Source organism: Vigna radiata, unplaced genomic scaffold (genome assembly GCF_000741045.1).
Source record: "Vigna radiata var. radiata cultivar VC1973A unplaced genomic scaffold, Vradiata_ver6 scaffold_228, whole genome shotgun sequence".
In the NCBI taxonomy this organism is placed as follows: domain Eukaryota; kingdom Viridiplantae; phylum Streptophyta; class Magnoliopsida; order Fabales; family Fabaceae; genus Vigna; species Vigna radiata.
In genome coordinates this window covers 284-72,372 of record NW_014543255.1, presented here as the reverse complement: position 1 = coordinate 72,372, position 72,089 = coordinate 284, and the positions used below count along the sequence as shown (strand labels likewise).

Here is a 72,089-nt window from a genome sequence, read left to right as displayed (position 1 = left end):
ACTTTTTTCCTTGAAATTTGACCTATTTTAAGAAAGATACAAATAATCCTTCTTCATGTGTTCCCTTAACTACCAAATTATTTCTTGCGTTCTTTAATTCAAAACATATTTACCATTCTAATATCCTTTACAAGAAGCTTCTTGGTATGAACATCCAATACTTGCATTGGCACAACGTTCACGATTAAATCCTCCTATAGTTGGATATCATCTACTTCTAACTCATAATCAAGACTTGGAACATACTTTCTCAACTGGGATACATGGAACACTTTATGTAAAGTTGACAATTGTGGTGTTAGCGCCATTTTGTAAGCTATTAGCCCAATCCTTCTAAGAATATTGTATCGTTCAAGAAAATTCGGTGACAACTTCCTTGGTTTGATAGCCCTTCGAACTCCCGTTGTTAGCACAACTCGTAGAAACACATAGTCTCCTCCTTTAATCTACATAAGGCTTTTGTCTACTATGAGTTGCTCGTATTTGTTCTTGAATCAACTTTATCTTCTCTTTAGTCTGCTATAACAATTCAAGGTGTTTAACACAAAGGTGTTCGCCATCGCCAAAACTTCCTGTAATGTCTGCCAAAACCTCGATGTGAACCTTGGGTCTCGATCTGATACAATACTCGTAGACACTCCATGCAATCTTACAATCTCCTGGACATATAGCTTAATAAGCTTATCCAAGGACATCCTCTGATTGATTGTAAGAAAATGAGCACTCTTTGTTAGGTTATTCATTATCACCCAAATGGAATCGTGACCTCTCAGTGATCTTGGTAGATGAGTTACAAAATCCATCGAGATATTATCCCACATCCACTAAGGAATATCTAACTGTTGTAACATCCTTTTGGCCTCTGAGCTCTACCTTGGCTTTCTAGCACACTAAACAAGATGACACAAACTTTGCTACATTTTTTCTAGAGTCATTATTCTCAACTCTGATTTTGCCAGAATGCATACTCTGCTTCTAAAATGAAGAATACCATCTACCTCTAAGACAAAGTCTTTGGCATTTTTAGTACCCAACAACTCCACCACATGTTGTAAATACACATCCTCCAACTGCTCTGCCTTTACTTGCTACAAAATCTCACTCATGATCACTAAATGACTACACAATATATGATTTTGATTCAGTTGTAAACCCAAATTCATATCCTGCAACTTCTCAATCAGCTCCCACTCCTTTACCATCAAGGCAAATTTTGGAATCTATTTCCTACTCAAATCATCTACAACAATATTTGCCTTCTCCAGATAATACTGCAGCTCAAAATCATAATCCTTTAGATACTTCATCAATCTTCTCTCGCATATTCAACTCCTACTCAAATAGATACTTTAGACTCTTATGACCACTGAAGACTTGAAACAACGCCCCATATAAATAATGTGTCTACGTCTTTAATGTAAACACCACCATAGCCAACTCGATATCATGCATAGAGTAGTTCTTCTCATTCACCTTCAACTAGTGAGATGAATATGTCACGAGCCTTTTTCCTTTCATCAACACATATCTCAGTCTTTGCCAAACCCACAAGGCTTCTCATTTCTGTCACTAGTGTTGGTCGTTCCCACTTTAACAATGCCTCCACCTACGTTGGGTTTATCGAGATACCTTGAGCAGAAATCACATGTCTCAGAAATTAGACCTCCTCCAACCAAAAATCACACTTGGAAAACTTTCCATAAAGCTGACGCTCCCTCAATATCTCCAACATTGTCCTTAAATGTGTTGCATTCTTTTCCTGATCTTTAGAGTAAATGAGTATGTTGTCAATGAACACGACAACAAACTTACCCAAGCAAGACCGAAAAATTCGATTCATGTAGTCCATGAAGATTTCAAGAGCATTTGTCACACCAAAAGACAATACTACATACTCGTAAGTCCCATAACATGATCGAAACGTAGTCTTCTGAACATCCTCCAACTTGACTAAAATATGATTATAACTAGATTTTAAATCAATATTTGAAAACACACTAGCTCCTCGTAACTAATCCAATATTCTGAACTTTCATCCTTCTTCTTTACCAACAACACTAGAGCTCATTACGGCGAAACACTTGACCAGATGAACTTCTTTTCTAATAAATCTTCTCATTCCCTTAGATCCACGATTCCGCTTTGTCCAAAGTACCCTTTTCATTGAATTTCGATGAGCCATGTCTTAGGAAATCATTTAAACCAAAATGATTCCTCGACACCTAAGTGGTATGCTACCTCTCCATCATGTTGACTATTTATTCAACAACTTGAGAGAAAACATCCGTCATAAGTATTTGGTTTCGATTATTAGGTCGACATGTCAACTTCATTAAATAAACCGAAACTCGGTATTATTTTTGTTATTATCAAAATCATGAATTGTCTATGACAAAACTCGTAAGGTTATATAATCAACTATTCATTATTCATGTGATATCTCATTTATACCTTAATCATTTTCTGATGATCTTAGCCATGATTCTTTACCTTTTTTTCCCTATACAAGCATATAGAAATATGACATTGTATATTATTCAAAACAGGGAAATGATAAACAACATACGGACAATTTCATATTAAAAAAAAAGCTTGTATAGTTAGAGATAAGGGTGCAGATGAGACCAATTGTTGATAGTCAGTGGTTAGCAATGTCAAGTCAGAATTGAATTGTGGTGCTTGGACAAATATTACAAAATAAAAAATAAAAAAAAGTTTTGGTTTGATTAAGAAAAGCAGTTTTACTAAAAGCATTTGATTGAAAAAAGTTTAATAAAGATGAAGTTGATGAGAAAAAACCCTTGACAGGAGATTATGCAGGTTTAGACAGAAGATGCAGTAAGATGATTTGATGATGCGTAGGTAGCCCTTAGTTTGGGGCATGTGTTTGTGGATGAAGAGGGAGAGAAGAGAAAGCGGAGAAGATGTGTTGTCCGAATTTCCCGATATGGAAAACAAGTTTGGGTAACAATAGATCAAATGATTGTGTACAAATAAGTTAATGAACAGAACTAAACGTAGGAAGATGATGTGAAAGAGATGAATAGTTGAAAATGAATTTATGTGGCAGGCATTGATATTCATCGGACTAGAGAAAAGAGAGAGGGGCTAGGTGGGTGAATGAGAAAAGGTAAGAGAGCTAGGTAGGGAAAGTGGTGTGCATTTATTTATACAAGCATAGAAAGGTAGGGGCCTGAATTTACAAGATAGATTTGTTTCCTTGTTTGGGAATTATGGAATCGTCCCATCACAAAAGGACATCACAAAACCCATCCCATCTCCTGCCATCACCAATTCACATGTCACTCTCCCACACGTCACTCTCATATTTCCTCTTCAAGCGCTGCACCCACAAAAAGAGCTCTTCCATTACAGGGCCCCTTCTCTTCACTATCTTTTCCTCTTAATTGCTTCTACCCAACCATCCATCCAATGCCCTATAACATACGATAACACTTTCAATCTCTCCTCTCTTACTTTTTAATCAACATTATATACTTTTCTATATCTATCTTTTCATACTTTTAATTACTCTAACTTCCTTTTTCATCTATCAACTTCCAAGTCTGCATGGATTTAATTTAATTCAGGTTACCATATTTACAAGGTGGGCTTCTAATTCCAATGAGCTTCATTACCATCATCGCTCAGCTGGTGCAATCACTGCATCTCAATTGCAATGCATTTATAATAATGGGACACTTCCTATGCTTTCTTTTCCTTATTTGAGATGTGGGAGCATTATGGGGGGTGCAATTTGAGGGAAAAATAGTGAATAACTTTGAGAGAAAGTTATTTTCGAACGGTTGAAAGCTAGAGTTACTTAAGAATTGTCTGTGTAGTCGTAAAAAGAGGGGCCAGCATGTTTATTTATGCAATCGAAGTTTAGGGGAGGAGAGGTTAGCTTCTAAACTTATGAAATCTTCAACTACACTTTATGAGCTCAGAAGATTTAGGGCTAACCAATCAAGAAACCTCTCTTACTATATGCTAACTATCTATATTATTGGGTCTATTAAGGAGAAAGTTTATCGGAAAGATACAGTATCAATGAGATATGAACCCAACCATATAAAGAATTGACATCACTGTATACTCAAAACCTTAATGCAATGGATTAATGGATCTTTTATCTTTATACAGTGTTCTACTTTCTCATTTTATCTAACGTGAGACTTAGACTCACACTTGCATTTCCAACATATATACTGCTATTCAGTTGTCTGAGTTATTTGCCTTCTTTTAATTACACTTTTTCTGCTATATCAAATATAATACACTCTATCAATGCTATTAATCACACCTACACATCATTACTTTTAGGTTTAGGTTTAGGGAAAAAGGGTGATTTCCTATAATGTGATAAACTCATTTTATAATTTTTGTTGAAACAACTCTTCACATTTAATACCACTGTCAAACAGAACCATTTTCAAAGTCAATATATATGTGTCAGATAGAACAGTGCCTAAAAAATCTCAGTAGAATGATTTGTTTCAGGGTTAGGGCTAATATTTAGATTATCGGTTAAACTATCATTCTTCAGTTTTATATATTTTAAAATGGTCCATTGTAAATATTAGTTGCACAATTATTTTTAATGAAATTTTTTATTCACTATGTAAATATATAAAATAATTATACATATAAACTATTATTATAGAAGCTGGTATATGATGAAGAGGTGACATTACTTATAAAAAATAGACAATAATTTAGTTGACATTGTTGTTTATTATTATTTATACACTTCGGTTCTTCAAAAACTATAATTTATAAGTGATACTAGATCACAATTATAGAAAGAACCCTAGATTATATATATGTGATTTTTAAACCACAGTTCCAATCATAATCAAAGACTTATTTTTTACTACAGTATGATATATTGCAGTTTTATAACCGTTGAATAAATTCAAAAATAAGTGATTTTAGATAAATTAAACACGTAATTAACACAAATGTTGACCATATGTAACATTAAGTGACATCTCATAACATGCTAATTAATGAGGAAACACGATATTTATATTTACATTGTATATAAAGAAAACAGACGGTTCAAAATTATAAAGTTATACAATAGTTAAATAGAAACTCACGAAAAAGAAAATAAAAGTTCAAAAGAATTTTAGAGGCAATGAAGAAAAAAAAAAGCTAACGTATAAAAAGTTTATACAGTATTTTTTAGTAGTCATTTCTCTCTCTCTATATATACTATATATATATTTGCAATACATTCATGGATTATAAGAACTATTGTACAAAAATACGTAAGAATGTTCAAAATAAAATTCTATAATGGAGACATCTCAAAATATTTCTTATAGTAAGAATTTATCTCCCTATATTAATTAAATAGCACACCAAAGTTCAAACTTAAGTCTTTGAAGTGTTTAAAAGTTTACTATCAACATTAATTTAACATGTTCATATGTATAGTTTTCGTAGAAAGAGTGGAGATGAAATTTTGTGATAATATTTTAAGCATAAACACTTCACTTCTAAATCAACTTCAATTTAATTTAATCTTACGAAACCAATCTTTCAATTGTTTTATTTTTTTTTTAACTTTTATTTGTTCATATTTGTTTAAGATTATAAATTCGGTTATTTAAAGGATAATCATGTTTAACAATTCCAATCAAATTCGAATTTCTAAGCATGTGCTCAAATCACAACAGAGAAAGAAAATATGTTTAAGTTTTAGATATAAACTTAACTATCAATTTATTGTTCACTAAACTAACGATATCTTACCAATTATGACAAAAATGACCAATGTGGATAATGAAAATGGTTTTTACTCTAAGATATATAGTTTGTGGATGTTTTGGAGTGGCACAATTGATCCAAATGTTGAAGAACCAGAAACATGCATTTTTTTTTTAAGATGAAACAATATTAAAAAGTCAAGTTTGTTCTTTAAATACATTTAACTCAATGTGAAAAATGATAATTTTTCCATTAATAAAAAAAATATTATTATTCATCCATCCATAATAATAGCTTTTACAAAAAAAATTAAAGGAATTATTAATTTTTCAATTTGTAGTGTAATTTTAAAGGAGTTATCCATTTTATATACTTGTTTTAGTTTTTTATTTCAGTCTAATTTTTCCTTACTTCCAATTAATTAAGTGAAGAATATAATTATAAAGATCATATTATTTTAAAACTAAAGAAATGTTAGATAGAACGTAACATTTTTTACCAAAAATAAAAAATAAAATTGAGAATCAAAAAGAAACGGATGAAATAACTTTTAGCGAAATGTTACGTGCCTAGTGCCAACATTAGAGCAGGTTAAGTAATGAAAAATATTTTTTTTTCCTTTGTTTATTGATTTCTTATCTAATGTCTTAATTATTAACGTAATCTTAGACTTTATCAGTGTTTCTAAAAAGTTTAACTATGTTTTAGTTTCTAAAATTAGAGTAAAAAAATATAACTTTATTTTATAAAACTTATTGAAAGTACTAAAATTTATTCTTACGAATGATAGAATATCAAAATAAAACCCATCTCAATTTTCTGTAACAAATATAATTAAAAAGTTTGAGCATAAATAACTTCATTTATAAATAAAGAAAAACTTTATTTAATTTATGAAACCAAATCAATTGAAAATGATATTTGCGAAGAAATCACTTAAATGCACATACAGTTTATCAATATTTTATTGAAAAACTGGGATAAAAATTTTCTTGAAAATATCTCAAAATTCAATTTTAATTACATTTTTCATGGATAATAAACTTAAGACATGCAAATGCAATAATGCATACAGAATGAGTCATGCCAATGAAATAGTGAACTTGTTAAATTTCTGCAGATTCTTTTAACCATTCAACCCTGAGTGACCCTATAAACCTTAAATTTAAAAATAAAGTGATTGATGATTATAACAGAATGAGTAAACTTGTTAACATTTGGCTAAAAGTTAAATTTGTTTTTTCATTAATGGAAAAGTTACACTTTTTAACGTTGATTATCGAAAATCAAACTAGCTACATTGATGATTAACAGAATGAAATAAAGTTGTATTTGAAAAAGGATGAGTATAGATAAATATATATACATGTATACATGTGCGATAAAGTAACAATATTTTGGAGATTGTAGATGGTTAATTAGTGTCAGTGTTTGATGCAGGTCATGTCTGGAAACAAAGCGTGCAATATAATGCTGCAGCAAATTGTACTACTACAAGACCAAGTGGTAAAACTCTTCTTTTTGACGCTACCCCACAACACAACACAACACAACAACACAACAACACATCACAACCCAACACAACTTCATCTATCTATATATCTTCCAATTCCTATTCCTATATATCACCCACTGACCCTTTCAAATTGTTATCTTAAACCCTACAACTGCAACATTTTCCTCCCTCTGCTAAACCTACTACTCACTCCTCTTTCACTCTTCTCCTCCTAACCCTTGTTCCTTCGAAATATGAACCACGAAGACAAACTCACCATGGACCTGGTTCCACCATCTGAACACCTCTGCTACGTTCGTTGCAACTTCTGCAACACTGTCCTCGCGGTAACCTCACTGCAAAATAAACACACCAGCCATCACTCATGCTGTTATTTATTTATTTATGTTACTGTCTATCATAACGTTAACTTCTATCTATCATACAACTATAAATATCCAAGCTTTCATAAAGGGTCTGCAGATATGATTTCAGTTGCAGCATCACATTATTTGTGTTAACAAATTTTTGCAATATCATGATACATCAGAACATGACCACGAAACCTTGTATGTAGCTATTTGAAAATGATTGTCAAACATTTTATTAGAAAAACTAATAATTTGTTAAGATAACTAGTACAGGTAGTAGTACTCAGAAGTACATTAACAAAAAATAATGTTTCCTAAAATTGAAAGAGGGGACTAGAAATATTTACATGTAGGGTCATGTTGATGTTTGTGCAGGTTGGTATCCCATGCAAGAGGCTGTTAGACACTGTGACAGTGAAGTGTGGCCACTGCAGCAACCTCTCCTTTCTGAGCACCAGACCCCCAAATTCTCAAAACCAAAGCATTGATCACACCCTCAGTCTCCAGGTTGTGTACCTTCATAATTAATTATTAATATCAATTCATCAACAACCATATACGCCATCTATATTCTGCACTATGCAATACTTGTCTTTCAGTTTTCTTCTTCTTGTTATGCTATATTTGTGCGTATATAGGTTTTTACTTTGAGATCAATAGTATAGTGATGGTTGGTTAGAGAAAAAGTGAGAGTATGTAAGCACCATCTGTTTTGTTTCCAGCAGGGGTTTTACAGTAATGCCAAAAAGGGACAAGCATCGTCTTCATCTTCCTCACCAACCACATCCAACGAGTCAGTGTCCCCAAAAGCAGCATCATTTGTTGTGAAACGTACGTAGTTAACACAGATTGAACAACCCTTTTCAGAACCCTCTCCAAACAAATATAACATGACACTTACATAATCATATGATGTGTTTTTCTCAACTCCAACCATGTAAACTTATATATGTGTTCTTGTTTCTTTTCTTCTCTTTTTCATTTGGCAGCACCTGAGAAAAAGCATCGTCTCCCATCTGCATACAATCGTTTCATGAAGTAAGTGCAAATGAAATTGTACTTTTTTTGTCTTTTGCTATCACAAACACAGCCCACCCATACCATCACCACACGGTGCACTATCTCATTCTCTCTTATTCCCTAAACACTTTAACTGAGTTTCTTTTCCTTCAATTGGTTATCGTGAAATGTAACTTTTTTCATCAGTTTGATTGCTTATGAAGCAGACTAATCCTTTCTGAAAAGGCTTATTAGAAAGATCTATATTTATTTATATATATATATATATATATATATATATATATATATATATATATATATATATATATATAAAGGTCATCATAAGTCACTTTCATATCATCTTAAACTAGTTTCCAAATGAAATATTCATACTCATTGTATAACATTCACAAGTTGGTTGATTTTGCTGTGCATGTCAGAGAGGAGATACAGCGCATCAAAGCAGCGAACCCTGAAATCCCACATCGAGAAGCTTTCAGCGCTGCTGCAAAAAATGTAATTATTTTTTTATTCTAACCCTCAGTTTAGGCTTTAGGGTTAGTACTGCGCATGCTTATAACTACCTTAAGGTTTCTTGAAACTCACAAGACATTTTAATTCATATATATATATAATATTCCTAATTTCTTGTGCTGAACAACTAATTAACAGTGGGCAAGGTTCATTCCAAATTCACCAACCAGTTCAGTTTCTGCAAGTAAAGTTAATGTAAGAATTTCTTATCCTTATATATTATATATTAAAGTTTAATCATTTATCATAATTGTATTAATTTTATTCTTTTGATTCTTACATTTGTTTAATTAAATGAATAATTTAACCCATTATTAATTATGTGTAATTTTCATTAACTTTGTGCAGGCAGATTGATGGAGCTGTTGCATTATGGTTCAGAGAGAATTGGAGCAAGTTAACTTAATTAGGTGTCACTTAGTTATATTTAATTAGGTGTTCATTTTCTACATCTATATCTTTTAATTTCCTACAGTGTCGAGATGAACTTTGTGTCTTCATGTTGATCTGAAATGTGTTTAATTAAAGAAGGCAGGACTTGTGTGCCAATATGTACTTAGTACTAATTAAATATTTGTTAATCTAAAATGGTTATGCTTAAGTACGTGTTATCCCATTTTCTGATAATATATTGGAAAATGTTTATAGGATAAATTCAAAGAGCTTGAAAATAATGATGCATTTTCATTCAACGGATTCTCGCATGACTAAAGTGCCTTATGCTCCAATCTAGTTTTGAAAACATATACTATAACCTAGTTGGGGTTTATAATTTATATCTACAATTTGCATGAGAAACTGTACTTTTTTTATGTTGAAAGTTGGATCCTCTCATTTTATTATATTAAATAATATTCTTAAAATATAACCACCTATTAATTAAACATTTTTTAAATATGGGTAATATTTTCTTGGGGTCTTGCCCCTAACGCAACTAAAAATAACGAAAATTGGAATATCAATTAATTTATTCCACGTGAAAAAGGTAGCTCTTCTATATTTTTAAAAATTATTCATCACTTTTACCATTTATTTTCTTAAAGTCTAATGATTATAAGGAATAGTTAATCCTAAGCACTGGATTTCAAAAACAATAAATAAAAAAATAGCTATCGTCATATTACTTTTTAAATAAATTAATATCTATATGTTTACTTAATAAATTCCAAAACCCCAATCATGTATAAAATGATCTTCTTAATCAACAAAAGAAAAAAAAAAAAAAACTCATATCGTAATAAATAAAACACTTAGGGTGTTCTAACTTGTATACATAATATTACAGTAAAATTGCTTGTTAATTTGTACCTTCCAAAAAAAACCATACATTCCGAATATTCTGGTTACAAAATAAAAAACAGGACAAGCTTTTTGAAATTATGAAATATTTGCCCATACTAAAACTGCGTCTACAAATATGGCATTTTTTTTTATTGCATACATTTCCAATCCTTCAATCTGAGCCCTTCTAACTTGTCTGTTTTACTTGCTGGTTCAACTCTAAAAACTTTTTCAGTTGCTACTTGTTCCTTTACTATTCAACCTTCGTTTGTAACAATTGTTGTTGTCTCTAAATCTAGTTGTTGTGTTGAAAGCTTTCAATGTTACAACGGCTTTATGATCACTCGTTCGCTTCTGCACTCAAATTGCATACCTGCATCACAAAACTACATACATTTCCTTTGGTTTCCAACATTAGCGAGGTCTTCTACGTTGTTGTGTGTTACCTTCACACCCTAATTTGGATTTTTATACTATATTATTAACCTCAAACCTCACAGTTCCTAAGATCTTCATAACCTAGGTGATCTTTACTACACCTATATGTGATGAATTCTATAGATCTTTCAATCTTAGAATCTTGTTACTGTCATATTCTCTACTTGTCCCTATTTTAAATACTTCTCTCCACTATGGTTGTTGTAGTGTGTACATGTAATCCCTTCATCCCTTCATAATACTATCACATAAATGCTTTTATACTCTATATTGGGCACAAGCTCATATTTTAGTATGATAATATGATTTTTAGATTTCTTTACTTCAACCAAATCAAAAACTTGCAATTACTAAACATTTATTCAACATCACGATTTTCATTCTTAAATATCAATTCGCTCCTTTATTTTCATACCAAAATAGGAAAAACACAAATTAGTCGTTGATAGAATAAAATCCGTAGCAAATATCAATTATCAACGATTTTATTGATAAATATTTTTTATAGATTTATCAACGGATATATCTGTTGATAAATTTTATTTATCTGCAGGTTTATTGATGGATGTAATTGTTTAAATTATCGACGAATACATCTATCAGTAAGGTTGTATGTAAATTTGTTGAGTTACTCGATGAATACAATTACATTTCAGATTCCCTCCCCAATTTCATTTCCTCCCTTCAATATTTCATATGCACAACTCCAACTCCTGCAAAAATCCATGACACTACACTAATCGTGGTCACCATGAAGCTCTCGTCACACTGTTGTGATGTGGTCGTTGCCCATTATGACCTTTGGGTGACAAGTTCTTGTTCGTGGGTTGAGGGAGCTTGCTGCCTTCTTTGCATTTTCTATCACTTTGATCTTCGAGGCATCTTGTCATGGTTGTTGTTGCACCAGTCATGGAGAGTTAGTGTCGTGTTCGTCGTTGAACGACTGTGAGGTAAGTTCTGATGTATGGTGACCACTGTTTGTCACTTGTGAATGTTTTGATAACGCTTGTGATAGGATAAAGCTTTCACTATGTGTGGATCACCATATTAATAACTTAATCACTAGTGCATAATTGAGATACTAACGCGGCTAATACACCTTTGTTTGCAGAAAACCAAAGCATATGAAAATGCGGTGGCAGTTTTGCAATTTCAGTGAACTTGTAGGACTCGGTTCAAGGGGAACCGAGGCATAACAACTTTATTACCTCAGTTAAATAACCACCCGAGGCGTAATGCTCTGTAATATCCCACCTACAATTGACTTTTCAACTGATAGCATTTTGAAAATTACTTACTGCCTCAGTTCCCCTAACAAACTGAAGCAGAAAGGCATGGATTTTTCCACCTGGATCTTACTCCTGCACTGACAACAGTCTGGAAATGACCTACGATATCGGTTCCCCCTAGAATTGAGGTAGTAGGTTGACCTACGACATCGGTTCCCCCTAGAACTGAGGCAGTAGGATTAATTCAAAATGCTGATCATCTGACTTTTGAAGGTTTTAATTCCTTTTTGTCAACCTCTTTGGCATCGGTTCGACCAGGCCGATGTGAAAATCCTGAAGTTATACAACATGGATATGGCACGGTGAATTAATAGACTTTCTAACTGTCTCTCCAATGTAATGATTCCACCATGGATATGGAAGATCGATTGGAAGAAGACAACTTAGAGGACATGATCCGCGATGTTGGCGTAGAAGCTTTTGCCCAAGCGCATGTGTATGAAACGATGTCCACTGATGCAGAAACTCCTTTGTATGTTAGTCCAACTAAGTTCACATGATTGTTGAGACTCATGAATTTAAAGGCGACCAATGGATGAAGTGATAAGAGTTTTACAGAATTGTTGTCGTTGTTGAATGAAATGCTGCCAAATGGAAATACATTACTCACACGTAATTATGATGCAAAAAAAAAAAATTATCTGATGGGTATGGAGTATAAACGGATATATGCATGTCCGAATGATTGCATATTATATAGGAATGAGTATGAAGTTTTGACAAAGTGTCCAAAATGTGGGTTATCACAATACAAGTCAAAAAGACAACAGTGAAGATAGTGGTCACACAGAAAAGAATGGTTCTGCTTTGAAAGTAGTTTGATACCTTCCACTCGTAGCCAGACTTAAGTGTTTGTTCGCGAATTCGAAAAACGCTAAAAACCTAAGATGGCATGCAAATGAGAGAACAACTGATGGGCTGCTTCCTCATCCAGCTGATTCAAAGCAATGGAAAAATATTGATTAAGAATTCCCCCAATTTTGTCAAGAATGTAGAAATCTTAGGTTTGGTTCAGCTATTGATGGAATGGACCCATTTGGAAGTTCAATTCACATAGGAAGGTCGTTAGGATATTCTTGCCACTGCTATTGGACGACTTGAGCACCCAGGACGGGTGTGTGCTATTGGGACTGACATAGGCATTAGACAATTCTTTGGGTCTTCCTCGCGTCCATCTTCATACGGATTAAGTAAAGGCAGAGTTGTAGGATGAAGTTGCTGAAATGGTTACGCGTTAGTTCCAGCAGCAGTTTGAGCATTATGGCATGCGTCCTACGCCATCTCCTGTAGCGGAACATGTCCCTCCTACAGGTAAACTTAATAATCATTTTTGTTTATTAATTTACATTTTGTATAACCTAACATTTAAATTTGAGAGGTAGAAGTGGCAAAGGAAGTTGCTCAGCTGCTGGTGCCCTAGGGGACGACATGACAACACTCATCCATCTCAGCTATATATTCTCTCTCTTACTGAGACCATGCTAGTGGGTTGTGGCACAGTCTTTGAGGCAGCCACTATAGTGCATGGTATGGAGCTCGGAGAAGATGAGGTCAAGGTCACGGTGGATGAAGTTGTCGTATCAGATGCCATTGTTCCTGTGCCTATAGAGGAGTTTGTCACTGTGACACAAGCATTTAAGTGCTTCGCCACCTGGCTTAAACATTTGATTGATGTTGTATCTGACCCCGTGGTAAACACTCCTACTATATATTTCTCAAATTTAAACTTTACTTCTTATTGACGTCACAACATAGCCATTTTTTCATGTAACAATAGACAGAAAAAGGGGGAAGTCCTACACCGAAAAAGACTCATTTATCTGAGGATGACCCTCTTGATTCGTTAGACGAGCCTTGTAACATCATTGCAGATGTGCCGATAATTGTACCATGGGATTCTACTACATTTGGAAGACACATTGAGATCCCATTGTACTTGCATCAGCAAGATGTTAAGGAGCTTGCATCGGGGAGAGAAGAGATTAATATTTCACTCGTTCATTTGTGGATGATGTAAGTTTATGAGAACTTTTTTATATAAAATTGATTTATCAAGTTACTTATATAAGATCATTTCTTGATTTCAGGCATATGTTTGGTGTTAGTAACAAGATGGGGTTCAATGATGTATATGGGTTCATTGACCCCTAAAGGACTCATGAAGGAAATAGATTTGATGGCATCCAAGCATACATCACCAGTTGCTTTGCAATGGGGAAGGAGATGTATTTTCTCCCTTATATACTTGGGTAAGTGAAGTTTGTTAACTTTAAAGTTTAATTTATTATTTTAGTATATGACAATTAAGTTATTACCAATTTCATGCGTCATTGACAGCTACTTGTGATCTCTATACCGGAGAACATTGTTGTCTGGTTTTATTCATTGCACAAGTCTCCTTCCACCCTCTTAGACAAGTAGTAGATTGGTAAGAACCTCAATGTTTGAAATTTCTTTGTTACATAAATGTATGCTAAAGCAATTTTTTTTAATAGTTCTCTTGCAGCACATATGATGTTGTTTGGGAGATCAACTGCTACAGTTAAAAAGCTTGCATGGTTGGCCCTTAAGGTTTGGTATTTTAGTCCGTACTTTGTTACACTTTGTACAATTCCAATGATGTTACTTAACATTTTATATGATGATATATTGTAGTGTAATAGACAAACTGAGTTGTATGAGTGTGTTTATTGTATCATATATTGGATGATGACCACCATTCGTGCACATGTTACTAGTGGATGGGAAACGGTAATATTTTGGTTTGAATTTTATTTTCTCTATAGTTAAGATTTTATATACACTAATTGAAATCATTGTGTTTTATGTAGAGATTCAATTATACTACTTCAATTCCAAAGAAGTCACTTAAACTCATAAGGAAAGCATTGGCTAAATATGTAATTCAACTGTATAATAGTATGTAGATATTAGAATATAGTAAGTTCTAAGTTTATGATTCTAAGTTGATTTATGCTTTGTACATTATTACTATTTTAACTTTGTACATTGGATTGATTTATGCTTCTAAGTTGATTTATGATTACATTGAATTGATTTATGCTTCTAAGAAATTGATCTATGATTACATTGAATGAATTTATGTTTTAATATAATTTTTATTGAAAATATATGCTTTTGCATTGTTCTGGACTATTATGGTTGTTAAAAATATGCAAGTTTGTTTCTACAGTTAGGAATGTTGTAGAAACGGACCTGTTGTTAAAAAAAAAAGAATAGGGGAATACGCCTCGATTGTGTCCATAACCGAGGCAGAAAGCCCTCTATGGCATCGGTTCAGGTCACAACTGAGGCAGAAAGGCTGGTGAAAAAGCAAAGAAAAAAGAAAAAAATACTTTACTACCTCGCTTCAGGTCCCAACTGAGACAGTAGAGTTTGGGATATTGCCTCGGTTCAGCAGGAACCAAGGCGAAAAGGCTGGCAAAACAGCAAAAAAAAATATAAAGAACACTTTACTGCCTCGGTTGGGATCTGAACCAAGGCAGTAAAATCTGAGATACTACCTCGGTTTAAAAGGAACTGAGGCAAAAAGTCCTTCGAAAAAAATAAAAAAAGGAAGAACTCTACTGCTTTGGTTACCTGTGTTGAGATTGTTGATAAGATAAGCATTGGTTTAGCTAACCTTAATCTCACAGTTCTTTAATCACTTTGGCTTTTGATGATGACAACACATTATTAATAACACATGTTTTGTTATGTGTTACATGTTTTGTTGCTTATTGGTTGACATCTTATTGAACATGTTTTGTGTTAATTTTGATAAATGAATGCATACTCACTAAGCTTATTACTGATACATCATCTGTGATTTCATTACATATGTTTTTGAAGAGAAAACCACATGAACTTATATTGTGTGGCATAACTGCAAGTTTTAAGTCGACTTCATTATGAAGTAAGTCGATTAAAACTCGTGACTATGCACAGACTTTCAAAAGTGGTGTTATGTGTGATTTTGCATTGAAAAGATTTTCAAACTGTGCTAATATGCCTAAGTCGACTACATGCACAGTGGATCTGACTTAGTTAGTTGATTTGTTTAAAATTATGTTCTGACTGTGAACAGTAACGACTATATTTCAAAAGTTAGTTATTGCATTGGTGATAGTCAACTGTATTAAATGTAAAATTAATTTGTTAGTTGTTGACTGCTACTATTTGACTTAATTGTTATAACTGTCTGAAGACAGTCGACTCTATTAGTAGCTTAGCGGACTTCAGGAGCGTCTGATTTATAGAAAACTATAGATATACGTGCCTCAGTTGATCATGAAGACTTTGGAAATTCTACTTTCATTTGTGATTTACAGATCATTATCTCTAAGAATTTGCTCCAAGAACTCATCAAGAAGATCATGGTGATCTATCTTTGAAGAGGTTCTTTGAAGGAGAAAGATTTATGTGCTTTTTGGCTGATCATACTCTGCACACTGTGGTGCTCATCTGCTGATCAAGATTTCTATCAATCCTTGTAAAGATTGTTGTTGCGTTCCTGTTGTGATTACAGGAGGTTGACTCGTGGAGTCTAGACACTTTGAGGATTGTTCAAAGTGGGTTAAAGATTGCAGAAGAGGGGATATCTTGTTGCAGATCTTTGATGTGTGTATTGCCTATATTTTGGTTAGAGGGTTAGAGAGGTGTTTTATATTTTTGACGTGGAGGTCTCTATAAAAGCCTTGTTGTAAAAACCTTGACCAATATAGTGCATTTGCTTCCAGATTATGGAATGACACTGGATGTAGGCAGTGAGGCCGAACCAGTATAAAAATTTGCGTTTGAATTCTCTATCCCTACTCTTTTACATTAAGTCGACTTTACTGCTTTCGTAGTCAACTTAGCATTTTCCACTGCACTTAAAATTTTCATTCTTTATGATTCAAGAAACTTTGTAAAGGTTTATACTTTGCGAAAAAGATTTTAAAAAGACTCTGATTTTGAAACCTCACCAATTCACCCCACTCCCTCTTGGTGTTGAAACGAAGCATACCTGTTTTCTAACAACCTATGAACCGAGGAAAAATTCTACCCCTTTTTGCCTCGGTTGTGAGTCGAGGCAAAAAGGGATAGACTTTTTTGCCTCACCTGTATTTGCCTCGGTTCAGGAATCGCTGCTTATGGGCGAAAATAAACTTTGTCATTTCCCTTGACTACACTAGTGAATGATCGATCACCATAGCTTTCATTGGTAGTCATTTTGCATTTTGGGACAAATTTGTTGTGTATTGGTATGTTACATTAGGGTAGTAGTGCATTGGTGGTTATTGGCTAACGAGGGTCTAGCTTTGGGTTGTTAATTGAAGTAAAAGAAGAGTTTCCCTTGTTAGTTAACTAATGAAAACCGTTTAGGTTGTTTGGTGAAAATTTAGGTCGAAGTGGGAAAGTTAGGTTTAGAAGTCTATACGCTTTGGACTTACGAGTAAACACGTTACTACATCGCACATCGAGCACTATACTCAACAAATGAGTCAGAGTTCAAGAGAAACATCATTCTCCTCTTCCAGCATCGCACACGGCCGAAAAGGGCACAACATTCGAACCCTACTCTCTTCCCGCATCCTACGACTGAAGATAGCCTCTTTCTCACATCGCAAGGCCAAAAGCAAAAAACTCAAGAGTTACGAGGTACAACAAGCAGACACGTCAATCATCTCAACATGCACATCCGTCAACCATATAGTGTATCACAATCACCCTAGTATGCTTCACCATCGACCAAGAGTCATCCATCACTCGAACATAGTAACCAGCTCGACAACACTTGAAACATCTCCTCCTAAAGTCCATTACATTAGCATCCTCGTTCCTCTTTTGTCAAGACTCATTTTTGTTTATTTACACTAAGAATATTCGAATTAGACATATATAGCTCATTCCCTATCACTAAACTAAGTGAAAACATGATTGGCACTCTATTAACATATTTTGACAACTTGAATACATAGTTAAAAGACCCTAGGAACTTTAACATACACCATTCTCATGAACTAGCCACTATAGCAACATATTATAGGAAAAAAAAACACTCAAACCTAAATGGAGTTACATCCTATAATAGTTATCTCAATAAAATGTATTACATAATCCTATAACAGCAACTAAACCACTAGAAAACACCACATAACATTTATACAAAAAGAATATAGACTTTATGCCCACTCAACATTTGGTAGAAAACCACATGGCAACTGCACCTAGCTGACTTGAACCCTTAGCCACACCATTTTACAGATGCTAAGGTTGTCATTAAAGACTAACCACACTAGAACCACTCACATAACCAGAATCAGAGAAACTTAAACCTGTCTAAACAGCACCATTTCTCAAAGCAATGTTTAGCCACCACTGCTAATATCAAAACACCATCAACCAAGACATAAGATTTCAAAAGGACAGACCCAGTTGTGATCTAACTAGTTTAAACCACCAAATTACTTATTAAAATTTACATAGAAAAGTCCTTCCTACACTTTCGATTCAGAATAACCATGGTCTAATCCCAACAACTCATCATTAAGACTACATAATTTTTATTACTTTACATATTAATGTTCATATTTATTTCTATTTAATATATTTTTAATATGTATTTATTCATGTTTATGTTACTTTGTTTAAATTTAAGATACTGTTTAATAAATTAAATGTAAGATTAGAGGGATTTGAATTGTTTGAGAAAATAAAGAATGAAGTTCGAAAAATAAGAAACTTAAAGTAGTAAAAGATATGGAGACATAGGATTATTTTTTACAATCATTGGAAACAAAAATAAGACAGAAAATTATTTTAAACCAAAATTACATAAAATAATGGGTATATTAGGAAATAAAAAATATATATGCTTAAAAGAGAAAATATATTTATACATTAATATAGATAGTAGTTATAATTACTATTATTATTATTATTGTTATAAAAATCAAATTTAACCAAGGAATAAAAAGAAAAATATAATCGATTAAAGGTGCATACTTAAAAAAAATAAAAAAAAGTGCTACCCTACAAAATTAAATAAATTGTAATTCATAACAATTTGAATACATTTCTTAAATTTTGTGTTAAATTATTTTCTTTTTAATTTTTTATGACTCCTTATTTGTCAAAATACTCTTCCTTTCATATCTTTCAAACAGTCAACAAATTTCACTTTTCCCCTTTTACTTTCCTCTCTTCCTTTATTTCTACAACACCAAACATATTAGGACATAAACAACTTTCAAAATGGGAACATCAAATACCTCTTAACTTTACATACTCTATTTTTTATTACAAATACTTGTCATTTCATATGTATGTTTAGTATTGTTTGCTTCTTTTTTCTTCCTACCAAACAACAGTTGAGTAGCTATGACCTTTACCATTTTGATTGTCAACCAATGGACAATAATCAACACCAAACTCTCTTGGACTACATTTGAGTGGTGCGAAAAGATATAGAGAGAAACAAACAGGGAGAAAATGGTAGATGTAACAATTGAGGTGATGGAAAAAAACTTACAAAATTAATGGAGTAAAAATGTGATAAAAGAGAAATCGAATAAATGTCTATAATAACTAAAATACTTTAATCCTTTCAATATGTACATTGCATGCCTTATGAAATGGTTACCATAATGAGAAAAACAGACTCCACTCTAACAAAATATACTAATATCAGTGGCCATGTATGCTCCAATCAGTACATTTGAGACCCCATTGTAGAATCTATATACAAGACTTTGTTGTTCTTTCGTATATCATTCTATATATAGATTGGTTACCTTCTAACCTCACTGTTAACTCTTCTCTACAAGAACGGCCTTCAACTTATCTACTACAGTCAAAAGAGAGGAATTTCCCTCACAAGCCTCAATCAATATTTTTAATCTGGACTCTAACCAACTCTTCTCAGAAAGCACAGCATTCAGCTGCTCCTCCGTGACAGATGTTGATGGCTTGTTATGGTGAATGAGGTTCAATAACATTCCCTGAAACAGAAGTTCCATTAGTTAATGTTTTGGCTACACCACCATAATGTGTGTGAAATTTGTAAATACGGATGCAACAAAGTAAAGCATATAAGGAAGGATAGAGATAGGATCATAGGACAATATCTTAACTCATACTTCATCCATGACACAAATACTGCAACTAGGATTTATCTAAACAGTGATGTCTCACTGCACAATCTTAAAACTTTATTTTTTAGGCCAAGTGCTAGTTGATACATCCAAACAATATGATGACAGAACAAGCACACACATTCTCAAATAGACTCATTTAGGGATCACTATGAACTACACATATTCACACACCAGTTGATTTCCTTAATCAGATTTAGATTAGCTTAAACTAATTGAATAATTAATGGAAGCACAAGTTCTGAATGGAGATTAGCCTCAAGTACAATTTCTCCATCAGGGTTAAAAGTTTTGTTACCTCATGTTGTGATTTCCCAGCATAATCTCGCAAGAGAGATCTAGCAAGTCTGTTTCGCAGCAATAACTTATCCGTGGGACAGGCATGAAATATAAAAGAGGAAAGATGATGAACAACAAGAGTATATGCAACTGATCCTCGAATTGCAGCTCTGTCAAGGGCGTTTGAACACCACGACTTTGCATAAGCTTCCAAAATTGCTTCATTATCCTGCAGAGATAAGGTACACGATTGATGTTAATTTAAATACATTGCATTCTGAATCAATGACTAGTATGCATTGCAGGTGCAACCACTAGTGTAGTACTTCCGGAGCTCACAAAAGCTTCCTCGAAGTTCATAAAGCTACAGTACAACCAACGTAGTAAACTATTTAACACAAATTCTGCAGCATGGTCAATCAGCAATAGATTAACATGACCAAACACTATCCACAAAGTTAGTGTTTGATAAGATCAATAAGAGCTTGTCTGTAATCACCATCTTTATCTATCTCCTCTTCAAAGTCTTCTTTATGTTTAATGAAAGTAAATGTTTTCTCTAGTCAAAAATTACACCTCTCCTTTCACAGAACCTTCGCAAGAAGCAATATTATTATATATATCCCCTTTGCCTTCTGTTACATTTTTATTTTATTTTTTACCTATATTGGTTAGTCCACTGCAAATATTAATACTAGGGCTAGGCAAATATCTAGAGAAAAAACAAAAACTCAGATAACACTGCTATGTAACCTTTTACATTTTCTGTGACATCTTGGATTGTATATGACATCAGTTTTGGGATTAGAAGTCTTAATAGGTAAATCCACGTCTCTTAACTACTAATACACAAAGTAAAGATCATCATAGATGAATAAAGCATTCATTTTAACATTTAAAAAAAAAATTAAACAATTTTATTTGATGCAAAAGAAGCTTTTCTTGTACTTTGTGGCATATGCTTTTATGATTTAAAGCAAACCCTTAAGCAACTACCTTCTGAAAATTTACAAAGGTATACATACAATAAAATATAAATACCAGTTATATATTCAACCATATATCTTCAATACAGAAAGAAAAGTCTTAACAAATAAACTTAAAATCTAATTAACTTTATAAAATTGTCTTGTAAGGTGAAATTTACACCTAGTTCTATACTATAATTTCTAATGGTTACTAGATATCCAACAGAACATATCAAAATAACAAACACTCAAACCGAATCAGAACAAGGTAATGATCCATGGTAAAATAGTTTGATATTTAGTGAATATATTTTCTTACCTCCAAAGGTTCTAGGTATCCTTTAGCACTTGACAAACATTTTTCTAAAGGTGGCAAAAGCTCAAGAACACGCGCATTGGACAGTGTATTCCAGGCAGCAAGGCGAATGGAAGTTTCAACACAACGATGTAGATAGACTGAAACTTGCCGTCCAAAAATCACGTCACCATAAGACACAGCAGAAAACTGCTCTATAAGCTCTTCTAAAAAAGTTGAGTAACTTTCATGAATCTCAGATTGGAACTGTAGAAACTCAAGATTCTTTTTATCTTCTGAAATAACGTCTTTACTTTGGTTAAGCCTTGCCTCATCAAGAAGCTCACCATATAGATCCTGCAAAGCTTCAAAATTATCCCTGCTCCGATCATGTTCAAGTATTTCCATTCCAACAATAAAATTGACAGACAAGGAATGTAACTTCCATGTTAATGATACATGATGAACAGGAGAAGGAATGTGTCCTTGAAAAGTGGACATTACTTCAACACCTAAAACAAAGAAAAGTCCACATCTGGCAACTTCAAGCAAATTAGAGGAATCTTGTAGTACATCATCAACTTTGTGAGTACCAGCTCGCTTGCTATGGAAAATTGTTGAGATTGGACTGAGGTAAAAGTGAGCTGGAAGTGGTAGCTTCTGGTGAGCCCATTCTAACGTTAAAGAATTACAGCATGGACTTGCCATGGAAGACATGTCCGAATCCTCATAAATGGTTTCCAAACAAGCACCAACCTTTGGAGAGGTCTTAATGCCAGAAGAACTACTGCCATCAACAGCTTTCGACTTCACCTTTTCAGACAGCCACCTGCTCCTAAAATGAGATGATAACATATTGCTTAAGTGTATGTAATCCTCTTCTTCATGTTGCCAGCTAAAGGTTTTACCCCTCCTATTAGAGAGATAATTCTGTATACAGAGATCAAGGTGCTTCAGTAAAGAAACATGCAGTAGGAGATTCAATGTCTTCTCTACAACAACCTTATCTCTAGGCCCTGCAGTTAAGCACAACCCCAAGCTAGCATTAACCCTTTGCACAGTAAAAGATGTTTCTTCTGTCATGACATCTTTAGATGCTTTTTCAAAAATTTCCAGCAAACAGACAAGAAATCTTGCATCTGTTTGTGCCAATAAAACTGTCACTGACCAGAACCCCCCATCTGGGGCACCCCATCCAATTCCTGCTCCTGGAACAGGTCCTCCTCTGCCAAATGACTCAATGGATTGTACACGGTGCCATCCTGAAGAAACAGAAAACATGAAAACATCAAGCATATATCTCAAGTCAACCATAAACCCATTAATGATGCCACCCTTGAGTACTTTTCCTTCTTTTGACAAACTTCGTTCTTCTTGGCTTGGGATGCCAATCTTGGCAGACTGTATAAGATTATCAATAGTAGTAATAATCTTCACAATTCCATTTAGACAACAGGTGGAAGCTAAAGACATTTCAAGATCATTCTTCTGCCTCAAATAAATTAGTTCCTTCATAAAAGATTCACCTTCAGAATCTCTACATTTTGTCCCAACAGATGCAGAAAATCCCAAAAGCCAATGTTTGATCAACTCAAGTCCAATCTTAGGCACAATTTCTGGAAGCCATGGCACATGCCCTTCAGTTTCATGAGAGCTGGTAGTACTCCCCCATGTCATCCTTTCAAGCACTTTGAAAAGCATGTTAGTCACAGCAGTATACGCCCACAACAAAGGAGTTGAAGAAAAACCTCGGAAACTATAGTCACATCTCCTGTCTTTCTGTCCCTCAAAGAATTTAGATACTTCCGGATCACTTCTAGTCGCCATCCACCTTATGGCTAAGTCAACCATTGGACCAACATAACTCCAAGACCATACCTCTGAGTCACCAGTGGATTCTGGAAGTTTATTGTTTAAACACTGCTTTGAATATAAATTTGGAAGTCTTCCAGACAAAGACTCCAGAACAAGGTATGCTTCCCTGGAGATGGAAGTATATTCATCCAAAACATTGTTTTCAACAAGTTTTTCAAATGAAGGCGGTTTCAACCAAAAAGAGAAGGCAGGGAACATTTCTGAGAAGTACGACACACAATATCCATATTGAATGCAAACCCTCCAGAATTGCAGTTGTTCAACAATCAGAGCAGACATGAGTTTACATTTTTCCTTCCCTAACCTTAGCCAGTGGTCAACAGAGGAAGGACTTTGATATAAATTCCAAATCATAGCCCGAAAATACCCTTTCTTTATAAACTCCAGACAAATTGTCTGGTTTAACCGAGTTAACACCTTGTCCAAAATAAAATAAAACATTAGGAACGATTATCTAGCTGCTGATACAGAAATAACTTTACATAAGTAACAAGGGAAAATGTATCGGCCTAGAAAATAAAACGGAAAATTACCACTCACCTTCAAGAGTCTTACAGATCTTATCATAGAAGATCGAATTTCAAAATTGTCAGAAGTAAATCTATTCACAATTGTCTGAACAAGTCTTTCACATTTCAGCACAGCATTAGCACATGTAGGTGAATGCCTCGCTAAGGCAATAAGTATAGAAATAATACATTCTTCTAAAGCTGTCGTAGGATCCGTCTGCAACAATTAAAGACTAATGAATTTGACATTGAAGTTCAAAAACTGTAATTGTAAAACTGAAATATTCTTAACCTTTGTACACAAAATCTCGACTTCAAATGTTTCAACATGGTTAATTATTAAGTTTTACCTCCAAAAGATAACGAAGTCTAGGAAGGATTCCCATTCGAACTAGACCTACAGTAAAATCTTGCCCAGCAACAACTATATCATCTTGAATAGTATGTTTTCCTTCGGTCTCATTGTCCACTGAATCATCGCTGAAAGCAAGAATATTGGAAGGTTTGGCACTGTACTTCCAGAAACCCCCTTGAAGGAATCCAACGTTAATATCTGGTCTGCTCCTAAAAACTGGAGCTGTGAAAATATCCATGTCACAAGTTGCTACCTTCTGGAATTACAGAAATAAATTAATCAGATGAACATAATTTTAAACACAATAATAGTATCTAATTAAAGATAATAACTCTAAGATGAGAAATTCAATTACCTCTGAGATATCACAGTAGTTCTCATTTGCATCACAACTCAATACACATTGAACAACTTTTGCACAGGCCAGAACTACAGAATTGTGATTATCATCAAGACATATCCTTCAAAATATCAGAGCGCAACTGCCATCATATTAGGCTCGTATAATGAGGACAAAATAATTATATGACAACACAATTTAGAAGAATTGAAGTATTAATCAGAATGTTTATCATAAGCTACTCAAAAGAGTTCATCAAACACATCATAAAGCTACCATCTAGCCTCACCAACACTCCATGTTATTAACTACATGGGGACAAAAGGATGATGAGTCATGTACACCCCACTCTTCCAATAGAAATTTAGAAACAGCTATGTAGGCAATAAAATTACCCAAAGGGGGCCTGTTGTTCCAAGTATGCAAGCTAGGAAGAAGACCACAATAAAGGTACAAAATAGGAAGATCAAGAGTACACAATAGCTAACCGCAAAACATAGTTAACAAAGCTTATATAAACACAGAATTTATTAATAAGAAAAATAGACAAATATAAGAGGTTAAGAAGCCTCAAGAACTAAAGACTCGACAACCAAAAATTAAGGTAAAAAACAAAGATCAATAAACATGCAAAACATACCAATGTCTACACGGATCTAACAAAAACAAAAACTAAAAACACTATAACCAGAACACCAAAAAGAAGCTAGGAAAACTACTTGATCCCTAATGAACCCAATAGAAGACTCATGAAGAGATGAAGCAAGCATTTCTATCCAACCAAAGAAAAAGCACGAACAACTAAATCCTCTAAAATTAACATACAGGAACTGCTGAAGATTCTCCAACAAAAGCCAATATTCACTGAAAACACCAAATAAATTATTCCAGAGAAAGGGAACTGCTGAGTAACATTAGAACAAATACGAACCAATCTAACGGTTAAATCTACGCATCATGCAGTAATAAGGGCTCAAGAGAAGGCAGATATACATTTTCAAATTTGACGAATAAAAACTTCAAAAAGAGGGTAACAGAAGGAAAGACAGCTAGCTGGAATGAAGAAAAACAACCACAAAAACCTAGCCGAAAACTAAGCAGTAGAACAGTGATGGAGTGGTTGGATCACAGGATATAATCAGTTTGACAGTTTGATTTCATGTTAATATTATACAGATTTAAATAAAAAAGGAGAGCTCGAGAGAAAGGTATCTTCATTGGTGAGTAATGACATGTTACAAAAAGACAGCACTAATTGTCATCCCCAAGAAAGGATGCCAATCCTAAATAAAAAGAAATTATGAAAAAATAATTAAATATGGAAATCACTCCCAAGATATTAACTAAGATACTCTAAAATATCCCAAGTTATCATAATCATGTTGTCAAATAGTTTAACACAAACAAGGCTGGCTTCTAGAGTAGCAAGAAAGTAAATACTCAATAATGTCAACAGATATTTGCTCTCTAGCTTCATCGAGTCTATGTCAAGTGCCAGATGGGCATGATATTACTAATTATATACATAACCAAGACTGAGTGAGATATACTTAGATACACACTAATCAACTTGTATGCTAAATTATTAATTGCAATAAAAGCAGCAATATTAATTTTCTTACAAGAGGAAAAAAATAACCATGCATTTTCACTCAGTCATACCAGGTAGTTGATAATATCAACAGCTTGGACCAAAAAGTAAAATTTACCTAAGTGACAACACAAGCTCAGGTTCTGGACCCAGTGCAAAAGCCCAAACAGCCTCCCAGTCAACTGATTTGTCAACTTTGCTCTCATGTTTTGTCATATGCCCTGTTCTGTCTTTACAAATATAGTTCAATGCCTTATCAAGCAAAGATGACAGGAGATGCAATGCAAGGGCCCTTTGTCCGGGAATCTAAACAAAAATATTGGAAAATGCTACATTACTAAAGGGGAAATATTTTTTTATCTAATATCCATAATTGTGAAGCCATCCAAACTGTTCCAAATTCAGACATCCAATATACTATATACTACATACAACTGAAATATACACCCCCATAACGACAAATAACATACCACACTTCTAGTGAGTGCCACTGCTTCTTTAATTGTATAACCAGCAGCACCAGGGTCTCCCTCAGTCCGCAGATAGTCGCGTTCAGTGACATTATCTGTATAATAACAGAGAATTGTCACGTAGAAAATTCAAAATTTATATGTTACACCCCAGCCTATTTCCAAAGTAAACATGATATCCATTAATATTCAAATCTACATTCACACCTCCATTCTGTTTTATGAAAAATGTTAACAACTAGTATACTTAATATAGAATAGGAAGCAACTAATAGAATCTATGAACTTGGAAACATTTGGAAGCAAAGGAAGCTTCAATCAGAACAGCTCTGTTAATTTCTAGTACAATTCAGAGGGGTTTGGATAGGGGGCATTATACACTCAGCTCAATGCTCTTAGACAGACCATAATTTAGCAACACTACTGATCTTATGTTTGCTGTATATTGCATTTACTAGGAATATATTGCCTAGATGATACACATGGAAATGCTAACATGTAGATAGAGATTAATGAAAGCATATATTGGTTTGATGAAAATTCAAACGTTTTTCAAGTCCAACGTAATTTTCCTCCTCAAAGGTGTTAGAGATCTCACATGAAACAAATTTACAATATATAAGTGAAGACAATCCTCACCTTACAAGTTTGTTTTGTGAGGTTAAGTTAGACATATGTTCACTTACTGAGACAGTATTAAAGCCTAACTACTCACAAATATCTTGTCCCACAAGTGAGATGTCCATGACTTGATGGAGGGGGTGTGTGTTGAAAAATTTTACATTGACTAAAGATAAAGTAAATTTACAATATATAAATGGGAGCAATCTTTATCTTAAAAAAAAATTTTGTAAGGTTAAGTCATGCATATATCCATTTACTAAGAAAAGGAGGCCAGATCATGTAATTGTATTAAAATCAGTCTCAAATTCCAAATATTAGGACAAATAAGTATCCCCACTATCAAAAGACAGACTGAAAAATCGGGGACCAAGAAGTTAAGAGTAGGCATCATTCACCTAAGTGTATGTCCTGAAGAAAGATGGGGGATGGTGATTTTGTGTTGATTGGATTCAAAATCAGGTTACCATTAAACAAACAAGGATGAGGAGGATGATATTAAGGAAACGGCCCTTTAAACTCATGATGGACATTATGAATTGATATCTAGTTTGGTTTGACTAATGTTCTTCAACTTTCCAAACCTTAATGAATGAGATGCTAAAACCCTTTATGAGGATGTTTGCATTAGTGTTTTTTCTTCATGAAAATCCAACTTTTAGCACCAATCAATAGGAACATGTGCAACAATTGGAAGTAATTTTGGAGTTATTGTTACAACATGATATGAGACTAAATAAAAAGAAGTAGCTTATCGGCTGGAAACTATGCCCCATTCCAAAGAGCACCTAATATTCCACGTGGCACTTTTTACGAATGTTATACACCCCACGCAAAAGATCTCAGCCCCTTCCTAAAGTACTACCACTAGATCACAAGTTGAATTTGTTTCAAGAAGCTTTGCAGGATTGAAAAATAAATGATGCTCGTCACAGGAGATTCTTGTTAAATGGTATCTGTTACCAAAATTAGAAAGCAGTCGGGAGAGACTTTTAGTTGTGGCATAAAACTTTCCACAGTTCCACCTTGAGGACAATGTGCATCTTCATGGGGTGGGTATAGATAGTGTTACGGTGTAAGGTGGGAGGTAATGATAAAGGTTGGAAAGTATATAAGAAGGAGAAGAAAGGTAGGAGGAAAATGCGGCCAAACAGTATTAACCGTAAAGGCCGAACGATATCCGAACGGTGGAAGGCGGTGAGGGAGAAGGGCACCGAACGGTGGACAACGGAGAGCAACCAGGCCGAACGCAGGAAGACAGGAAGCTATCAAGCCGAACGGTTGAAGAACTACCATCCTAACTGTCACAACACAGGGTGGGCGGAAACTAATTACAGTAAAGGGAGCTATATTTGAGGAGAATATTCAGTATAAGATAATTAGAGTAAATAAATATATATTCCAGGAAAATATACAATATAAGATATTTATAATTAATGATATATGCTAGGGAAGTATACAGGTGAATATTTACATTAAATATAGGGATATATATATATATATATATATATATATATATATATATATATATATATATATATATTAGATATATATATATTCTAGAGAGACATTTAGTATGAGATGGGCGGGAAATATTATAGTATAAATAAAGCTAGAGTCTAGGGTTTAGGGTTATGTTTTGATTATTGAGTTTTGTTGACAGGCGGCTGTGAGGGAGGTTATGCTCCCAAGTAATTGAAGGAGGGTATGCTCCCAATTATTGTTTATTTTTCTTTACACATATTACCATCCATAAAAGAATATATTTATGTTAAATATAGATATATTCTAGAGAGATATTTAGTATGTCATGGGCGGGAAATGTTATAGTATAAATAAAGCTAGAGTCTAGGATTTAGGGTTATGTTTTGACTATTGAGTTTTGTTGACAGGCGGCTACCGTCCTGTGAGGGAGGTTATGCTCCCAAGTAATTGAAGGAGGGTATGCTCCCAATTATTGTTTACTTTTGTTTATTTAGAGAATTCTATCACCATCAATAAAAGAAATTCCATTCTTTCATTATTCTTTTGCTTGTTTTGAGTGTGTGAGAGGTTTTTTTGTTTATGTCTCCTACTCGGATACATAACAGATAGGGTATGGACCCTTATTGCAAAGGTTTATGAGAGAATAAATAAGAAAAATGGGAAAAAAGTTATATGATGCTAGGAGTTAGTTACGATGTCAGCAGAGTTAGTTAAGTTTAAGAGAGGTCAGTATAAAAAGTAAGGAGAGAGAAGCAGAGGGCACAGGATATATTGTTGGGAGGATTCTGGTTCCTCAATGAACCATTGCTATTCTTTTCTGTAATATCTTACATTTTGGAAATAAACACTGTTACTTTCTTGTTCTGGAAATTCATTTGGTTTCTGATCCAGTTTCTATAATAATCGATCAGAAATAACTGACCAATAACAAAATTCTTAGCCAATATATATCAGTTAACTACAGAATCCATAACAGTATAAGGAGATACTATAACATGCAAGGATCATACAAAGCATCATATTGACATTAGAACTCAAGATAGTTAAGAAAACATAAGAATAGAAAGGTGTACCGTAGACTGATGACTGTTCAGAATCAACAACATCCCCATCCAAAGAAAATCGTAGCTCTCTAACAGCCTCAACTCTATTGCTCCAAGCATTCCATGTGCTACTACTGGCGGTGGTTGAACTCTGTGCGCTAATTTTGTTATCATCTAGCTTTCTTTCAGTTGGTGATGTCATCACTGTATGAGAAACACCATTATCTGTGTGTAGATGCTTGGCATCCTGAAGACTCTGACTATGTCCCTTCAAAGATTCTGAGCCAGTGCCCACTTCTGATTTTAAACCATCACGTTTCTTCAATTTCTCGTGCCCCCTCTTCTGTAGTACTTTTAGTAATGAAGGGTTCATCTTCGCCATTATCTCAGCCTGGGCTTCTGCAATCTCCTCAGCTGACATTTGCTGAATCCGAACTTGATTCTCATAATCAATTTCACTTTCCAGTGACACAGACTTTTGGTCACTAATGATACTATTGGAACTAGAAAAAGACGGCATGTTTGAATTTAAGTGAGTTTGCTTTGGTCTTTGCACATCTAGAGATCCAAAATTGTAATCAGACATCCTATCAGAGCAAATTTGGTCTAAACCAGAAGCAAATTCACTTTGGTCCTGATGATCCGCCTTATTTGATGTATCTATATCCATAATCTTGGTTGAACTGATAAACCCACCATCTGAGTCATCTAACGATGGTTTCATATCCACTTTCATCTGAGAAATAATATTACTATCAGAAGATGAAGTTTTCTTGTTTAGACTCTTACTGCCGTTTTCATACTTCTTTTTCCCTGTACTTTGGCTAAATCTTGACACACTCTCCTCTGATTCCTTCCCCAAGGAAGAACCATCATCCGAATTGATCTCTTTCCATTTTCTAAAATCCAAACCCTTTTTCCTCCTCCTTTGTACCGGCTTAGCAAAGGCCGAAACTCTTTCAAACTCCTGGAAATTTTTATCTTCTTCATCCTCAACGTTATTGTCACCATCATCAGCGTCGTCGTCATCATCATCTTCCTTTTCATTGGTCAGTGGACGCCAATGCTGTAAAACCACCAGAACCTAACTTTCAGTCCAAACAGCTTACTACACTTTACACAAGTTACATTCATAGTAAACCAAAACGAGTCAACGAAACAGTCACATTTTCATTTTTCATAGCCTTCTTAGACCTTTGAGGCTCAACAGACATGATGAACAGTTCATTGGTTACTCCTACATAGATTTTTTTCACACAAAACCAAGTAATAATAACTAATTTATCCTCATATCTAACGGGAGACAAAGAAATAGAAAACCCCTCTATTTCATTTGCTGTGTTCACTAAAAAACACGCAGAGGACAACTTAAATAAGAACAATGCAGTGAACCCCACCACATGCCAAAACAAAGTAGAACTTCGTATATATCTCCCATTAACACTCACGAAATCTAAATTCAAGCATACCCTCCTCGGTAAAACTCAATATAAACATAGAAAACATGAAAAGACTATCTATTTTTCTTGTCATACTTTATTCATCACAACACATCTTCGTTTCAATTAAATTCAAGCATGATACAATACAATATAAGAACAAAAAAAGCTTTACAGTGAAAAGGGTAGCCAAAAGGGGAGTTCAAGGAGAACGAAAGGGCACTTACAGGGCCATGTGAACGGTGGCGCGCAACGGGGAAAGGTAGAACAGTGGGTTTGGGAAAAGAGATGAAGGGTGTTGTGGGGTTATTGTGTGAATCAGAGATACCCTTTTCGACGATGGAACCAACCAATTGAGAGGCATCTTTTTCGTTTATTAGCAGTGAACTCGTGCTCAAAATCTTCACTTTCTTAGGTTGTGCTCTTCCCTTTTGATGATTCTCCATAGTAGTTGGCACACACTTCACCAACACCTAAACAGAACAAACAGTGAGAGAGAGAAGAAAAAAAGAACGAAACTATGAAGGGTTGGATTCCGGAAATAGGCTTTCTTGGGCAGCTTCTGCACCTCCATGTATATGTTGCTGCACCCCCTGTAAATAACATTTCCGTTTTACCCTTTTGCATTGTATAATTGGAAGTCAATTGACTTTTGGATTATATAAAGTTAAAAATAATGTAATTTAGAAGTCGTTTTTTCTTATAATTTTTTTTAATTGTATAATCTAAAACACTGATTTTTGAGTTGTACAATTCAGAGGTAAAAAATAAGTTGTAAATTGTATTATTTAGAGATAAATTTCTGAGCATAATTAGAAAATTAAGTAATATAAAACTTTACTTTTTAATTTTTATAAGTCTTTTTTAACTTTTAAATTGGATTAGATATTTTAAATTATTAGATATTTTATATAGATGTTTTATCTTTATTTTTTATCTATAGTTTGCTTGTTATTTTTGTTGAGATTGTTGATAAGAGAAGCACTGGTTTAGTTAAACCTTAATCTCACAGTGTTTCTGGTTTTTTATGATGACAACACATTATTAATAATACATGTATTGACAAAACTTTCTTGTATATGAGTTCTTGGAGAATATGTTTGTATTGATTTTGTATATGTGTGCATATTCACGGTTTTTCTACATGAGATATCATTTGTGATTGCATAACATATGTTTTAGAAAAGAAAACCATGTGCATTTGGTTGAACTTATATTGCGTGGCAAAACTGCAAGTTTTAAGTCAACTTCATTATGAAGTAAGTCGATTAAAACTAGTGACTTTGCACAGATTTTCAAAAACAAGTGTTATGAGTAATTTTGCAAAGAAAGATTTTCAAAACTGCATTGAAGTGACTTAGTCGACTATATGTGCATGCTACTCGACTTTGTTAGTTATGTTTTGAATTTCTGTTGATGCTTGTGAACTATAATAGCTATATTTTGATTTTTTGTTCAAGCATTAATTACCAATCAACTAAATTGAATATGTAATCAATTTGGTTGGTCTGACTGCTACTATTTGTTTTAACTGTCATAACTGTCTGACTGAAGCCAACTATATTAGTAGTGAAGTCAACTACGGGAGCGTCTGTTTTACAGAAATCTATAAATAGACGTGATTCTATCTTACACAAAGACTTTTGGTAATTCTAACATTTTCCTTTTATTGTTTCAGATCTTGATCTTTGTTAGATTGTGTGAAGCACTAAGAACTCATCAAGAAGACCGTGGAGATCTCTCTTGGATAGTTGTTTGACGAGCAAGGTTATGCTGAAAGAAAAGCTTGAGGTGTACTAGAAACATGATCATCTACTTCTCTCAATCTTGTAAAGATTGTGGCTGCCCTGTTGTGATTACAGGAAGAACACGTGCTACGTTCTAGGAACTTTGAGGACTGTTAAAAGTTGACAAAGACTGTAAGAGAGGGGATATCTTGTTGTTGTCCTTTGGGTGTTGTGTGCCTATATTTTGGTTAGAGGGTTAAAGAGGTGTTTTATATTTTGACGTGGAGGTCTCTATAGAAACCTTATTGTAAAAACCTTGACCATTATAGTGCATTTGCTTCCGGGTAGAGGAAGTGTAACGCCCCGACAACTTACAGGGAATATTGACTGCCTCCATACATCAACACGAGGCTTTCCAATGTGTTTTGTCCTCACTTGCACACTTTCCGAGAAAACTTCCCAGAAGGTCACCCATCCCTAAATTACTCCAGGCTAAGCACGCTTAACCATGGAGTTCTTATGGGTTAGGCTACCGAAAAGAAAATGCATTTTGGAGCTATGAGATTGACGAGAGAGGGGATTTGCAGTTGGGAGAGATTTTTTGAAGTTTAATTTAAATTATGTAAAGAATTAAAGAATTGGTTCAAACTATTTCTTTTCGTGTTGTATTTGGTTACAAAATATTTCAAGTTGTATTAAGTCTTTTTGAAATAAAATTTTCAATTTATTTTTGACTCGAGGAAATTTTAATTTTGTCGTGTTTTCGTGACATCCAAATTATGGGTGTTACACAGTGGTATCAAAGTCTAGCCTCTCCCAGTACGGTGTGGTTCGAGGGCAAACCAAGCGGAAGCTGGTGGGCATATGACACCCGGGCACTGACGAGGGCGGTGCAAGAGACACGAAGTGCGAGAAGCACAAAAAAAGAGCGACTCCTGGAAGGCTTCCAGTGGAAGGGGCACATGAAAGAATCTTATATAGACATCTTATCTTTATCTTTTATCTTTAGTTAGTTTATTATTAGCTAGAAGTGTCAACTTGATTCATAGCCCATGGCCCAGTCCTATCCCATCTTTGAAAAAGTCCCCTTTTAGTAAGCTTCCTCAAGTAGGGGTCAAAAACAATCTCAACCCCAAAGTCTCATCTCAACTCAGTTAAGATCAAGGTTAAGGTGGGTATGGCACTAGTACAAAACTTAAATAAACTCTTAGTAACAATATAATTTATGTACACATATAAAATTATATATTTTATTAGATAGTCTAATATGTTATACTTTTTAATATTTTTATATCATACTTATTATTATATTGTTAAATAAAATATATTTACTAATTTACAATGATGTAATTTGTGTTATAATATATATATATATATATATATATATATAAAAGTTAATTTTTGTAAAGATACAGTCTAAAATTATTAATCACTTAGGTTTTTTTTTTTCAATTTTTAAAGATAAAAATGTTAAAAGAAAAGACGAATATGATAACATTGATTTAATATTATTATAAAAAAATGAAATCAAGTAAACAAACTAGCATTATCTTTTGTTTGGATATCGATTAGACTTTTATCTGTATTTTTACTGTTAACAAGTTAAGAAACTTATACAATCGATTAAGATTTTTCACTATTTGTTGCGATTGTTGTTTCTGAGTGTTGAATTGAAATAATCGGTTAAACTAATTGGATAGTCGATTAAATCTAGATGTTTGGGAGTTTTTGCTTAAAAAATTGGGTTTTCCTCTAATCTTAATCCATTAAGGGAAAACTCTAATTTGTTAAATTGTTCGTGAAACTTTCACTCTGGACCACTCTCCTACTTTCTCTCTCTCTCTCAAAATCACAAGAGCACAAGAAGAGCACAAGAACTTCTCAAAGTAGGACCCAAATTCGAAACCCAAATCGGAACCCTTATTTGAAATACGGAACAAAAACCCAGCCCATTTCATGTTATTTAGACGTTGTCACGATGGAACTCATGGCCACAAAGAGGCGCCACGCTTGAGCCGCGAAAACCAGAACATAAGAAAACAAGAAAAGACGGAGAACAACCCTATGCTCCACCCCGAGCCACTAGGGAACGAAAACATCGTTGGGTGGAGCCACAACAACGTCCTCGCCACCACAAGGTCACCTCCTTTGCAAAAGCCACTGATGATTTCCCCCCATGTTGGGTTGTCCTCCATGATAGAAATGGAGAAGAAGCTTGAAGCTTTTAATTAGGGTGCTAAGAAGACACATGGAAAAGCATAATATTTTTTAGGGTTTAAGTCTACAAGAAATAAAGAAAGAGAAGACTTATGAAAGTTTTCTTCTCCATAGGTTATTTGAGAGAATAAAAAAATGAAACATCTAGTATTAGAATTATTTGGCTTAGATGTCATAAGCTAATTATGGCTTTCTCCTAATTAAAATGAAATTTTGCACATTTAAAATTAATTAACAAGAAACCTCAACTGAAACTACTTAGAATTTTTTTTTCTTTAAACCACTTATTAAAGGCTTTACCCTTTTTAAAAGAATTCCAAGACAATCCAAGGAATGTTAAACCATTATTTATTGGTTGCATGGTTACAAAGAGTAACAAAATTCAATAAATTACGCCAACCACACAAGCATCAAATCATTATTCAAAGTGTTCACAATTATACTAACAATTACATATATATTCACACATAAAGTTAAATTTCCATACTTCCAAAGAAAATCAAGCATATACCAACATTCTTAATACAATAAAACAAAAGTAAACCTCTCCATATCTTGGTCAATCCTAAGGTTTTATCTACAACTTCAAAACACCACCAATCTTCCTTTGCATTAAGTGTTTTTGTTGCCCTTTCTCTTCTCTTCAAAACATCTCTCTCCTATGCTTCTTTCTTAGATTTATAGTTTTTAGGTTTCTAAACACAATTTTACCTATCTCTCTCTATATCTTAATATTTATAAATCAATCTAACTTTATCTCTAATATCTCCTCACTTATAATAATATATTTAAAAAACCAAATCTATCTAAATCTTTATTCTCCATGTATCTCACATTCCACCCTCTTTCTTTTATTTTATTTCATTTAATTTATACCCCTTTTACTTCTTACACCCCCTTATTTAATTTCTACACCAATTAAATAAAGGTAAAACACCATTTTGTCCTTAAGCAAAAATACAAATAAAACAAAGTTTTCTCTTAACTCTCTTTCTCCCTAAAATTGAACTCGCAACCATTAAATTATAAACCACCCTTCCATTAACAAGTCAACACATCATATTGATGACGTCACACACACACATAAATCACTCAATCATCACATATCAATCATGTATTGCATTTCATTAATAATAACAAGAAATAATTAACATAGCAATTATAATTTTAAGACACACCTAAGCTTTACACCAATTACCAAACAATAACATTCAAAACTCAAACCACTTAATTCTCTATTTACTACATTTTTGCTCAGGTCTTACACATTTCAAGTCAGTACAAATTGCATCTACAACCACCAACTTTAGAGAGTGAAACTAGCCTCCACCACCTAAGATGCTACCTTAGGTTTGGTTTCTTGCAAACACAAAATCTGCACTACGAGGAAGTAAAAAACACCAAAAAACCAAGCTAATTTAACCAATGGAACAATCCACTCGAGAAGAAAATATAAAGTTGAATCAGATTTTAACAATTTGAAAAAACGAGTATTTCAATAAGACAAACAATGAAAAAGGAATTCAAACAAGTTAGCATGCCAATAGAACTTAGGATTAGCTCTAGAATAGATTAAGAAAGCAAGAAACACGTTAAGTTGAACTAAATTACACAAACAATGATTCAAAGATTGAAAAACAAAATTGTTCGATGAAATGCCTCAATAAATTAAGGCAAATTGCAAATTTTTGATTTCAAATTAGAGGCTCCTATATTGATCTACACAAGTCTTACATGTGTTTCACTGGATTATGATATCATGAACATCTTAATTGAAGCAATTATATTGACTTTAACTTTTTCTACAATTCAAAATGGATCACGAAATCACAAACAGATTCATCAATCAGCAAAACAATAGTTCAACTTGCTCGAAATGTTCACAAATTTAGAGGTTTTGAAAGTGACTTTCACTTTTAGCAAGAATTATCTAATTTTGATTAAACCAAAGCCTTAATTAGGAAAAATAGACTGTGTTTGGATCACTAGAATTACAAAATCAGTAGCTAATACAAAATCTGGAATATCATACATGAAACAACAAAAATTACACAAAATAACTCAAATTGAACCACCAATTCTATGTATGTGTGAATAAAATGGCAAAACAACAATGCAATTGACTCTATAATGTTTAAACAAAGCAAACTCAACCCTGGTCTAAGGCTAAGTATGAGTGACTCTTAATTTGGACATTTAAAGCACCTCGGTCTCAGTGAAAATTGAATTAAAAAAGATTCTACTATTGCTTTTTCATAAGCACTTGAGTTTTGCTAGACAATTCACTGTTCTTGTGGTGTACTTAGACTTTGTACAAGCATAGATCACAAAAATAACAATTAAAACTTACTTGAAAGATTCAAAAACTTAGCAGAAACTTGAAACAGAATCAGAAATGAGTTCGAACAGAATGTGAAGATTTGTGATAGTTTATCACTGAAGCTCTTTCACATTTCATAGCTTCTTTTTTATTAGATAAAACTTACACCACATTATTCTTCAACATTAAACCATGAATTAAAAATAAAAGCATATTTAAACTCAACATTTAACACTATTCAACAATACATCAGATTACACATATGCACATGACCATGACCATGGCTGAATTTGGATTTGACATGAAAATGACTCAATTAAAAAGAAATCATTGAATAAAATGAGAAAATACACTTGCATAAACACCATAAACCTTCAAATAAAATCAGAAATCCTAATTGACTGAACAATCTCAAGGAAACAGTTAATGACACATTAATACAACAAGACAAGACAAAACATGAAATAAAACAACCCAAATTATGAAGAAAACACTTAACTCACACATGGTGCTCAATCGGAGCTCTGAATACCACTTGATGGCTCCTTTCAAAGGTTGGATTAAAGCTCTAGATCACTCTAAAAAATAGAAGGATGGAAGGATGTAGCAAAAGTCACATTAGAGTGAAGAATTAAGGCTTGAGTTTCGTGTTTATGGATGTGGTGAGGTGTTTCGGTGGAAGCTTGAGTTCCTAACTAAGGAAGGGTGGCTAGAGGAAGTTGAGGTCTCTCTCTGGCTGATGACTAAAAGAAAAATGAGGGCTAGAGTGATCTCAACAACATGTCATTACATATATCTCAAAGTGATTACAAAAGAGGGGAAAGGGTGAATTTTTAGGAGGATTCAACCCTTTCCACATTGCATCATACAAGCCTAATCATCAGGCACAATTCGTGGGTCAATTGCCATGTATTTGCACACGTTTCTCATGCCTAGAACACGTGGAAAATGAGCTACACTCAAGGATGCTAAACAAGCCGCTAGCACTGGGCGTGAAAGGGTTTGGGCTAGGCGCCGCTTCATTAGGCAAGCCTCTTCGTGCACTGAGTGAATCCTACTTGGTCCAAGTGAATAACATCTTCATTTCTCCTTCCTTTGATGCATCTTCACTTCCTTCTTGGATCTTTCTCATCATGCAACGAGTGATGAGTCCTTGAATGGGGTCTTGGCTTGAGCCTAAGTCATCAAGCTATCATTCTTGTTATTGTGGTGCTCTCACAAGTTTCTGTCATTTTTGCTCTAATCATCCTTAAACCTTAATATGCTACTGTGTTTATTGGACTTGTTATTGGTGTTTATTAGTACAATATCACATTGTATTTACTATGTTTGTTATGTGACAAAGAAATGCAGAATGACAATGGTATTTAATTGAAGAAAAAGACAATAAGAATGCAGACCTCGTAGATGTGAATGAAAAGACGAAGGAAATGGAATAAGGAGTGAATAGCAATAATAGTGAGCATTAAGTTGGAATAAAGTGTACTACTTATGGTATTAGGATTTCATAAAAAATTTAATAATAAAATAAAAATAAAACTTTCTATATCAATTATAACATAACAAACATAAAAAATGAAAATTTTCTATACCAAAGATATATATGTCAATTCCAAAATCAATATAGATTTTTTTTTTAATTGACAAAAAATTTTCATTATACTAATGTACATAGTATCAAAACAAATATATAGAAATATGCGAACGAGATGTAACTTTCTTTCGGGCTTATATTTCATTGACCAATCGATATTATGGACTTTTGTGAGGCAATCATTTCTGCACCCCATCCAATTTATTTTTGCACCCCATCATTTATGCAAAATTTCAAAATTGACTTTATGAGTTATTTAATTTAATCCTAATTTTTTTTACCTTCTTTATTTTTCACTCACTGCGTTCGGTTTCTGGGTTCAACCCACCCTGCCATCAGTTCTGCTCCTCCCTCATCTTCACTTGGCCACGCATTTGAAGCATTGTAGATTTGGAAAGATCAAACAAATATAAAATTTCTTATGTGATCTTGAGTTTCTTACATCAATCAACATAATTAAAAATAATAAATAATTATAATGAAAAAGTGTATAAAAAATTGTTTTTGTTTTTTTACTCAGCTGAACCAATGATTAGCTAGATTAATTCATCATGTTGAATCCCATTTTGATATTCATTTATAAAAACTAGGTTACTAACAATTGTTCTTATAATTTAAATGTTCCGTTATTAATAATTGTTACTAAAAAGGCTGAGTCTACATTTCTTTCATATTTTAAAAATAATAATTTTCTTTAATTGAAATAATCAACCTACAAAAAGAATAAAAAAAGCTTCATAATTTGAATTTCTTTGGTGTATTTAAGGGCACGAAAGAGTAAGAAGTTTATAATTATCAAACCACATTTGAACTATCATAAGAAATCAGAGTACACGCAATACTATTCACGATTCTGAAAGTCCAAGATTCTCAAATATAATAATAAAAATCCTGCAAATGCTTCTTAAAAGACAAATAACAGTAAAGAAGAGAGAAAGAGAATAAAAAAAAAATGAACATATATTTGATTATATATATATATGTGTTGTTTTGTTTTATATAAGAAGAAGAAGAGCATGTATAATATTATATTATTGAAACTCTCTGGTAGGTATATGTGAAGAAGAGTCTTCACACGTGAACATGGTGCTTAGAATATTTTACGAAGATGATTCTATCTTGCAACTAATATGTGCTTTGTAATGATGGAATCCATTACATGAAGTGCAAGTTGCATTATTCCATGCAAATTTAAAATGGGTGTTGCTTCTGGGAATTTGCTTCATTACTTTATTATTTAGTAGTTTGATCTAAGCTAATTTCTTATGGGAAGTGATGAAGCTGTAAAGGGGATTCCCTAGGGCAAAAGGGTGTAACCACCTAGAACTATACCTAATATGGAACAATCATTCTAATTATAGCCATTCCTTTTGTAAAAATAAAGTTTGGCCTGGTCAAGAATCCCCCAAACTTTTTGAGACCATATAGCCAAAAATTAAGGTAAAAGTTTCAAAAGATGATGACACTCTCTTCAAAGGATAATAACACTATTTCATGGATGTATATTCTTCATAAACTAATCAAACATTATTATCTTTGTTCTTTGGACCACCCAAGAGCCAACTACCTGAACCTTAAATTAATATATTCTAAAGTAGATACTTCAATTATATCTACTTTTAATGTCCTCATTCCATTTTGCATCTTCTCTTTGAATCTACCCCATCACTCAGAACCTAACCTTTATTTTGGATTAATACTAACTATTTCCAACTATCTAACTTTAGTGGCATATGGCTTTAAATGAGAAACTTTGAAGTATCAATTTATCTATTTTATTCATGTTATCATCATAATCTACAGATTGTCAATTCAATTATTAGTTTTATGTACATGTGTGTGTAAACATATATTTCGGTGTTGTCATACTTTGTGTAGATAAATCTTGAGAAAATAGTTATCATTAAACAAATAATATTAACCATAACATCCATGAATGAATAATTAAGATTAACTTGAATAAAATCAATATGGACAATTATATAATCAAGATTTATTCTGCTTGTGAGAAGAATTCACATGTGTCAAGTCTCATGAACATGAACATGCACTAGGTTGACATATAGGTTCCAATAACAATAAAAAACAGTTTATATGACAAAATGAAGTGGGTGCCTAAGACTACTGTTGTTGTCCATAGACAAAGTTGAATGTCTCATAAACAACACAAAAGACATGTTCAAAGATATGAACATGAGTGTCACTGTCAATAACAACAGTTCAAGGCCAATAAATTACGACCGTTAATACAGCTAAACCCAAATAGCTTGGTTTTTTTTTTTCTCTTTTTGAAATGCTCAAGGGGTATCTGTGCTATACAGTTGGATTTTCTTGTCTCTCCATTTTCTCCTCATTACAAACACTCTCCACTACCATTGTTAGTTAAGATATTCCTCACTCCGCTACCCATCAATGATCTCATACTACACAAATGAATCAATTCAGTAAGAAGAGTCTCACTACTATGGCCACTGTTATAGCATCACAACATAGGTATCAATAAAAAGGACATGTTAATGACAGTTCCGGCTTAAACAATAAGCAGCCTTTCATACAGTTGGGAAACAGTAGTCCTCATTTTCCCACTTCACCAAAACAGAATTTCTTTGCTGCTCCACCCTCTGAAGATGTGAGGACAACTGGAACAGATCAACTGTAGCTCCATGTTCCGAGGAAAGACGGTGTTTGATGTCGAACAGGTCTGATGGTTGGCAAATATCATCTCCATGATGGTCTTGAAGAGCATGAACTGCATTAGAGAATGGTGCAGTTTGATTCTTGATAACATCCTTAGAGGCTGTGTTGCATGGAAAGGACTCGTTTGCTGCATATTTATCTGCAGAACTTGTTATCCTCAAAGATGTTTCGGATACTAGGTCATCTCTATCTTGAATGTGAATGCCGTGAAGGATTCGGGAACCGGCTAATGGATTTCCTGCTGCATGGCGTGATGGATACTGTGACTGATCTGACAGAAGAGAGAGAGCACAGCTTGATAATTCCTGACCAAGTGTGACGGGTGCAGCAAGTTGGGAACTGTACAAGGAATCTTCTTCCAGTTTGATGCGTCCACTCTGAGAGTTCTGAGCATGTTTTCCATGGAAAAGGATGCCACTTTGAAATATGTTTTGAAAGGGAAACTGGGGTTTGTTCTGTAATGAGGACCCTAGATACTTGGTACCTGATAACACAATCAGTGTAAGAGAAGTTCTTGGCTCTTGGTACATGTAGTATAAGTGCATATACCCTTCCCATTGGAAAGGTTTGTTGGAACAAGTAAGATCATGAAAGGAATAACAAACATCCAACAGGGAAAAAAACAAGGAAACTTTTCTTCAACACTTGTGGAGATCAGATGTGAAATTAGAGAAGGATCTTGTTCAACTTCATTAGAACAGTAACAATTATTTTTGTCTTGTTTACAATGCATCTTATATTTCTCAGTGACTATAGAATACACTTTGTAAGAACATTCCACCATGATTTTCTGATTTTAATTATGAATCAAATAAAATTTTATAGGTATCTGAGGAATAGCAGAATGTAAAAGTCCTACAATGATAAAGAAAAGATGCTTCAATACTGGTATGCTTTGCTTGAACTTTGTGCATAAAAAATTCTAACAAATACATGCCAACATTAGTTAAATGGTCCACATCATTCCCCGGGACCATGATATAAGGAGATAACATAATTTAAAGAACCTGTAAGTGCTTCCTTTGTCTAAAATGTTTAAAAAATTTAGGCTTGTCTTTTCAGGATTTAATGGTTTTAATTTTAGTTCATGGAAGGAGTTGTATCATCATCTTTTGAAAACTCCTCTGATGTTGGCAAAAAGTCGTTGGACAGGGAGCATAAAAGAAGCTTTCAGTGCAGCTAATATAGCCAACTTAGCTTGAGTTGACCCAAATATCCTATGGTATTGGCATCTTACTGTTAAAAGAAGAAACATTTGGCTTTCTACTTTAAATGACTTCATTACCATAATTGATATTTGATAGAACAGAACAATTGAAGAATAAATTATAACAGAATCAAACAAACATTATTTAGTTATACACTATCAGACAAAGGTCGTGACATATCTGCACTAATAGTGACTAAAAAAGCGTGAAATATATAGTTTATGTCTAGAGGCAACAAACAAAAAATTCCAAAACTTATTTATATGTAGTCCCTTGACAATTGAACAAGAGATTTCTACAATACAACTTGTGCATCATAAACTCAGGAATATGCTCACAAAGAATAGAGCATACATTAAAAGAAAAATACAAAACACATAAGGAAAAAATAATACCTATCAATGTCATATATTGCTGCCTCAGCTTATCAAATTAAAATATTTACACCAATCTTCAAAATTACACCAGTCAGATTACATTTTTATTCTAAGCCCTCCAATACATGGTTATATATGCAGAGGGACCTTCACCCAAAATCCCAAGTAAAATGACTATGAAAGTCTCCTGACATAGAAATGTTACAAAATGCAGCCACTCAACAACATTTGCTCTCGATTTCGGCAATTCTTAATTTGTTAAAAACTCAATTTTTTGTACTACTGCATAGATCCTACAGAATTTGATTTAAAGTATGCTACCTAAATTTAAGAAATGGGTATGAATTAAATTTCTTTTTTATTTTTCTCATCATGATTATGGCATGTTTGCTTACCTAGTAGGTATTTTAGTACGGAGAAGATGATATCATACAGAAATCATCATAAACATCATGATGTTAATTTTCAAATATGATTCTAGTTTTCAGGTTACTGTATTGAGTGCTTCCTATCAATATCATTTATGCATAGTTAAGTTGCATTGAGCTATGCATGACCAGTTATCGGCTATATAAATCCTAATAAGAAACGATAAACAAGGATTTTCAATATGAATTTTTCTTCCTAATCATTCTTACAGAGTGCCATAAATTTTCTTGATTCCCTTTATAACAAGCCTCTTTGAAACCTCTAGTTTTTCCTACTAGAGCATCAGTGTTTGTCTGAACATTATGATTCTACAATGTCTCAATTTTCTTGAATGATTTCTCTTTATCTTTAATCAAGCAAAACTATGACTACCTTGTTTCCGAAATTTATTATCCCTTCGTCATCAATCTATGCCACACCTGATAGTTCGTTTAAATTGTATTTCTGCTAAAGAAGTTAAAACCACAGAAGTTTTTGAAAAACAGAATGTGCTGAACAAACTGGACACGAAAAGCATCCACTGAAGCTGCTAGGTAATACAACAGTCATTAAATTACCAATATAAAAAATTGCACTTGGACAATAAAGTAGAAGGTTTAAAAGTTGAAAATTTAAATGATAATTCTGTCCTATCTAATGCTAATGAAGGTACTAACAGATAAATTTTCATACCTTGATATGATTGAAGAATCTTGTGCTGTTTACCAGTCATGTAATCAAATTGAGGTTTCCTCCGGCGTTCATTGTGTCCAGCTAGGCGCCTGCGGCAACTGCGCTTGCCATCATCGAACTCGGCCAGCAAATGGAACCTAATTTTAAAATAAAACAAATGGTGTAATTCAATCCATAGGTAACAATCAGGTTAAATTTACCACCACAAATTAAAGACAGTCAATCTGGGGTTATACAAAATGATTGATTGGAGTTTAGTAATAAAGTATTCTCATTTGTCAAACCAATTTGAACTACATTTGTTGAATGAAAAGAAAACTTTTAAATAATTGCATTGATAGAACCCACTTGGACACAAATGAAAGTAAAAATAAGGGAAACACTAAGATTCTTAGATTTGATAAAAAGATTTCAGCTTTTATGTCCCTTTTACTAGTAATTACAAAATGTTAACTTGTTTCTTTCCATTTTGTTGCTTGCTCTTTACCTTGTTTTATGTTTTCACTGAGAAGATTTTGTGTGAAAATTTTTTATAATAAGAAAAAATATAATACTTGTAATTATGATCAAAATAAAAGATTGTTCTCTTTAAACCAAACAAACCCTGATACCTTTTGTTGAGTTTTTTCTAGCAATAATTTGCTCAAATTTTATGTGTTTCTAATCAACAGGATTGAGGTACCTCGCCAGCTAAACAAATATAAGGAGCTTACAAATGGCATGAGTTTGACCATCATAATGTAAGAGAAGTATTAAAACTTCAATATAACTAACTATCCATCAAAGGAACCCAAAAATACCTGCTGCACTGCTGACAAAACCTTTGTTCAAGGCCATTTACAATAACTTTGGCCGTTTTGGAGTGAGCATCACAAACTTTATGCCTTTTGTGGTAATCTTTTGAGGAACTAAGATCCATGTTACAACCATAAACTTGACATACAGGAGCCTGTGCAGATAAGCTGGAAGTGCGAGCTCTCTTTGAAAGCGTAGTTGGATTTATGGATGTCAAAGTAAACCCTTCTTTTGCAACTTTATCACTGCTTGTACCTTTACAATCTGCTAATCTCCCAAGCTTCAGATCAATCAGTGAAGAATCATGAGTCTTCGCTTCAACTAGAGAACTTAAATGCTTTGAATCAGATTCTTCTTCCCCCATAGTAGAATCCAAAGCAATGACTTGTGTAGAGGAATTCCCTCTTCTACTAGAATTACTATCTAGATCATAGCTTGATGTCTCTAGAGGTTGGCTAACATGCGAAGACTTCTGCAACAAGTCAGGGAAACCCAAGTCCACAAATTCCATGCTTTTAACTACCTCTCTGTCTGAATTAAATCCATCTCTCTCAAAGTTGGATTTGTTGTCCCATTCAACCAATGTTCTTCGACTTCTCATAAACGCATCAAGTGAAAAATCCATTTCATCAGAAAACAAATAGCCTTTCTCTTCAGGGACATAACTCCAAGATTCCATTAGTACAATCAAATTGAAGTCACAGATGCTGTGAAGTAATGAAGAATCCTACCACAATCAAAAGAAATACATTACTCCCATGCCAAATCAAAAGTTTTACCAAATTCAGGCATATCTTTATACATATATGAATACACACTGCTCAAGACATAACTAATAGATGTAGACAAATAAAGTACATGTACTAATGAACACTAGGGAAACAAAATAAAACAAACAGGTATGACAACCTTGTCAAAATATAACAAATTCCCACAGACATGTGAAAGCAAATTTTTCACCAAAAGAAGAAAAGGGGAAAGAAAAAGAAAATCAGATCCCACTTTGTTTTATAGACAGGAAACTCTTAATCCTTGACCTGCTACCAGCCAAAAATAGCACCCAAAAATCTCAACTTTTTATGACAGGGACATTGACGCTGAGGTAAACCCAGCACCCAGAAAAAAAATTGAAAAGGGTAAATCAAATCAAACCAAACCCAGATTGCATGATTAGATATCTCCCAAGTTCCAACTCCTTTTCAGCTCAAAGGCCTAATGGACAAAGTAAAAATGTTGGTAGTTCAAACAGTGTTGGAACAGAATAAAGGTGAAAAAGAATATGCCCATGAAAGAAGAAGCTGAAAGGACTCTTTTCTTGAGAGGAAATGGGAAACAAACCACTGGAAGAAAAAAAATGTAAAACAAGCTTGGTGCTGACACAGGTTGAAGAAAATGAATTGGCCTTCTCACTGTTCCGTGATTCTATTCTAAACAGTTTCTTGGGAACCAAACACCAGAAAAATGGTATCTTGAAATAACCTGACAGATTAGTGGCACCTTGTGAGTGGTTTTAGTTTTGGCACACAGCAGAGTGAACAGTGAGAGAGAGAGAGAGAGAGAGAAAGAAAAAGAACTTTTTTTTAGAGATTTTTTCTTTTTTCAGAGCAGTGGTAACGTTGAAGCAGATAGAGCATGAGTCAACATGATTTCTTCCTCTACTACCAAACCAAAAGCATGTTGAGGTCTTTTGTAGCTTTTGAGACAGCATGAGAATTCCATTCTAGTACATTTGATTTGGTTCTATTTACATAAACATACCAAAGAAGTTGAACATTATAATAATGAAGAAAATGTGTGTTTTTGAATTTAGTTGTTGTTTTGTATCTATGATGACTAAAACTTTGAGTAAAAGTTAAATTAGTAGTTAGAAGTAAAACTCTAAACAACATGGTTGATCATGATTATGATTTTTTTTCAACCTAGAGGGAACAATTTTGTTTCTCAAGGCACTTTTATGCCAAAATAGAAAATTTCCCATTTAACAGATTTAGTTTGGTGGGTCTCTTACCTCAGGAACTACTAAGTTTATTGAAAGTCACTTGTGTTAGTTTCTGGGCGATGAAAATTATGCGTATGATTTTTCAATGGGTATTTTTCTGTGAAATTAGTTCTTATGTTATAAATATTAAAAACTGTGTTTAATCATTCTTTTCATTTCCTTAATACAAATTATATGTAATTTTGTTCTCTTTCAATTTTTAGAAATAAACTAATTTAATACTCTAACAAATCTTTCATTCATAAAATTTTAATATTGTTATTTATTTTATCCAGTTTTTAGGGTTTTATAATGGATTTGGGATACAAATCAATTTAAATAATCCAAACTTAGAAATGTGTTTGAAATTTACAGGAAGAATTGAATGGAAGAATATTTAAAATGATTTAATACTTTTTAACAAGAAAAAGCCAATAAAAGATTAATTCAAAAACACATAATAGGGATAAAAATTACAAAAAGTCAAACTAAAGAACAAAACATAAGGATTTGTTTGATTGATATAATACACATTTAGAAACAAATATGTCTCACATAATACTGTTTAGAGAATAATTTAATAATTTATCCTCAATAATAAAAATGAACTATATAAAGTATAAAGTTTAAGTGACTCTACATGATAATGACAACAAATGAAGTATAATTATTTTAGTTTAATCCCTATTGATAGAATTTAAATCTTAAGTACTTTCAAGTGAATGAATTAAATATTTAAAGGAAAAAGTTAGTAAATCATAGGAAGTTTATATAATTGGATCAAATATGTAACTATTTGTCGTATGTAGTTATTCACCCAATTTAGATAAACCTATCCTTTAAAAGGTGATTTTATAAGAAGAAAAAAAAAGTTGATAATACATACTATGTTCTTTTTGAAGATAAAAAAGTCTTAGAAATATACTTTCTAGCACACTATTGGACACACTTTTTTATGGGTTAAAGTTTATTAAAAGTTACAAAATCAAAAAATAAAATCATCAAATAAGATGTGAGATCTAGTATAATTAATTGTGATTTAAAAAAAAAATCAATGTAAAGTTTATTTATAACATTTTCATCCAAAATTATGTATATTAGTTATTTCTCAATTAAATTTTGACATTTATAACAAAATCTGAGAATTGCTGATTTATAACATTTAACATTAAACATGAGTTTGAAGGGAACAATTTGTGGCTTATTTGAATAACATTATTTTAGACATCACCTAAATAGGAGTTTTTCTTTTCTTTGAAAAATAAATTAAAAAAAAATAGGCATTTAGTTTTAGAAAGTAAAATTTGGTTAAAAAAATGGTAGATGGTCCAAAATAGCTAGTTAAAATGGACACCACAAAACATCTTTATGATTTAAGCATAGACATGATCACTTTGTAACATTCACACCACACATGTGGCCAAAAAATATTGATGTCATTTTATGAGCAAAATGCTTCACCAACTTATAATATATGTGGAGCCTTTTAATTTATGGAGCCATTTAATGATACATGTGTTTTTTTTTAATGCATGTGCCACTTTTAGACATCTATAAGTTTAAATTTTTTAAGTATATAAATTATTTTATCAATACAGTATGATATATTGTTTTTATTGAAAAAATTGGACTAACTAACCAAGTTATCATTTCAAACAAATCATAAAATTAGTGTGAAGAAAAAACTAAATTGGCACAATTAAGGAATATTTAATAATAGTTAAAAGTTAAATGTGGAGTGTGTGAGTTGTGAAGGAAGTTTGACCCTTTTCTAAAATGAAAAAGAAGAGTTAAATTATTTCTTTAACTATTTCAATATATATCTTTATTAGTAAAAATATAACTTAATTTCTTAATTATAATCATAGTAATATTGTTATTTATTATTTTCATGTAATTAATTTAAGTATTTATAAGAATATAGAAAATAGTTAAGAAAATGACTAGTGTAAAATTTGAATATTTTATTATTAAAATGTTAAATTTAAAAATAGAAAAATTAAATATTTAACTTTATCTTATAAAGATCATAATCTCTATAATTATTTCATTTATATAACATGAATGTAATTATTTTTAAGGAAGAAATATTATATTACAAGGTTGTAATTTGTTCATTGAACGATGATTTGGTATTTTGACTTGAAAAGGAAGTAAAAATTTATAGAAGTTCCTATATGTAAAAAAGAACTATAAGTTGTAAAAAATTTACACATAATAATTTAATTTTTGACACGTGCCTTTATGTGAATGAAGATAGTAGGAAAAAAAATAATTTAATTATCAACATGATAAAAACAAAAAAAAACAATGAAACTTAAAGTTTATAATGAAAGTAATTACATTTAACAATCTTACTGGTAATTGAATTTTATTAGACAATGTATGTAACATTATATTATAATCACCTACAAAATTAAAACATTTGAATGAAACATGCATTTTGAATACTTTAATAATGTTAATTAACATAAATAAGAAGGCAATAGATTTGGTTTTGAGATGATTTTTTAAAATTTATTATTGAGTCATAATAAACAGGAAACATAAATTGTTTGGTGTAGATGGATTGTATGGGAGCATATAGGAGTTTAAGTTGTCTAACCACTATATTATTTGATTGAATTAATACATTATATTTAATGAGTAGTTAGAATCAATTAAGAGTGAATAATTATATTATAAGAGTGATTAAGAATAAATAAAATGAATAGTTAGAGGAATATGGAAGTGGGTGTGGCCCCGGTTCCTGGTATTTTGGTGGCTGAGTTCATTCTTTTTACTGTTGGAAAGCATGCTTTCCTATTTTCAATTTCATGTCCATCACCACTGCCACTACCTTTTCTTTTTCCAAAAGCTACACTCCCTGTCAAAACTCTCTTATAATATCAAATTTTCAATGATATTTTCACAACATTTTTTAACAATTTTTTTTACAACGAAATACGTGTCATTATTTTATTGGTTTATTTGAATTTATGTTTAAAAAATATTTAAAACGGACCAATTATAAACTGCCACGTATGCGTTGTCAAAAAGTTGTTAAAAAAGTGTTGTTAAAAGAAGTTTTTCCAATTCTTAAACATATGGAAAATGATATTTTAACACCATTTTTTTTACACCATTTTGACACTGCACACGTGTCAAAATGTGGTTGGTCGATTTCAAATTAAAAAAAAAAGATTTGGTTTTTCTCTTTCAAATATGTCCTTGTCCCAACTTTTTTTTAATTTGAAATCGTCCAACCACATTTTGACACGTGTGCAGTGTCAAAATGGTGTTAAAAAATGGTGTTTAAATATCATTTTCCAATTTCAAATGCATAATATAATATATAGCTTATTTTGAAAAAAAATAGAGGAGATTATTTTTGTGTGAAAGAAAGAAAACAATTGAAAAAAAAAATTAGTAGATAAAGATAAAAATGTGCATGTAAAATAATTTTTTAAGAGATATAAGAGTTCTTGACATAACTTTCAATTGAGGATATTTTTATTTTCAATTTTTTTATTCCCACATGTTAATGTTCCAATTTATGCTAAAATTATATTATTAAGGTCCAGTTTCTAAATCAATTAATTACTACAGGTTAACAAGTTCTCATATATATATATATATATATATATAAATAAGTAATGTAGTCTCTATTTTTATTTTATGATAGGAAAAGAAAAAAATATTAAAGTGAAACAAAAATAAATAAATTCTGAATTAATTATGTATATGAGTGAGTTCTAACTTTTGTATTTTTCTCATTTATTATTAATTCAGGATTTATTTGTTTTTGTCTCACTTTAATCATTCATTTCCTTTCTTATCATAAAAATAAAGACTAAATTAATTAATTAATTAATTATATATATATATATATATATAAAAGTTAAAGAATGATTTCAATTTGTAAGTAATTTAGCTTAACATGTTTTTTTTAGTTAGATTGGATTAAAAAAATTAATTTTTTTAAATGATAGTTAAGCGATTATCTTTTATTATCTTTTTATTATTATTTTCATAAATTTATTTATACTGTTAAGTAATATTTGAATATTTTGAATATTTAATTTATTAATTTGTCAAATTATATAAAATGAAACTTTAACTTTTAACTAATATATTTATAATGTAACACAATAAAAAATTAATCGAATCAATTTACTATTATTATTTTTATAACATTCTTAAATGAGTAAGCTCACTTAACTCTGTATTTATATTATACTGTTATAAACAATTTGTTAGTTGACTCAGTTCATTATTATTGTAACATTCATAAGTTAATTAATCTATCTAATTCATAAATTTGTAATAAGTTGAGATAAATTAAAAAAAAAAAAATTGTTTTACCAAGTAGTAATTAAGTCACTAGAAAAAACTAACTAAACAATTGAGGTTTTATTTTAGTTCAATGGAGGTTTTATTTATTTTTTTTTTCCTTTTGCATGAATTATATAAAATACAATAAGGATAAATAATAGGATAGTTAAATATTCACTATTCAAACATTTCTCAAAAATTCTAATAGAACTATCTGTAATGATGTAGAAGTAGGTAGACATGTACCAAGTATTAAAAATCAAAATATAAAATAAAACTAGTGGTCGACTATTCAAACATATATATATATATATATATATATATATATATATATATATATATATATATATATATATATATATATATATATATACTGAAAATTTAATAACTATTTTTTCTCTCAAACAAAATAGAAGTAATATCTAGCTAACATTAAAAATAAATATACAAAGTAAACTAAGGGTTGCTAGTTGGAGATGATTTTCTTCCGCCCACTTGAGTATTAGGAACACTTGAGATATCATTTGACTGAAAAAAAAAAAGAGCAAAAAGTAATTGGTAGATAGAATTAAAATCACAAATATACAAGGGAATAAGAAAAAAAAGTTATACAAAATAAAATTCTTATGCATTATAACAAATACTTATACTAAATTATCTTTTCTCGTCACAACAATGTAATTAACATTGTCCATGTTTAACTTATTATTCACATTATTATTCTTCGACTAAGATCTTTAAGAAAATGTAACAAAAAAATTTGTATACTAGATTTTGGTTTTCAAACTAATAATAATACACCTTTGGGTTAGCTACCAAGATAGCTAATAAGACCAAAGAACTACATTTATATACTCAAGTCAAATAATTTATATAAAATAAAGTTTACACATATTTCTTAAATAAAAAAAATTAGTTAAATCTCCACGGATGCCTCCATCTCTCATTATCATGTAAGCTTGATTCTAGTATGTTATACTTTGCTTACCATTGTTTAGAAGAGATATATCAAAATAAAACTTGATGAAGAAAGGATAAATTTTGAAGAATGAAATCTAGAATTCTTAAATGTTTTACTCGGAATAACTCCTAAACACATGCATCACACTCTACCATAATGTTTTAGTCCAACACTCTACCAAGTGCATTGTGAAAAAATATACCATATTCATCAATACTGATCTGAGTGAAACTGAATTCAATTTCTTCCTAGAGAATGTAATCATTATAACATCAATTTAACAATTTTAATATTAAAATCATAACACCTAAAAATAACATTTCTTCAATAATAAAAATTTACTATTATAGTTTGAGTTGTACCATTTACACATGATTAATATTTCTTTTTTTATGTATTTCAATATATAATTTTTCACGACTTGATAACTTTCTAATTTTCGATAACTAAAATAGAAAAGACTAATTAATATAACATTGAGCTTTTATAAACAACATATGTAATTATGTAGTGACATTACCATCTCATTCATTCTAGTAAAATTAGCTTTAAAGCTACCAATGTGTTGAATTACTTGTTTTTTTTTTTCTTTATTTTTCTCCACGAAGCACTTATTCACAAAACAATACAAATGTAATAATAATCAAATAACTAGTTACAAAAATAATACAAATAATCAAAGTTTTCAATTTTTACTAATGTAGATGAACAAAATGATCCAACTAATCTTTATCTTTATCTATGCCTATTAGCACATTACTTATCATTTCATCTCTAGTTTTGGTTTAATCATTAAGTTCATTCTATAAATTATGATTCAACAAAAATGATCCCACAAATATTTATCTATGCCTATTAGCACATTACTATTATGATTTTATCTTTAGTTTTGGTTGAATCACTGAGTTCATTCCATAAGTTTGTCTATTTGCAGCTCATTTCACTAGTGTAAAAACAACGTATAACGTCACGTATTCAACGTCCAACCACTGAATAACCAATGTTAAAAATGACAGGTGACATTTTTGTAAATAAATGCAATTATTAAACATTGTTTATAATTGTAATTGGACGTAAAAGGATATAAAACTTTGAATTTCCCAGCGTTAGACGTTAAAAGGTTAGTGAGTTCAATAAAAATTTGAGTGAGAGATTGAAAATTCATTCACTTTATCCTAGCACGCGAGACCATCTTCTCTTCTTAAATTTTCTCGAACGAAGTTTGACGACCATCACAAGTAATCTTTCTTTCATTTGATACAAATTCATGTTAATTAACTACTATATGTATGATTTTCGTTTGTTTTGACTGATTATTTTCGTGTTCTTGTCCTTCATAGGCGCATTCTGTTTTCTCTCTCACTGGTGGCGACACTTTATTCCGATGAACCCACCTTTTGAATGTTAGTTTTCGTTTTCATATTGAAGAACTTATTTGTTGAACTTCTTTGTTGTTTTTTTTTTGTTGAACTTGTTTATTGTTGTTGTTTGGTTGAACTTGTTTATTGTTGTTGTTTGGTTGAACTTGTTTGTTGTTTTTGTTTGATTGAACCTGTTTGTTGTTGTTTATTGTTGTTTGTTGTTGATACTACACTACACGTTCATAGTTCATGCTTTATAAAATACCAAAAACTGAAATTTGTTGTTTTTCTGCTTTTCAGGTCTCGTAGAGTTGTAAAAAAGGATCACAATTAAGTAAAAAAAATTAAAAAAAAATTGATTAACGTCATATATTGACAAAATTCGACGTTAAGTTAATGTCAAATTTTTTAAAATTCGACGTCAATTTAACGTCTCCTGATATGATGTCGTTCGCGAATTGGCCATTAAAAGCCCAAAATATTCTACGTTATACATAAGTTTTGTATTAGTGTTTCCTCACCAGACTCATTTTGCAATATCGTTGTGCATTAACCTCACATATCTTAAAATAAAATTGAGGCTTCACAAATAAAGACAAATAAATCAATGTTAAATTTAGCTACAAATATGAAAAGTATTAGAAATAATTATTAAATACTTGCATAATTATTGTACCTTTAAAATTGTTTCAAAGAAATCATTAAAATAAATTTTAGGAACACCTCAAAGTCCATACCATCTATCATAATCAATAGGAAACAACTTCCATTATTTTAAGAAATATAGCTTGCAAGGATGGCTACTCACCAATTATGGAGCCTTACTCATCAAAACTCATAATAATGCATAACTCCCTTAACAAGTTATTCATACCTTTAACTTTCACCTTAATCTTTTGAATAACTTCTTATGAGTATTTGACAATAAAATAACATAACTAAACAAAGTTAAAAAATATATCATATGGTAATTATAATAAAATAAAATATGTATATACATATTGCTTCTCCAACCCAATAATGTGCATATTCACATCCAACATAGTGTAGATGTTTCATTTTCTTCTAATACATTACGAGTCGACATGTTTGAAATAATATTACCAATTGTTTTGAGATATATGGGTCGGGCTTGTGGTCGATATCCAACGTCGAGTATTATTGATTCTTAAATTGTTTGTTTGTGTCACTCGGGTGCTCATGTCGTGTTTTTGTGGTCGCACATGTGCAGAATGTACTTTGATGCTAAAGTCAATAGATAACCAATTGATATAGTATTAATGTAGTTATGAATGTGTTGCATGTCTAATGCTTGTGTCTAAAAGTTATACCTTAGAGCTTTATAGTGGCTATTATGAGCTTTTACATTTTTGCTGGTCTAATCAAAGTCCAACCATACCTTAATCAACACTAACAAGTTGATTCATGATTACCATTTTGTTAATCTAATCATTTTGAAATCGGTCGGTCATGCCACTCAGTTCGGGTGGTCAACAATGAGGTGATATGTCCAAAAGGTCGGATAAATGATGAACGTTAAAGGTGATTGACCAAAAAGAAGTTGGTCCATAGACATCAGCCTAGAGTAGTCAGTCAAAAGATGGACGACCAAAAGTAATCGTCCTGGAATGGTCGATCAAAAGGGGGTCGGCACATAGAGGTTGACCTGATAGAATAGTCGATCAAATGTGTGATTGATCTTAGAATTAAATTGTTTGATTGATAATTGAATATTTAGACTTAACCAAATAAAAGTACAACAATATATAAAATATTAAAAATTGAAATATTTTGAAGATCAAGTTCATCAACATTTGGGATTTCAAAAATTCTCCACAATCTAAATTACGTGTTGGAATTATTATTTCATTCTTAACTTCTCTAATAAGTCAATCTTACAATAAATATATGTTGACTTATTTTAACATCCATATATATATATATATATATATATATTACATAAAGAAAATCAAAATTACTAAATCATTACATATGTAGATAAAAAATAAAGCAACTTTAAAATTTAAAATTTTACGTAATATCTCATGTTATATCACCTTTATACATAAAGTCTAAAGATTTAGCATTTTATACAAATAATTTTTCACATGTTTTTATTACATGTTTTAATCCAAATAAGCAATAAAAAAACAAAAACATGATTTTTATCCCTTAAAGTGAAGATGTGTAATTGGCATCATAATCTTAACTAAGGCAATCAATAAACTATAGTAATTAGGGAAAACAGACACAGTCTAAGAGATTAAATAAAACATGAAAGCAAATAAGTAATTATGTTATTACTGAATTAAAATTTAAAAAAGTTGTATACCGAAATAAATATTAATTTTTCTATTACAATATTTACTGAATGTTAAATTTACTACATAAAAGTTCAGTATGCGTTTAGATTAGTTTATTTCAAAGAAACATTTTTTATCTAATTATATAAAGAATTAAAGAAAATAATGATTTCATATTTAAAAATCCCAATTAGCAACGTGGAAATGATTAAATAAAGTATCTACTTGCACATTTTTAATGTCTTATTGGGAAATAATTTATTTAATTTCTTTTGGATTTTCGCACCCTCACGTGTCTGATACTTTGGACTAGATTTTCAATGGCTGGGATAATAAAAAGTTAGAATTATTTATGGGTTTCATGTAGTGAATTAGGTTTCTGTACACAAAGCGTGTGGCGGCAGTTATTCCATTTTTTTTTCTGTCGGAAACTTATTTTTCTAACATAATAAGGATTGAAAAAAAAAATAGTGTATTTGTTTAAAATATATGTTAAAATACACTAAATTAATAAAAATTATACCCACAATCGATTGAAAATTTATTACCAAAATGTTAATTTAAATAAATATAAACATTATTAATGTGAAAATAGGTAATTTTAAGTTTAATTTAGTATTATAGTAATATGCAAGAGATTTGTATGTATTTATTTATATATTAATCTTATTTGAAATTTTTAGCATATGTATTTTATATTGAAACATATATTATATTAAGTAGTGAATATTAAACTTAACTTAATTTCAAAAAACTAATTTATAAGATGAGTTTTATATGTTTATAGAAGAGGGTTTTCGACCTCGTCCTCAAATGCCTTTCCGAACCAGAAGTTCAGTATGTGTTGGACGAGCTCCACAATGGAATACGTGGCTTCCACACTGGGCGACGAACATTGAAGGCCCGAGTGGTCAGGATCGGTTATTATTGGCCCACCATAAAAGAGGACGCTAAGCAATTCGTACAGAGATGCCCAACATGCCAAGCACACGCCAACGACACCCATGCACCGCCAACTGCCCTTCACACCATGGTTTCCCCTTGGTCGTTCGCGCAGTGGGGAATGGATTTCATCAAACCATTTCCCTTCGGGCGGGCTCAAAAGAAATTTCTCTTAGTCGCCATCGACTATTTTATCAAATGGGTAAAGGCGGAAGCGTTGGCAATAGTAACCACAACAGGTGTAGAAGTTCATTTGGAGACTAATCTGCAGGTTCGGGCTCCTAAGAACGGTCGCCACTGACAATGGCAGGCAATTCATTGACATGAAACTAAGCGAATTTTATCAAGGACTGGGATAAAACATGTGACCAGCTCAATGGAACATCCTTAAACAAACGGCCAGGCAGAGGTAGTGAACAAAACGATAGTCGCAGAGCTAAAGAGGCATTTGGGAGGGAAAAAGGGAGCTTGGATTGACGAGCTTCCAGAAGTCCTATGGGTATACAGATGCACTCTGCATGGAACGACCGGTGAAGCTCCCTTCAACTTAACATATGGAACTGCCGCCATGCTACCAATTGAGCTGGGAGAACCTTCTTTACAACGGTAGCTGGAGGACATCCATATGAACAAGGAGGAACTAAGGGTGGAGCTAGACATTGTGGATGAACAGACAGACCGAGCGAATTGGAGGGTGGAGGCATGCAAGAGGATGGTGGAGAGAAGGTATAATATGAAGGTGCGACCTCGAAGCTTCCAGGAAGGAGACCTAGTGTGGAGAAAAATGGGCGAGACACGATGGACGCGCTCTCATGGCAAGTTGGGAACCAAGTGGGAAGGACCCTTCAAAGTCGTGGAAGCACTCGACAATGGGCCTACCACCTCATTCACCCAGATGGATGATTGATCTCGAACACGTGGAACACCTCACATTTGAAATTTTATTTGAGTTAAACCCTTAGCTGTTGTACTCCCCTCTTTTGATTAATATAACACGTAACAAATTCCATTCAGTTCTCTCGTAACGTCTATAACCAGACGACTAATGTACTTTAAGCAGCTAAAAACCAAGTTGATGAACTGAGCAATAAGGAACCACTGTTAACTTGATCGGACGGTGAACAGGGCGTTCCAACATGGAAACGCTACCGTACGGTTCAAACAAAACCCAAGTTGATGAACAAAGTGTTCCGCAAAGGAACCACTGCCAACTTGATCGGATGGTGAACAAGGTATTCCAACATGGAAACAATGCCCTCCGGTTCAAACAAAACCCAAATTGATGAACGAAGTGTTTCACAAAGGAACCACTGTCAACTTGGCCGAACCCTGAGCGAAGTGTTCCTATAAAGAAGCATTGTCGTCCCAAGTGGGTGAATAAAGTTTCCAAAAGGAAAACACACTATCTATGAAAGCTGCCTGTCACAACAATTAATCAAAATGTCGCCAAGCGAAGCACACATTCAAAAGAACCATTAACGGTCAACATGAATTTGCTTTGCGCTAAAGGCAATAAAGCGGACGTTAATAACTTCGCAAAATAAAGCAATAATGAGGCGATATTAGATGCAAAAGTAGACACAATGGTATTCAAAAGGAAAGTTTGGGGTATACAACAAAATATATCAATGGGCCGGCAAAGCAAACACTACGAACCTAAAAACTTTTGTTGCCCAGTCACACTACGCAAAATACTAAAACAAAAAATCCCCCCAACCTATCAAATAAATCGTCTACTGGCCACATGCACCCTCACCACCAAGTTGGATTATTCAAGTTGGACTAGTTTGCCATCAATCACTTCCTTTTCTAAGCTAAAACTTTGTGCGTACAGGTTGTCTACCCCCAGCAAAAATCACATTTGCCGTAGGGCCTTATTGAAGCCCTCCTCGTGCTCATATACGACTGAGGCATTTAATTGACTGATCTTCTCATCCACCCGTTCAAGCCTTCTTTGGAGGGCCTTGGTCTCTACAACTAATTCTTCCTCCCTCTCAACTTGCTTGGCGGCTGACACCTTTAACTGGTCGTACTCTTCAATCAGACAGTCATTCCTAGCCCAAGTGTCCTTTAAAAACTCGGCGATCTGGTCTAGTTGCCGATGGGCTTCATCAAGCTCAAGTTCAAGGTCAGCCTGCCTTTTCTCACGTTCCTCCTGGGCGGCCTTAAATGCTTCAATCTCAACCCAGAGGTTGGTAGAGATTTTCCTCTCGACCACCAACTCTTCTTGAACTCGCTCGGCTTCACGCCGGTTGGCAAAATCACGAAGATACTAGGCTAGCATGGACGCCCGGGTTGATAGCTCCAACAGAACATTAGTTACTTCGGCCTCAGAAAGCGGTTCCACCACCAATCGGTGAAGGGAGCTCATGTGAAAGTTAGTCCTATGACTAACATTGAACTTCGTGCTAAAGATGCCTCTAGGAAGAGGACGAGCGACACCCACATCCTGTTGGTTCTTCATTGAAGACTTGTCCCCTTCCTTCTCTATTTTCCTCTTTCTTTATAGAGGAAAGGTTGAGGCGGTGGCCGCCTTGGATGATTGCTCTAGAACCATCATAGGGGGAGGTTGAACTTGGGGTTGAGACCGACAACATCTTGAAAAGATGACAAAAACTTAGCTAAGTTAACATCAAAGTACTAACTTAAGAAATCAAACAAAAATACCATACCAAACACCAATTGGTTAAAATCCTCATGGCCAAGGCATTTAACAAGGTCGAGGGCAGAGATACGGCAGGACAAGCTATTGATAATCCTCACAGCCTCTAAGTCTGTTGGTCTTAAAAGACCGATCAGGTAAGCTCTTATCTTTCACGACTTCCTCGTCCAATAAAAGGGGAACAGAGGTTGTCCGGCCTCGTCATGGAATTCGGATCGACTTGCCTCTCTTATTATGACCTTAAAAAACTGGTCTTCAAAATTCCTGAACAAATAACAAAAGGACCTAAATAAACATCTACCCTTTACGGACGTTAATGACACCTAACCTCGCATCGCAAGAGGGCAGACATTAAAATAGTGTAGAAAGATAGGAACATTGGGAGTTATCCCCAGGGTCGATTACATTGCTACAATTGCTTGAACTGAAGCCCACGAGTTCAGATGCAGTTGCGGAGGAGCGACATTGAGTTGACGGAGGACGACCGACTGAAACGGGGTGAAGGGCACTCGCCGAAAAGCTGTTCGAACAAATAGGTGTACACAAAAAAGAAGTCGTTCGCACTCGACTCTTTTCCGTGGAAGACCCGCTCGTTCAACCGACTAACAACAAGTTGCAACAATCGGGCGTCCTTAATGCCCCTGGCGATCCACAGACGATCCCCTTGTCATTGCAACTGCCTTTTCGTACCATATTCAGATATATAGAGACTTATGTCATGAGACGCCCAATCATACCCCCGAATGGTCAACAAGCCATCAACAAGCACTAGACCTACGTCGTCAATATCTATGCCCCCCTTTAACAGATGGATGGTCACCCCGTTGATAACTCTCTCCACAATATATACAGGAGACTAAGGCTCCGCCTCCTCTTCCCCAATATCCACTAGAGGTGGATGCCGTGAGTCTCCGCCCCCATCGGACCTCTAGAGATAAGAAGAAAACACTGAATTAGGGGAAGAAGACCAACTGCCACTACAAGCTACACCCCCACAGCCTTTGCCCAACGACTCCAATGACAACTCGACATCAATGATTGCCATTTATTACCTTGAGGGAAAAAGAATGCTCTAAGTTGGAAGCAAAAGAAGAAGAAGTAGGAAAAGGTGAGGGTGACGACGTCCCCACCCACCTATTTATAGAAATGTTTTTTGAAAACCACTGGCAAATCACAACCCTTAAAAAACGCCACGTCCAACGGGTCAGATGCGAGAGCGCTTCAACTATTCAAATTTGAAATCATACGAAACGTGTTTTCCCGCCCAAAAGCCACCCATGAGACCACTCCCTTGTTAAAAATCGACATGTCCAACGGCTCAAATGCGAGGGCGCTTCAACTGTTCAAATTTGAAATCGCACGACATGTGTTTTCCCGCCCAAAAGCCACCCATAATACCACTCACTAGTAAAAAATTGATCTTTTACCGCGCACATTATGCCGTGGTTCAATAGAAACCGAAGCATAATATTGCGCAGTGGCATTTTTGAAATTATATCGACAATATAGGCCGCGGTTCTACGGGAAACCGCGGCCTATTCCCTCTGCAAAATTCTGACATTCCCCAAAAGCAGATATGAAAAAAAAATTCAGGGGAATAGACCGCGGTTCTGAGGGGAACCGCGATATATTACCCCTGAAAAAAAAAATTCAGGAAAAGCAAAAAAAAAATTACAGGGGAATATACCGCGGTTCCCCTCAGAACCGTAGTATATTCCCCTGCAATTTTTTTTCAGATCTGACTTGTCGAGAAGTTAGAAATTTGCAGAAAAAAATTCAGGGGAATATGCTGCGGTTCTGAGGGGAACCGCGGTATATTCCCCCTGCAAAAAAAAAAATCAGGAAAAGCAGTTCTGAAAAAAAAAATTCAGGGGAATATGCCGCGGTTTCAGCAGGTCTATTACCGCGGTTGGAACCGCGGCCAAAAGGTTAGACAATTTTTTTTTTTAAAAAATGGGTTTTGACCGCGGTTCAATAAAGAACCACTGTTATATCCCCAGGTTATTACCGCGGTTGGAACCGCAGCCTAAAGTCCCAAACTTTTTACCTCGCTCGTATATGTCGCGGTTCTAAAATCGCGACGTACAGTCAAAAATAACCGCGGTCGTTTCCCTTCGCTGCACTAGTGACTCCTTGGCATACTGAGGACAATTCAACCAAAACCCCACATCAATTGCGTTGCTTAGGGCTTAGGGGGATCTGTGTACCGTATGTGTCGAACGACCATAAAGCCACCCTGTCATCAACCCAGTCGAACGACCGAGGATGAATCGAGAGACCGAACGACCGACAAAAGCCCATAATTAGATATTCCTACAAAGATTAAGGTAAGTGTACTGTATGGGCCGGATGAATGTGACATTCCCTCCTCACCAATAGGCCAGATGGCCTTGAAGGCCAAAGAGTGACCAATGACCAATGGGAAGTGAGATCAAGACAGACGACCAAGGATGAACAACAGACCTAAGACCATAATTAGGCTTTTTCGGGAAGATTAAGGTAAGTAAGTTATTAAAGGTATTGGGCTGGGATTGGGCCGTAGTTAAGACATCGTTAATCCCAAAGCCATGACAAAAACTATAAATACAGGTCAAATGTAAGAGGTAGGTGGTTCACATTTACTATACATTTATTACTGTTCTCAGATTACTGTACGGACTACATTTTGACTTAAGCATCAGAGAATCTTTGATAGATACACCTTCGAATGGAAGAGCGAAAAAGGAAACCAAAGAACGAGACCAGACGACGTAGAAGGATAAACTGTGAAGGTGTTTGGAGTGACTCGACCTCACAATCGAAACATTATCCATTTATATATTAACTTCATCTTTTGACATGATATTTATAATATTTTTTAAAATAAATTATTAATATATTAGACAAACCTATAAGTGAATACGTGGATTTTCATATTTTATTTTGGTATATTAAATAAATTTATTTAAATATTATGTATTATTATTTTTTGTATTTAATATGTATAATTTATAATTTGAATGAAAACTTTGTTAATATAGATCATAAATTCACTTAAAAGAGGAAGAGAATGAAAAAGGCATGTAGATTTTGTTTTGTTTGATGTATTTTTTTTATAGTTTTGGTGTATATAAAAATCCATTCGAAATATCATAATTTTAAAGTATAGTTAAGAATAAAATAGAAACTAAGATGTGAACAAAAAACTAGAATCCAGGCATGTATTGTTAGAGATATTTGGTGTGACTCGTAATTTGAATGAAAATAGTCTTGAAAGAAAAATGCAAATTTCAATTTTGTATAAAAATAGGAAAAATAAAAGATGACTTTTGGAGAGTAATTTGAAGTCGTATAGTTATTTTTAGTGGATAAACATGTCAAAAATATCAAACCAACGAAATAATGACTATTTATAATATAAGTAACATAATCATTACTTTAAAATCGATTTAGTAATAAATAATAAAATTATTTGAAATTTACTTTTTAATAGAATATTGTTATATCTATTTTCATTTTTAAATATAATTCAAAGTAAAAATGCAAAATAAGAAAAGGAAATCTTTATTATATATTATTGTAGAAATGTTGTTTTTTTATATGTTGATAAAATAAGATGGAAATGTCTACCTTCTTCTCTAAGAAAAGAAACACCTTCCTTTTTTAAAGTAAAAAGTATCAGTTAAAAACAAAAAATTGTATCACTAAAAATTTAAATTATTTAACAAACGTAATACGATATAATAAGAAAGTAAAATATGATAGTTAAGAATACAATAAGATAAAAACATTGATAATTCATAATCTTTTGTAATATTTTTTAAACTACGAAAATCATAAAATAAATATAAGTTTAACTAAATCATAAAGGGCTATATTTACTTGTGCTGCTACTTTTTATAGTATAAAAAAACCATATAATTTTAAAGTTATAATTAGTGTTTTAAAAATATTAAAATAATTATTGAAGTTTAATAAATGAAATTTTAATACCGATAATTTTATAATAATGTTCCGTTTATAACATTATTGATAAAAAAGAAGATAAAAGGTTAATGTATGTGTTGTTTATCATGATTAATTGTGTTGTGAAAACGATAATTGAAATATGTGTCACGAATAAAAGTAGAAAGTTTTAATAGATTATAAAGTGAGTAAAAATTTTAGAACTTTCCAATTATAAAAAATAGAAAAATTAAACATTGTGGAGGTAGGTTGCTATCTTCAAATCAGCCAATAACCTACACGTGGAGATCTATTGTGGAGGCCACTTCCTTCATGTATGCCTAATCATGTTTTGCTTTAGGTTATGCTTAGTCACACATTTTCCTTTTTCGTGATAATTAGGTAGGAATATCTCTTTTTTATTTTTCATATCACAATTTATTTTTAGAAATATAAATACGAGTTTAAGTTTCCATCAAATAAAAATGAGAAAATTAGAGAAAGTTCATAAATTTATTATTTTGAGATTTTGTATAAAGAGATATAAATCTTTATGTAAATTTTGTTAGATACAAATAAAGTCTCACATCAGATAAAATAAGAGATGAATATGGATTTATATACACATATTTTCATTAGTAAGAGACCTTTTGGAGTGATATCAAAAGCAAATCCGTAAAGATTTGACCAAAAGCCAACAATATCTTATGAGTGTGGATCTATGTGTGTAATATCTTATTAGTGTAGATTTATGTGTATGTTCAACTTCCTTACAAATGGTATCAAAACCAAATTTAAATAAAATGAAAAAACTTATGTCTCATTGTTAATTTTTTTTCTTTGAAATTTTCTTATAAAACTTTCATCCATTTTCCATTCTTTATTTTCTTTTCACTCAACTAAACAAAAAATATCTCTTAAAATACAAGTTGACAAACAATTAACTAAGTGTTTCATATTTCTCAACCACAATTGATCTTAGTCCAAGCCATCACTTATAACTCATAATGTTATTATTATAATATAAAGCTACATGTGCAGCATATTCTTAACAAAAAAATTAACAGCTTTCGTTGCACCAAATTAACTAAATCATGACAGTTGCTAGGAAGATTGTAAAAATGTTGCTCCCTTGAACTGAAAATTTTATGATAATCATGTATGACTTGTGTCACACTTTCTTGTGACATGGTTAAGGTGTTTCATATTTTCGGGGTTTGGAAACTTACGACATGATTCTGTCGTCGATTGTCTGAAATTAGATGACAAACAATACTCACATAATTTTAGATAAGATTCTGATATTCTTTAACCTAACAATATAATTACAAGAAGAAAACATGCATAGAAAAAGATAAAAGAAAGATTAGAAGAGAGGCTCCATTTGTAGTGTATAGGGTTAAATATATATACATTGTATATAACTAAACTCACATTATATATTATTTTTTGCGTCTCTTTTGGAAGTGGAGTGTGACACACAACACCGTTTAAAATATCATCTCAAAGGGTTTAATTGATGACCCTACTATTTGTCAAATCAAAGTATGAAACGGTGAAGAAGGAGAAGGAGGAGTTGAGTGGGAAATGTCAAATTCCAATACTGTGGTATGATGAGATGACACTATGCTTAGCTTGATTTTGCTTTTCGATTTTAAATTCTGACTAAGATATTTTAATAATTTTTTATAATAAATTATATGTTATTATTTTATTGATATGTATATTTAAAATAGATCAATCACGGACTCTTATAAAAAAGTTGTAAAAAAATTATTAAAAAAACATTATCCTTTAAATTTTCAAAGCAGCAACCCAAATGAGAGCAAAGCCGATTATGTCTATGGAGAATTTCGCCCACTAGAGAACAATAATCCAAAAGGGAGTCTTTCATAGCATGATGAGATATTTTCATCACAAACCACAAAAATTATTCATCAAATTGTTTATTTATTATATTTATTGTTTTATTATTATTTTTCATGAATATCTTTATCCTACTTAAGTATTCATATTCAAGTTTTCATTGAGACTCGTGCTGACTTCTTAAGTTTTTAAATTGTTAAAAGTAAATGCAGGTTACCAGCTACATGGATCAAACATACAAAGTGTGTAATCACTGCATGAACTTATTATAAGATTAATTTAAGATTTATTATAAATAAATTTACAAATTTAATAGCGTTTAGATGTGTTAAATTCATTTTGATTTTGGAGGAAAAAGCATCCGAGAATAGTGAGTCAAACATGGGTTCTTCTTCTCGCACATTGACATTACGAGAGCTCGTCTTCACTATGAAGTGCTATGTTGTTGCTAGAAAAATTGATGTCAACATTAGTCTGTCATGTGCTTCTCAGAAAAACTGCAACAATGCCAACGATGAAGGGACTCTCACATATTAGAAGCAAGCATCTATCATGAGATTATAGAATTTTCTTTTTCATACACAACCATAAAATAAGGAAGACAAATACCGTAAAGATAATATGAAATAAAACCCAATATTACATACATATAAATATTTTTATTTTATTTTATTTTTATTTTAATACTGATAGTTCGGATCGGCAATCAAAGGTTTAGTTTAGGAGAAAACAACCTCGCGTCAACAACTCTATTTTGGAGAATTTTGATCTTCTTTGTTCTCATTTGTCAGCATTTATGCTTAGTTAGTTTGTCTGATTGAAAACCTCATTTGGTGTTTTTATTGGAAACTCTTTTGTACCTTATTATTGATCATAGTGAATTTTTCTTCGGTCTGTACTACTCGTGGTCATTACCCTTGCATTGAGGGGTTTTCCACGTTAAAATTTGTTGGTGTCTTTTGTGCTTTGGGTTTTGTTTTTGCTCTATTTGTTTTTGGTGCACCTCGCAGATTCTTGCAAGAAGGGAGATTATTTTTTGTTGCGTTATTAATCTTTGTTAAGTTGCTATTATTTTTAGCCATTTTTTCCATCAAAGTGGCATCAGGGCTCTTTGGTTAAGAGACCGTTTAGTTTGCGTGAATGATGGAGACACATACAAAATTGATTCCTTTGATTGGAGAAAATTATATCACCTATGGAAGTGCAAGATGAATGATTTGCTATTTGTGAAAAATTTGCATCTTCTTGTTTTTGCTTCCAATAAGTCGAAATCCAAGTCAGAAGAAGAATGAGATTTTGAACATCAATAAGTATGTGGATTTATCAAGAAGTTTGTTCATGATAATGTTTATAATTTTGTTGCTAATGAGACACATGCGAGAAGCCTATAGGATAAACTTGAGTCCTCGTATGCTTCTAAGTCAGGGACTAATAAATTTTACTTGTTGAACTTTTGTTTTGAGTTGAAGTACAAGGAAGAAACTCCTGTTTCAAATCACTTAAGTGAATTTCAAGGATGCTATGATCAATTATCAAGAGTGGGTATAAAATTTGGTGATGACTTATTGGGAGTATTCCTAATAAACTCTTTACCAGATTCATGGGAGACATTTTAGGTTTCCATGATAAGTGTTAGCCCTAATGGTGATATTTCTTTGCAAATGGCAAAGAGCGATGCACTTAATGAGGAGATGAGAAGGAAGACACATGGTATTTCATTTTATTCAAAAGTTTTTGTTATAGAAAATAAGGGGAGAAGCCATATAGTGGTAGAGATAAAAGCAGGAGCAAGTACAAGTCTCGGTACAAGAATGTGAAGTGTCACTATTGTCAAAAAATAGAGCATATAAAGAAGAATGGTTTTTTGTTGAAGAAAGAGAGCAAAGACAAAAAGGGTAAGCAAAGAGAAAGAGACAATGATGATGGTGATTGTGTTACTACTATTACATGTGGTGACCTTGTTTGTCTTTGTGATTATGACACTATTAATCTTGTATCTGATGAGATCAAGTGGATAATTGATAATGGTGCTACAAAGCATGTTACATCTACGAAGGGGTTATTCACATCTTATACACCTGATGATTTTGGAGTATTGAAGATGGGTAATGAATGGGTGTCTAAGGTTATTGGCGTTGGTGAGGTTCACTTGCAAACCAACATGGGGATGAAGTTGTTTCTTAGAGGAGTTAAACATGCTTCAGATGTTCTCTTTAAGTTGAATTCTGCGTAGCTACTTGATGATGGTGGATATGATAACCACTTTGGTTATGGAAGGTTATGGAAAGTGGAAGCTCACCAAAAGTAACTTGATTGTCGCCAAAGGGGAGAAAAACTCTAATCTTTACTGGACAAAAGCTTTGGTTGCTAAAGATAGTGTGAATGTCGTGTATATGGAGTCATCTTTGTGGCACCGAAGGCTTAGGCGTATCAGTGAAAAAAGGACTTCACTACTTAGCTAAAAAGGATGTTCTCTCAAGATTAAATGGTGTAGAGTTGAGAAATGTTCTTACTACATGGCTAGTAAACAAACCAGAGTATCCTTCAAGAAACATCCTCCCTCCATGAAGTTAGAGTTGCTTGAATTGATGAATTCTTATGTTTGTGGCCCTTTGAGGGTAAAGTCTTTTAGTGATGCGTTTACTTTGTTACTTTTATTGACGATTATTCTAGGAGCTTTGGGTCTATGCATTACAAAGAAAAGACGAAGTGTTGGAAAAATTTAAAGAATTCCATGCTTTGGTTGAGAGGCAGTTAGGCAAGAAACTAAAGCGCATTCATACTAACAATGGTGGTGAATATTGTTGACCATTTGATGCTTATTGTAGATAGTATGATATTGGACATGAGAAGACTCCTGCCAAAACTTCTCAGCTAAATGGTTTAACAGAGAGGATGAACATGACATTGATTGAAAGAGATAGGTGTATGCTTTTTGAAGCAAAATTTTTTTAAGCATTTCTGGGGTGAGGCATTACTTACAACATTGCATGTTATTAATCTAAGTCTTGCAATTGCTTTAAACTCTGAGGTGCCAAACAAAATTTGGTTTGGCAAGAATGTTACTTATGATCATTTGCATGTCTTCGATTGTAAAACATTTGTTCATGTTCCAAAGGATGAAAGATCCAAGTTGGATGTGAAGACAAGGCAATGCATCTTTATTGATTTTGGTCAGGATGAATTTGGCTACAGATTATATGATCCCGTTGAAAAGAAAGTTGTTAGAAGCCGTGATGTGCAATTCATGGAAGATCAAACCATTGAAGATATTGATAAGGTGGAAAAGTATACACCTAAGAAAGATGGTAATGTGGCTAATGTTGATCCAATTTGATTTTCTGTTAATGATTTGGATATTGATGTTCATGATGACGAACAACATGGTGATACTGATAATCAACAGGTTGGAGATGGTTTGAATGTTCCTATTGATAATGTTGATGAAAAGGAACATGATGTGTCACAAGATGAGAGTCTTGGTGATGTACCTGAGCTACCTCAAGCTCAACCCAGAAGATCCGATAGGCAAAATAACCTTCTAAAAAGTACTTTACCAATGAGTATGTGATGTTGACTGATAAGGGAGAGCCTAAATGTTACGAGGAGGCCATTAAGAGTGAAGAAAAAAAATGGTTGAATATAATGCAAGATGAGATGAAATCTCTGCATGATAATTACACTTACGACTTGGTGAAGTTGCCTAAGGGTAAGAAATCATTAAAGAACATGTGGATTTTCTGGGTGAAGCAAGAGAGCTATTCTGCATCTCCTAGATACAAATCCAGATTAGTGGTGAAAGGCTTCACACAAAGAAAGGGTGTTCACTTCAATGAGATTTTCTCACTTGTGGTGAGGATAAGATACATCAGAACTGTGCTAAGTTTAGCTGCTACTTTTGATTTGAAGGTTGAACAGATGGGTGTGAAAACAACTTTTCTTGTAATTATTTGGAGGAAGAGATTTACACGAAGCAACCAGATGGTTTTCTTGTTGAAGGCAAGGAAGACTATGTGTGTAGGCTACGAAAAAGCCTATATGGTTTGAAGCAGGCTCTAAGGTAGTGGTATAAGAAGTTTGAGTTTGTTTTGTGTGAGCAAGGCTACAAGAAGACTACTTCTGACCATTGTGTTTTTGTCAAGAAATTCTTTGAGAATGATTTCATTATCATGTTGTTGTATGTTGATGACATGCTTATTGTTTGGAAAGATATATAAAAAATTGACAAGTTGAAGAAACAACTGGACAAGTCATTTGCCATGAAAGGCATGAGAGTTGTTAAAAAGATTCTTGGTATAAGTATCACTTGTGATAGAAAAGAGAAGAAACTTTGGCTATCACAGGAGTACTATATTCAGAAGGTGTTGCAAAGATTCCAAATGGAAAATGCTAAAGTTGTAAGTACTCCTCTTGCTACTCATTTTAAGTTGAGTGTTAAACAAAGTCCTTCAAATGAAGTTGAGAAGATAGATGTGAGCAAAGTTCCTTATGCTTCTTTGGTGGGTAGTTTGATGTATGCAATGGTATGTACAATGGTTGATATTGCGTATGTTGTTGGTACAATTAGTAGATTTTTGTCAAATCCAGGTAGAGAGCATTGGAATGCTGTGAAATGGATTTTGAGCTATCTTCGTGTTACTAATGGTTTGTGGCTTTTTTTTAAGGTGATAAGCCTACTTTAGTGGGTTACTTCGATTTAGATATGGTCAGAGACATTGATTCCAAAAAGTCCACTTCAGGCTATTTGGTTCAGTTTGTAGGGGAGCCTTGGCTTGACAATCAAAGTTGCAAAAGTGTGTAGCGTTGTCTACTACTAAGGCAGAATTCATTGCCCTTACTAAAGCATGTAAAGAGTTGTTATGGATGAAGAAATTCTTGCAGGAGCTTGGTTCTGTGCAAGGTGAATACTTGTTATACTGTGATAGTCAAAGTGTTATCCATCTTGGTAAGAATCCAACTTTTCGTTCTAAATCCAAACATATTGATGTGAGCTATCATTGGATACATGATGTTTTGGATGCTAAGTTGTTGGTGCTAGCTAAAGTTCATACAAATGATAATGGTGTTGATATGATGACCAAGGCATTGCCAAGAGAAAAGTTTGAAGCTTGTTGTGAGATCGCTGGTGATGCACTCTTATTGTTGTTGCTCATAACATTCATTGTAAACATCTCTTAACTAACTGAGCCTAACTTGGGGATCATGTGCTTGTCTCATTTCAGTTATAGCCCTCGCACAGTCCATGCCCAAAAGGTTGATGATAACAGATTGAACTTCTTCGAAGTCCAAGGTTTCAAAAAATAATTAGATGTAAAGTTCAAAAAATAAAATTCAAGTACTATATTAACTTGGTACTACCACAATGCATATGCAACATGATTCACATAGCTCGTCAAGAATGATGCATGTTGTGAACCTCTTGAAAATTCACCTACTTCATCAACAATATCCCTGTGTTTCTCAACAACAATATCTGCTACTCAATAACATCCACGTTGTCCTCATGAACATCGATATCATATAATATGAAACAACTGCTTTTATTGATGCACTGAAAATAACAGAGTATAGTATGGAAATATGAAATGTATATATTCAACTGCAAATACAACTGAAATAGGGATAACGCTAATATAATAATGTGAATGGTAATGGGTAATGGTGTTGGAGCTGGAAGAATGTAGTATTCCACCTGACAGAGAAGAAACCAGAATTTAATAGAAGAATGGGTAAGAACCACCGATACAGAGAAGAATTCAGAGAGAAAAATCATACCACATGCCTGCCTCTTTTTGCTCACACGTAGTCCCTCAAATACATGCTTCTCTTTGCTTGATGTGTGCTCTTTCTAACGGTTTCTCTGTTACCAGCATTTTCTGTCACTTGATTCATTTGCCCTTTACCCATTTCAAGTGTGCATTCCCTGTTTTTCCCTTTCTCTTTTATGCATGTTACATAATACATCAACTTCTTCAAAGTTAACATCTTTTACGAGTTGATGTCATAGGTCTCCTTCTTCATTCACCTTGTGAAGAACTCTCAACTCGATATGTAGATCTATCCTGTGTTCTTGCCATATTTGTAACAAACAAATTCATTAAATATTTAAACACCAAATTCATCAAATATTAAAATATGGATAAAAATAAAGAAACAAAAAAATATATACAAACCAAATTTTAAAATCTACTGAATGGTTTAATCAAATTTCA

The 72,089-nt window shown here is 33.0% G+C and overlaps 3 protein-coding genes across 11 annotated transcripts; 1 reads left to right on the top strand and 2 right to left on the bottom strand.

Moving 5' to 3' along the window:
* Window positions 1–7,165: 7,165 nt before the first annotated feature.
* Window positions 7,166–9,644, top strand: LOC106753398 (protein CRABS CLAW). 2 transcript variants are annotated; one of them, XM_022777510.1, is made up of 7 exons: window positions 7,166–7,221; window positions 7,957–8,088; window positions 8,307–8,412; window positions 8,571–8,619; window positions 9,021–9,096; window positions 9,253–9,309; window positions 9,463–9,644. In XM_022777510.1, exons 1-7 carry the CDS (start codon window positions 7,186–7,188, stop codon window positions 9,469–9,471), a joined length of 465 nt encoding a protein of 154 aa, XP_022633231.1. In that variant the 5' UTR covers window positions 7,166–7,185; the 3' UTR covers window positions 9,472–9,644. The 2 variants fall into 2 exon arrangements, with proteins under 2 accessions (XP_022633231.1, XP_022633230.1); XM_022777509.1 differs by lacking the exon at window positions 7,166–7,221 and adding an exon at window positions 7,301–7,557.
* Window positions 9,645–19,662: 10,018 nt separating this feature from the next.
* LOC106753410 (transcriptional elongation regulator MINIYO) lies at window positions 19,663–32,076 on the bottom strand. Of its 2 annotated transcripts, none has more exons than XM_014635212.2 (10): window positions 31,758–32,076; window positions 30,122–31,157; window positions 26,943–27,037; window positions 26,591–26,778; window positions 24,897–25,002; window positions 24,537–24,797; window positions 24,218–24,403; window positions 21,827–24,094; window positions 20,559–20,768; window positions 19,663–20,107 (listed from the first exon to the last, which is right to left on the bottom strand). In XM_014635212.2, exons 1-10 carry the CDS (start codon window positions 31,974–31,976, stop codon window positions 19,916–19,918), a joined length of 4,761 nt encoding a protein of 1,586 aa, XP_014490698.1. In that variant the 5' UTR covers window positions 31,977–32,076; the 3' UTR covers window positions 19,663–19,915. The 2 variants fall into 2 exon arrangements, with proteins under 2 accessions (XP_014490698.1, XP_022633232.1); XM_022777511.1 differs by having other exon boundaries at window positions 24,537–24,794.
* A 9,531-nt stretch (window positions 32,077–41,607) lies between these two features.
* On the bottom strand, window positions 41,608–47,243 carry LOC106753413 (squamosa promoter-binding-like protein 6). 7 transcript variants are annotated; one of them, XM_014635220.2, is made up of 4 exons: window positions 47,046–47,243; window positions 45,572–46,293; window positions 44,772–44,908; window positions 41,608–42,569 (listed from the first exon to the last, which is right to left on the bottom strand). In XM_014635220.2, the coding sequence occupies exons 2-4, from the start codon at window positions 46,243–46,245 to the stop codon at window positions 41,938–41,940; spliced, it is 1,443 nt and encodes a 480-aa protein (XP_014490706.1). In that variant the 5' UTR covers window positions 46,246–46,293; window positions 47,046–47,243; the 3' UTR covers window positions 41,608–41,937. The 7 variants fall into 7 exon arrangements, with proteins under 7 accessions (XP_014490706.1, XP_022633226.1, XP_022633224.1 ...); XM_022777505.1 differs by having other exon boundaries at window positions 47,064–47,243; XM_022777503.1 differs by lacking the exon at window positions 47,046–47,243 and adding an exon at window positions 46,476–47,037.
* Window positions 47,244–72,089: the final 24,846 nt, after the last annotated feature.

What these genes read in the sequence shown, in the direction of transcription:
- LOC106753398 (XM_022777509.1), top strand. Translation starts at nt 7,465, where the DNA reads ATGAACCACGAAGACAAACTCACCATGGACCTGGTTCCACCATCTGAA. An exon ending in TCTGCAACACTGTCCTCGCG is followed by an intron (nt 7,558 to 7,956) that starts GTAACCTCACTG and finishes ATGTTTGTGCAG; the next exon opens with GTTGGTATCCCATGCAAGAG. An exon ending in TCAGCGCTGCTGCAAAAAAT is followed by an intron (nt 9,097 to 9,252) that starts GTAATTATTTTT and finishes ACTAATTAACAG; the next exon opens with TGGGCAAGGTTCATTCCAAA.
- LOC106753410 (XM_014635212.2), bottom strand. Translation starts at nt 31,976, where the DNA reads ATGGAGAATCATCAAAAGGGAAGAGCACAACCTAAGAAAGTGAAGATT. An exon ending in TGGCACTCACTAGAAGTGTG is followed by an intron (nt 26,779 to 26,942) that starts GTATGTTATTTG and finishes ATTTTTGTTTAG; the next exon opens with ATTCCCGGACAAAGGGCCCT. An exon ending in GATACCTAGAACCTTTGGAG is followed by an intron (nt 20,769 to 21,826) that starts GTAAGAAAATAT and finishes TTATCTCTGCAG; the next exon opens with GATAATGAAGCAATTTTGGA.
- LOC106753413 (XM_014635220.2), bottom strand. Translation starts at nt 46,245, where the DNA reads ATGGAATCTTGGAGTTATGTCCCTGAAGAGAAAGGCTATTTGTTTTCT. An exon ending in TTTTGTCAGCAGTGCAGCAG is followed by an intron (nt 44,909 to 45,571) that starts GTATTTTTGGGT and finishes TTTTAAAATTAG; the next exon opens with GTTCCATTTGCTGGCCGAGT. An exon ending in GATTCTTCAATCATATCAAG is followed by an intron (nt 42,570 to 44,771) that starts GTATGAAAATTT and finishes TTGTGTTATCAG; the next exon opens with GTACCAAGTATCTAGGGTCC.